This window comes from Pantherophis guttatus, chromosome 4, assembly GCF_059756535.1.
Source record: "Pantherophis guttatus breed Tessera chromosome 4, ASM5975653v1, whole genome shotgun sequence".
In the NCBI taxonomy this organism is placed as follows: Eukaryota; Metazoa; Chordata; class Lepidosauria; order Squamata; family Colubridae; genus Pantherophis; species Pantherophis guttatus.
The window spans coordinates 41,760,736-41,832,824 of NC_142066.1; the positions used below are offsets into that span (position 1 = coordinate 41,760,736).

General features: G+C 40.1%; 1 protein-coding gene and 1 non-coding gene across 2 annotated transcripts; both read left to right on the forward strand.

Annotated features, from left to right (window-relative positions):
* Positions 1-915: 915 nt before the first annotated feature.
* Positions 916-56,800, forward strand: LOC117664445 (uncharacterized). The gene is made up of 3 exons (XR_004591058.2): positions 916-938; positions 2,121-2,144; positions 56,730-56,800. It is a non-coding gene; the product is annotated as an uncharacterized LOC117664445 (transcript).
* KCNA7 (potassium voltage-gated channel subfamily A member 7) lies at positions 15,405-51,675 on the forward strand. Its single transcript, XM_060691559.2, has 2 exons — positions 15,405-16,061; positions 48,204-51,675. The coding sequence occupies exons 1-2, from the start codon at positions 15,486-15,488 to the stop codon at positions 49,092-49,094; spliced, it is 1,467 nt and encodes a 488-aa protein (XP_060547542.1). The 5' UTR covers positions 15,405-15,485; the 3' UTR covers positions 49,095-51,675.
* Positions 56,801-72,089: the final 15,289 nt, after the last annotated feature.

Consider the following 72,089-nt stretch of genomic DNA (forward strand, 5'->3'; position numbering starts at 1 on the left):
GTGTAAAACCCTTAACTATACCCAATAAAAACAATTGTGGAGAAAATTGAATTTTTTTCTTCAAAACATTCTGCATGACCCACCATATTTTTATCCAAAAAGCCTTAACTTTCCTACAGGTCCACCAAACATGATAATACGTAGCATCCAAACATTCGCATCTCCAACATTTTGGCTGAACATTAGGGTACATACATGACAGCTTTTTAGGATCTAAATGCCATCTATAAAACATTTTATAAAAATTTTCCCTCAGATTCTGCGACTGTGTAAATTTAACATTCTGAACCCAAATTTTTTCCCATGTTTCCAACATCACTGGTTCCTCAAAATTTTGTGCCCACTTTATCATACAATCTTTAACTAATTCCGTTTCTGAATCCCTTTCTAGCAAAACATTATAAAGCCTTTTAATATGCATTGGACCTTTCTGTCTTATATGTCTAACCAATTCTTCCTCATGCAACATAATACCAGTTTTTTGGTCCTCTTTCCATCTCAATTGTAATTGATTATATTGTAACCAGGTTAAATTAATCCCTTCGTCCAACAGTGTCTGCAAGGTCTTCAGCTGCCATCTACCCGCATCTGTAAAAAGAACCAGGAATAACACTTCTTGTTATTATCGCAAAAATAAAAAGAAGAAAAGAGGAAAGGCTGCATACAGGTTTTTTAGAATACCAGTTAGAAAAATAAAATTTCTTTCAAGTCAAAATCCTTCTTGATTTCATGGATACTCATGGTTTGCCATTTTTTGTATTTGCTTTCAGTTTCTCAATCAAGCCTATTGTCTTGATACTTCTTGTTGATACCTTAGCTCACAGAAACTTTATTAACTGCATAAAACAATATTTATTTTTTATATATCACATTTAGAATGTTGGACTGAGAGGCTTCCCTGCCATTGCCCCTGCCCTTTGAAACATTGTCCTCCAGAGGTGAGATGGCCCCCCACACTCCTGGCCTTCAAGAATATCTGAAAACTTAGCTCTGTTGACATATTTGGGACCCATAGAGCAGCATACAACTATGGGACTGGTTAGCACATTGAATTCTTTCCTTTGTATTTTTAATTTTAATTATTCTATTTTTAATTGCCTCCAAATATATGTGTAGCTTTTATGTTTTTACTTGTATAGTGCCCAGAGTCGCTCTGTGAGGGAGATGGACAATTTCTAAATGTGATGTATAAACAAAACCATATACCGATATATTAAGAAAGAGTTTTTTTAAGTGAATTGCCTGGCAATAGGTGGCACTATTGGTCAACCAGCAGGAAAAGATTTGTTTGGGAACATGTGTGTGAGGGAAAAGCACACTTGCTTTTCCGATTCAAATCAGGATATGAAAGATCTGCTTTCCTGGCAAAATTATAAAAAATAATATTGAGATACTATTTATCTCTTTAAAACCCCTTATACAAATTAAATACTGTCTTGGGTCATACCAGGCAAAAATACTTCATAAATTGCCAAATCAGAACACAATCCTCTGATAATTAAGCGTGCCACTTTAACATGGAATGTTAAGAACTGAAAGTGTGTACAAGTCACAATTGTGAGCCCAACAACACACTGAGATTTTATGTGAATAGGAATTCCATGAAGAGCATAATTTAAAGAAATTTGGAAGTGGGCATGAACTACAACATAGGTTTCACAGTTGATATGATTTAATAAACCAAGATATTTCACACGTTGCACAAAGAAGCAAAGCCAGCAGATAAACCTTCCTTCCATTATAGCAAGTAGTCAGAAAGCATAGATAGACTCCAGAGTGTGTACAATGTTCCTCATTTGAAATCGTGAATAATGTAAATTATACTTTACAGTTCCCTCAAATCAGTGGTGGGTTGCTACTGGTTTGCACTGGATCAGGCGAACCGGTAGTGGCGGCAGTAACAGGAGGCTCCACCCACCCACCTGGACGCTTGTGTGCATTTGCAGAAGCGCTCTGTGTGCGCGAACTGGTAGTAACGGGATGTAGAACCCGCCCCTGCCTCAAATGTAGGTTATTCTGAAACCAACGGGGAGCAAGGGCAGAATTATTTTTAAAAATAGCTGCAATGAACACAAGCAAAAGCTTGTCGATGTCTTTAATAAAGTATTTTCACCTTTCAGAAAATCCAGGAATGAGACATCCAGGTAAGGTTCAAATTTCTTCTTTTGATATGATGACTGGGAATAATGGACATGTAATTAGGCACTGGAAATAGCCAGATAATTTTTAAATGGCAAGAATGAGAGTTTCTGTCTCTGCTGTCATTTAGCGCTCATCCAGATTTTGCAGTGTAAATACGACAGCCTAGATTGTTGTATAGTCATCCACAAGATACTAAATTTAAGTCTGATACAGAATCTTGAAAAGCCATGTAGTGACACACTACATAGCATCCTGATTATCATCCTGTAGTAAAAATTAAAGATTCTTCTGTAAAAAAGAAAAAAGAACATCAAATGTAGAAAAAGATTTAAAAATTTAGAGTTAAATTTCATGCAAGGCCTGTTTTATCCAAATAGCATTGTATTTTACAAATCGGCATCAGCTGGTAAAAATACTTGTAGCTACCAGATACTAAGCTCATTTTCAGAAACAGTGAAATGCACTATAATATTCCTTTCTCCATAGTGGAGGGGAAGATTATCCAGGAATGGGTTGTAACTCTGCTTCTCTGTCTAGAAACCGAGTCATCTTTTTTTGGCCACACCTCCTCTGACTAGTTCCTTCCCAGTTCAACTTGGTCTTCCGTCGAGTACAGACAGAGATTGAGAGTTCAAGACATTCCTGGATATTCTTAATTGTCAGGCGATCAGGATTCCTTTTTTTTTTTTTGCCTTTGAAAGGATCGGGGATTATGTGTAACGATCCGGGAGGTTTATGGTCTGCCTGTAAGCCACCCTTCTGGTGGGGATCGCAGCCGAGGCCCTTGCCGGTCCCACGACCAGTGGTGGGGGCATCCCTTTGGACTGGGCTGCCCTGGGCTAGACTCTCCCTGGAGAGAAGGGCTCAGTCACTGCCTGGTTTTGCCAGGCAAACTGACAGCGGCTGGTGCGCTCCTCTTCAGGAGGAGGAAGCTGCAGCAAGAGTGCTCTTCACGAGCCTGTTTGCCTTCCATGCGGTTCGGTGGAGCTCAGCGCAAAGTGAGCCATGGCAGCAGCTGCTTTTTTGGTTTGCTGCTTTGCCTGAAGATTGTGGGAGGTTCCCAACTCAGATTTGAATGCTTGGCAGCCATGCTCATTGCGAGCCAGTCTGCCTTCGGTTTCTCCCTGCGAGTTTTGGTACGCCTTGTACTGTTTATTTATTTATTATTTATTTATTATTTCAATTTATATACCGCCCCTCTCCTGAAGGACTCAGGGTGGTGTACAACCAAGAGTAAAAGCACACAAATATAAAATTTAAAAACGATTTAAAAGCATATTAAATAATTTGGCCCAGCTATTCAAATAAAACACCCGTTTTAAAATTTTTAAAAATTAAAAAAGTTAAAAAATTAGGCCAGCCCGGCTTGTTGGAATAAAAACTTTTGAGGGCACGGCGAAAGGTGCGCAAGTCGGGAATCCTCCGTATCCCGGGGGGCAGTTCATTCCAGAGGGCAGGTGCCCCCACAGAGAAGGCTCTCCCCCTGGGGGTCACCAATCAACATTGTTTGACCAATGGCACCCGGAGGAGCCCCTCTCTGTGGGAGCGTACTGGCCGGTGGGAGGCTATTGGTAGCAGCAGGCGGTCTTGTAAGTACCCAGGTCCTAAGCCATGGAGCGCTCTGAAGATGGTAACCAGCTCCTTGAATCGAACCGGGAAGACCACCGAAAGCCATTGCAGCTCGCACAGGAGAGGTGTTACATGGGAGCGCCATGTCGCTCCCACAATCACCCGCGCGGCTACATTCTGGACCAATTGGAACCTCCAGTGCTCTTCAAGGGGAGCCCCATATAGTAGTCCAGGCGGGAAGTGACAAGGGCATGAGTGACCGTGCGCAAGGAGTCCTGGTACAGAAAGGGACGCAACTGGCGAATCAGGCGAACCTGATAGAAGGCCCCCCTTTGAACTGGGATGGCAGTTTTTTTCTGCCTTTCAGTCTGCCTAGCAACAGGAGCATAATGGGATAAAGGAGAAGCAGTTTCAGCTCCTGTCAATTTAATCTGCCCAGCAACTCCCTCTAGCATGGCAACTGATCCCTCTCACAGCGACAAGAGGTGAGAGGGCAATGGGGAACCTCAGGAATTTCTCCTGATAGCCACAGCAATCTCTCGGTGCCCCTCTAAGAGGAAGAAGGCTGCTAAAGGATCTTCCTCTAGCCGTTCTGCCACAACCCTAAACCAGAAAAGGTTTCTAAGGTGGCTGAAAAAGATGCTAAATGCCAACAAAGAGCCTTGGAAAAGGAAATGGCCAAGATTGAGAAGACTGCTAGGTTAAAGGACAGGGGCAGCCCCTCCCCGCAGAATGAGTCTGAGATTTCCCATCCCTTTGGTGATCAGCAGCCTCTCTCCCATTCAGGTTCCACTGCTTTCCATTCAGCTAGTCCCAGGGCCTGGTCACCGTATGGCGCCAGGGGTGAAATGCTACTAGTTTGGGCCGGTTGGCCCAAACTGGTAGTAAAAAATTGGATCCACTCTGGGGTAGTGGGTCCACTCGGGGGAGCCACCTTGGGGGTTGTGCGGCGTGATGGCCAATTTCTGCTCCTCTTAAAGGCCCCGGAGCAGATCAGGGTGCTGCCATTCCGAGCTTCTATGTGTGTGTGTCTTTGCTCCTGGTCTTTCGCAGGAGCCCATGCCCGATGTCCTGTCCCCGACAGCTCGTCTTAAAGGCGCCTCGCCCTGGGAAGGGGAGCAGGCGCCTCAGCTGCTCCAGCCATCCGGGAGACCTCTGACCGGCCTGCCCAGGCGGCACAACAGGTGAGCCAGTGGTTGCCCCTGGCAGGCTTGGAATGGCAGTGCCCGGATCCACTTCAGGGCCTTTAAAAGCATTGGAAATCGGCTGTCATGCTGTGCAACCCTCAAGGTGGCTCCCCCGAGCAGACCCAACACCCAAGGAGCACGATCTGGGGGCAGCTTCAGCCAGCTTGGCCTGGGCAAGGCCCGAAGGGGTGAATTCCCCAACTCCAGTTCAGCCAGCTGGGGACAGGACGTCGGACACGGGCTGCTGCGAAAGATCACAGAGCAAATACACACACACACACACACACACACAACCCGCACACACAGCGGTACTGGTGAGGTTTTTAGTGGGCAGCGCAGGAAGGCAGACTTGCCTTCATAGATACGAAAGCTTCCTACAAATGGAAAAACGCCAGGAGCAAGCGTGTATTTTTGTATTTTCTCCTGCCATTTTTACATTTGGAAGACGGAGAAGAGGAGGAAGAAGACGAGGGCGATGATCCCGGGCATGTGAAGCAAGGCATGAAAATCCGTAGCAGGAAGCTTGGGGTGAGTGAAAAGGGGGAGCAGCCGAGCACTTTGTTTCTCTCTCTCTTCCCCCCTCCGTCATCTCCCAGACTGGGTGGCCGAAGTAGAAAGGCAAGCAATCTTCGGGGCTAGGAGATGTTGGGTCTGGCTTGGCGAGGGGGGTCAGGCTGATCAGGTGCTGATCATTGAAACTTTCTTTTTACTTTTTTTAGTAGTTAAAAATGCTTTAAAAAGTAAAAAATAATTGGTGACGCCCACCCAGTCACATGACCACCACCAAGCCATGCCCATAGAACCAGTGGCAAAAAAATTTAGATTTCACCACTGGATGGCACTGGGGAGCAGTTTACCCTAGCTCTAACAGGTAGCCTTGTCAGAGAAGTGCCTATTTCTACCTCTGGTTCCAATTTATCTGTCTCTGGGTCAGAGTGGGCCATTTCAGACAGGTGGGACCAGACCTATACCTGAAGCCACCTTTACACCCACAGTGGTTGGGCTCCATGCCAGAGAGGGGCCCAAGCCAGTGCTGATCAACTGCAGGCGTTAATTGCACAGGCTATTTCGCATGGAATAGCAACAGATTTGCAGCAGAGGTCTCATCCTCCCATGCTGCCTCAAGGTTTCCCACAATTACAGGCTCCGCCCCTGGCAGCTATGTCTCAGGGTTCATAGATGGAGGCTCAAAATCTACCTCCTCCAGGTCCTAGTAGCCAGAGTGGGGATTCCTCAGAAGGGGAGAACTAGTTGCTAGCCTGGTCTGATGATGAGTGCACTGCCCCGACTCCTCCCCCTTCAAAGTGTTATTTCACCCTGATTTTTTCAAGACCCTACTTTGCAAGGCCAAGGCTACAACCAACCTTGGACCTGACCTCAGCTCAGAGACATCTGCGGAGCCATTGGATTCTAGCCATATGCTCTTTACCGAACCCATAATTCAGACTGAGATTGTGCCATCGCCCAAGCTGTTTCTAGACACTGTTCAGAGGCAGTGGGCCACACCTGGGATGGGACCCTCTCCCACGGGCACTGAACGGAAGTTGTATAACATTGCCTCAGACCTGCTGCAAACTCCGGTGGTGGATACCCCAGTGGCAGTGTTGACTTCTGCCTCCCCATTGGCTTCAGATCTTATTGACAATCTTAAACCAGAGGCCAAAAGAGCTGAGATGGTGCTACACATGGCACACCAATCAGCTGCTTGGTCTATTAAGGCCTCAACAGCGGCATCCTTTTTTACTCGGACCTCCTTGCTCTGGCTCCGACAGATGCAAACGATCCCTTCCGAGGATGCGTGATCCCATCAGGATCTTAACAAGTTAATAGCTGCCGCCGAGTTTACATCAGATGCTATCCCAAATGCAGCAAAATATGCATCACACTCAATTGCTTCCTCTGTAACGGCTCGTCGCCTGTTATGGCTTCTCCATTGGCAGGCGGACATCAAGAGTAAATGGAAACTGGCATCTGCTCCATTCAAGGGCTCTAATCTCTTTGGAGAAGTTCTGGACCCTGTCCTGGTAGATTTACTTATTTATTTAATATATTTTAGATACTAAGGACAGGGGCAAGACCATGCCCCCCTTATTTTGTTGGGGTGAATGTCGTTACTTGCCTTACCCCCAGAAGCAATCCTTTCGGGCCTCAGAAGTAGGGTTGGAGTTCAACCAACCCCAGAAGCCATTTCCGGGCAGACAAGGAAGGCAACAGACAGGTCTGACTTTAGGAACAGACAACAGCAACAAGATAAGCGCTCCTTTTGTGGATCAGGAGGTCACCCCTTTCATCGGTTCCGCTAAGGATAGGACTGACACTCGCATTGGAGGCCACTTAGGTCATTTTGCCCAACAATGGGAGACCACATCATCTAACGCTTGGGTTATTAATACCATGAGATTCGGTCTGTCTCTTGAGTTCCTGGCTCCTCCCCTGAGTTTCTTCATAAGATGCCCTGTGTCTGGGGACACGACTAAATGGGGACTGATGGAGTCAGCTACTCAGCATCTGCTGGTCATTCAGGCCATTCAACCGGTCCCTCATGAGCAGCAAGGGCAGGGATTTTATTCATGGTCCCAAAGAGCTCGGGGGCTTAAGGCTTATCCTGGATCCCAAGAGACTGAACAAATACATCACGTACAAGTGCTTTAAAATACACTCGCTCAGTTCTATTCTGCAGGGTATTCGGGAGGGCAACTTCCTGACCGCTATTGACCTAACAGAGGCTTACTTACACATTCCCATCTTGTCAGAACATCGATGTTTTCTTCGTTTCTGCTATGCCAGCAGACATTTTCAATATAAGGCCATGCCATTCGGCCTTTGGTCATTGCCCTGGACATTTACCAAACTATTGGCAGCCTTCATGGCCTATCTTAGGGCATTGCCACTCCAGATGCAGGCTTACCTGGATACATTTTAATTCAGTCTTCTTCTAAATCTCAGGCCAGGGAGGACCTGAGAGTAACCATTCAGGTGCTTTAGGAACATGGCTTCTCAATTAATGATGAGGAGCCATTTTTCACCCACCACCAAATTGCTTTACTTGGGGGCAGTCATTGACTCTTTGGTGTGCGTGGTATATCTTTCCTCAGAAAGGCAGCCCAGTCTGCAGGCATTGGCAGGGCACATTCTGGACGAAGGAGTAGCCACCCTGGCTCTCCTTTCACAGCTCCTGGGAAAGATGGTATCATGCATAGCAATTGTACCATGGGCTTGTTTCACACCAGGGCTCTCCAGTGGTTTCTCCTGCCTTATCAGAGGTCTGGCAGGAGCCACTTGCCAATCAGAGTCCGGCTTCCTCAATAGGTACTGCTGTCACTCAAATGGTGGATGTTGCAGGCCATCGCCAGGGGATGTTCATTCAGGACGCCCAGATGACTTACTATCATGACAGACGCCAGTCTTCTTGGATGGGGGGCCCATTTCCAGACGTTGATAGCTCAGAGCCAGTGGAATCAATCGGACTTGACCCACAACATCAATTGGATAGAGTTAAGGGCCGCGCATTTAGCGCTAAAGAAATTCCAAGACTTTGTAGCTGGACATCACATCCTAATCTTGACAGACAATGTATCTGCAAAGCTCACATAAACCGTTGGGGTACCCACTCCCAGTCCCTCATGCAGGAGGCGGAATCACTGGGCCTATGGGCAGAAAGACATCTTCTGTCCTTCAGGGCAGATCATATCTCAGGTGAGCAACGTGCAGGAGGATTGGCTCAGCTGGACCACAGTGGACCAGTCAGAGTGGCACCTGCACCCATCATTGTTCCTGGAACTGATAGTTCTGGACCTCTTTGCCACCCCAGACAACAGCCAGCTGCCCAGGTTTTTTTCCAGGTACCCAGCGCCAGGGGCAGAAGGGATAGACGCCCTCTGCAGTCCATGGCCTCAGGGTGTCCTTTATGCCTTTCCTTCATTTCCTCTAATTCTGGGAGTAGTCAGGAAGGTTCTGGAGGAGAAGGTCCAGATAATTTTACTGGCCCCTCCCTTATTGGCCCAGGAGACCATGGTTCGCCGACCTGATGAGCCTGTTGGTGGCGCAACCCTGGAGGATACCTCAGGACATGATCTCCTTCAGCCAGGGGGTCTTGGTACATCCAGACCCACAGTGGCTTCAGTTGACCATTTGAACGGAGAGTCCTAAGTCAGGACAATTTCTCCTCCAGGGTAATCAGAACAATAAAGGTTTCTAGGAGGCCTTCCACTGACAGGATTTACAATTCAACTTGGACTACCTTTTGCAGCTGGTGCTCTCAAAAAGACATTGACCTTTATTTGGGGTCAGTGGCTCAAGTTCTGGAGTTTCTCCAGGATGAACTGGACAATGGTTTGATGTCCAACACCATCCGCTGGCAGGTAGCGGCCCTGTCTATGTCGTATGGAGTGAGAGAACCCCTTTCCCAACATCACATGGTCCATCGATTACTCGGGCACAACAAACTTAAAACCACCAGTAGTACACAGGTACCCTACCTGGGACCTGTCAAAGGTGTTGCACACTCTCACAGGGAGTCCCTTCGAACCCTTGAGAACTGCAAGCTTGCGCTGACTTACAAGATGACATTCCTCATGACCATCACTTCAGCCAGAAGGATATCCTCCCGTGAGGGAGGACTTATGCATCTTTCACCTGACAGGGTGGTTCTACAACTGGATCCCTCCTTCATCCCCAAGGTAAACTCCTGGTTCCATTGGACTCAGGAGATCATACTGCCCAACCTCTGTCCGGAGCCTACTCATGCCCTTGAACAGAAGTGGCACACCTTGGATGTCCGGAGGGCTCTCTGGGTTTACATCAAAAGGACCTCCTCCTTTCAGAGGACGGAATCCCTCTTTCTTTCTTTCTAGCCTTCTTCTATAGGCATTAAGATCAGCTCATCCACAGTGGGACGGTGGATCCGGACGTGTATCAGCACGGCCTATGAGCTCCAGGCTCTTCTGAAGCCTTGGAATATCATGGCCCACTCCACTAGAAGCGCGGCCCCGACAGCGGCATGGGCGACACAGGCCTCTATAGAGGTCTGTTGAGCAGCAACCTGGTCCTCTCCATCTCCATTCGTCCATCATTACAAGTTGGACACATATGCTTCAGCGGAGGTGGCCTTTGGCCATTGAGTCCTTCAGAGGGTCCACATGGAGCTAGGGACTAGAGACCAGACTGCTTCCCAACTGCAAGACTGACCGGCTTTGGTAAATCCCATTCTTGGATAATCTTTCCCTCCACTATAGAGAAGGGGCGTTGGTCCTACCTGAGATGCTCCTTCTCATAGTATGGGAAGTTTTTCCAGTCCCACCCTAGTGAACGTCTGACGGTCCATAGTCCGGTAGGGGCTTCTATTTTCACAGGATACAAGTCTCATTAGGACACAAGTCTCATCATCGCTACGCCTTCATCGAACTGGGAAGAAACCAGTCAGAAGAGGTATGGCCAAAAAAAGATGACTTGGTCTCCAGACAGAGAAGCAGAGTTACAACCCATTCGTGGATAATCTTCTCCTACTATGAGAAGGAGCATCTCAAGTAGGACCAATGCCCCATTTCTGTTGCTCTATGGTCTTTCATTGGAGAAATATTTTTTCATTAAATTCTCACATTGGAAGCAAAAAGTTGGAAAAGGCCCAGGGGTCTAAAGAGGAGAGGTTTTTCCCCATTCAGAGGAAATGTCCTGAGTAAATTGATATCTAATTAACTATAAACATTTCTGAATATAATTCCATAACTGAAGCATACCTATTGTGACTCAAGCTTCCAGCAATTTCTCTCAGTCTCAAGCAGAAGAAAAACAGCAAGGAGATTTCCCTAACTTTCTTTCTCTTGGAGAAAAAGGGGCTTTTCTTTTAAAATCAGATAGAAATTACTGGATGAGAAGATGGAAAATTTAGGATTTAATATTTTTGCTCAGCCTCAGATTAAGATTGAATCTGCAGGATGCAAGAGTTTTCAGGTAACAAAATTGGTAAAAGCACCTCTGATTCAAAGGCTGTCTGTTCTTTAGTAAAATAGAAAAAATAGCAAAGAGCAGTGCTAAACTTAATTTTCTGTGCCTGCTAATTAATGCTAGATTGTTTCCGATATTTACAGTCTTTGTGCATGCTGATTAAATGGTTAGGTTTTTTTCTGGAACTTGGCACTTATTTTACATCAAAGTTAACTTTATATTAGAAGGAGCTTCATCATTTTGGGGTCTAGCAGTGGCTGTTGCGGTAAGAAAAAGATCAAGGGGGTGGTAACAGCATGATCAAAGTCCTATTCCTTTTCTACATCTGCATATAAAGGGACTGTGTGTTAATCACATTGCTACAATCATCATGTTGACTTTTTCTATCTTTTCTGACAACATTGTTGTAACTTGCGCTGAACCATATCTTATCCTTTGTAGTATTCTTATAAACTGATGATTTGAACTGGTGTATACTAAATTCTCACTTTTACCATCAAATATTTTCTTACAACTATTACTACTAAATATTTAAAATAAAATAAAAATTCTGAAAAAGTAATTTGAGATTTTCTCCTTTCCTTTTAAAAAAAATCTGATTGCACAGGTTTCATTTCTTTATCATCTTCCTTATTTACCAGTACTGTTAAGGTTGTGGAAATCCTATTCTTTCGCATTAAGGGGGGAAACACCAGGTAAAGACATTTCCTTGGAAGATTGGTAATGGTGTCAAGCAGTTACACAAAGCAGGATCATGAAGTCAGTTCAATCTCAAAAGGCCTCTGCGAAATTTCAAACATCCAAGCTTTCATTCCATAGACATTCATGCATGGAGACTAAAGGTGTATTGAGCCAATTTATTTTTAATTTACTCCATTTTTTTCAATTTTTTTCAATTTGAAAGACACAAGCATATACACATGTGCACAATCTCACATAAACACCTATACGTGTGTGTTAATATGTACAAATTGAAAAAAAATCTAAAGCAGGGCCTTACATTCAAATGGAACAGCATCACCTAAAATACACTCACACAAAACACACACACACACACACAGTGCTGTTCCATTTGCATGAAGGTCATCTGCCCATACATTTTCTGGCTACAGATTTGGTCTCAACTAACCTTTTCTTTTAGCTTCTGTAATACAGTAAGCAGAATGAAATATTTTAGTAATATTGGGCCTCTTAAAATTAGCTAGGGCAATAATTTTTAAACTCTACTCCAAATATAACTTTTCTGAGATATTTATTGTTGTCTTTAAGATTAGTAATGGTGAAAAGATTTCTACTGAATGCTTACGGCATACCGTTCTCTGAATTTTTGCATATCTTTGCCAGTCTACTGTAAGTTGATAGAAATTTGTTTTTGCTAGTATATCTTAGGAGTCTGAGTGGAAAAATACACCAATGTCCGTTGCTTCCTTAATTTATTTCATAAAATCATCCAACAAATAAAAAATATATAAGCTCTGCTTAATTAGTTGTAATTAATTAATTTAAAGTTTTTATCCAGATCCTGACAATGTTATGGAGTATGACCTCTAGCACACAACTCAAAAGCCAAGAACTACCATACATGGACTGCAAAATTCTGGATAAATACCAGATGGCACCTTAGCAGTTGTTCAGAAGATCAGTTATGGTAGACTAGTCTTAGTTCCTGACCCTACAGGAAAATAAGCTGCACATTTCTTATCTGTGGAATACTAGCACAATATCATTAAACCTAGTTTGGCCTTTTGTTCCAAATCAATGTGAAAAAGATGGGCTAGAACAGGGGTCTGCAACCTTAAACACTCAAAGCCATTTGGACCCATTTCCCACAGAAAACACTGGGAGCCAAAAAACCTGGATCGGTGTGGCCAATTCAACAGCACTCCCATCTAGTCACATGACACCCCCAGCCACGCCTACCCAGGTTTTGTGGCCCCTGGTGTTTTCTGTGGGAAATGGGTCTCTCTCTCTCCCTCCCTCCCTTCCTCCCTCCCATTTCTGTTTTTCTCTCTTTTTCCTCTCCCTCTCCCTCTCTTCTTTCTTTCTTTTTCTTCCTTTCTCTCCCCTTCTCTCTCATTTGTTTCCCTTTCCCTCTCTCTCATCCTCTCCCTCCAGCTCGCTCTCATTTTTCTCTCCCTCTCCCTCTCAATTGTTTCTTTCTCTTTTTCTTCTCTCTCATTTTCCCTCCACCATTTTCTCATTTCTCTCTCTCTTTCTCTCCCCTTTTCTCTCTCTCATTTCTCTTTCTCTTCCTCTCATTTGTTTTTCTCTCTTTTTCCTTTCCCTCTCCCCCCTCTTTCTTTCTCTTTTCTTTCTCTCCCCTTATCTCTCTCATGTTTTCCGCTTTTTCCTCATTCTCTCCCTCCAGCGCTCTCTCATTTCTCTTTCCCTCTCTCTCTCTTCCCGTTCTTCTCTCTCTCTCTTATTTGTTTCTCTCTTTCCTCTCTCTTTAATTTCTCCCTCCATCATTTTCTCATCTCTCTTTCTCTCTCCCCACCCTCTTTTTCTCCCGGGTTAGACCAAAGAATCTTGAATCCCAGACACATAAAGAGTAGAAGGCATGAGATTAGAGAAAGGAGCTAAATCTTTTTTAAAAATACAAAATACTTTAAATGGAGAAATAGATGTTCACATAGATCAAATCAAGAAAATGATCTGATTCATAATCTGGTTCCATAAACTTTCTTTTCAATTCAAAACATAAGGCCTTGCTTTATATCTTTTGGAGGGTGGGAGGCTTTCTTTTTAATATTATAGAACATTTTAGAATGAGGAAAAAAAATACTTGAAGTATATATCAGGTTGCTACATCTTAATGATAAAATAATGTAAAATTACATTGGATAATGTGAACAAATGTGAACAGACGCCATGTATGTTTTTATAGTCAAACAAATTTGAGAGAAAAAGGGAGATGTTAGAAGTTTGGGGCCAACTTTGTAATAAGCTAAATGGAAAGCCAAAGATGCAATTATAAAGCTAGCACAGGAAGACAATGATCAAAGGAACCAAAGAGAACATCCTGAAAGAAAAGCAAGAGAAATGTGTTTTTGATCAGATCTTAAAGCAGGTCAAAGAAGAGACCAGTTAAATATCTAAAGGAAGCAAAAACAATTCTGTACACGGTTGTTACATGTCCTGCAGGGGAAATCCTTTATCTAAAAGCATATTCAAGAACAACCCTCTATTTCAGGAAATAATTTCTTGAAGAGCTACTCTGTCAAAATCCAATTTAAAATTAGAGAAGTATAAAAAAGGAAAGTAAACACCTTGACATTACTCACATTCAAGTCAGTACTCGAACAGCAGGCTGAACAATAGATGACTATATCAGTACTGTGAAATATGTTTGCTTATTTTGTATTTATTTTTCCTAAATTTTCTCTGATGTATGTAAACAGCATACTGTACTGTATTGCCTTAGTTATACAGTCTGTGTATAAGGCATACTTAATATGGGGGGAGGTGAGAACACAACAGAATCAGGTTTTTGTAAGATGTTTAGCATTGAAGAAAGGAAAAATCCAAAGAAAAATATGACAATGAAGACAGATAAGGAGGAACAAATATAAGTTTAGATAATACAAGGAATCTTGTTAAGTAATACAGTGGACGGGAGGAACACTTTGTATGTTTGTGTTGCCTCTGATCTCTCAAAACTTGAAACCACAACTCAGAAAGTACTTGATAGTTTCTGGAAAGGATAGAGTCTAAATTTGCTTTTGTTTGTCATCTTCTCAACTCTAATTTATGATTCAGAGTATCATTTGAGTCCACATTCAATCTTTGCTTACTCTTGTATATTACTCATGAGACCCTAGCCTCCTTTGAAAGACTGGGATGTCCAGGTTCAAGCACTACTTCTCTTTATAGGGGAGCATAAAAGTTCTCACTGGCAGTCTTCTGTATTCTCCTGAAGGTGTCCTGCCCACCTTTTTCTCTTCCCTGGGCGTTCTGCCTGCCCCTATGTCACTCTCAGTTATTTTTAGCTCTTTCCTCTTCTGATCAGAGTGCTGTTGGGATTGCTTTTAGGCATGGAGTTAGAGGCGGTGCTGAGATTTTGGCAAGGGGGCTAAGAGTCTGTAACGTCCTGGGGCAACCTGATATCCCTAGGTCTAGGGAAAATGTTTACAGGCAGAAACCTTGACGCTGGCACTGGAAGACAGGGGTGTTCTCAGAAAGGGGACATAGAGAAGGACAGTTGGGGAGGGGGAATCTAAGTTGTGGCTATAACCCCTTTGGAAATACCAAAGCAATTTTGAGAGTAGTGTCGAGATGATAGAATGATTATCCAGGGTTAAAGACTCAGCTTTAAAAGATAGGCAGGAAAAGAAAGGAGATGGCATGAACTAAGGAAATAATATAGCAAAAGGAGGGGGAGGAGAGAAGTAAATTAGAAACTAGAGCAGATATGTTTAAAGCAGGAAGTGAATGAGTGAAAATAGATGAAGGAGAAGTAGAAGAAAAGATGCCAGCTGAGATACAAATAGTGTGAATATTGGAAAGAATAGTGTGAATATTGGAAAGGATACAGGATAGAATATCTGAACTGGGAGTTTTCTGGAGAAGGCCTCAGCATTTGGGTGAACTTTGAATCATGACCACCTACATCATCTCAGGCTCTCTGTAGCTGCCAGCTCTACCATGGAGAAGCTATTGCCACTGACTGCAGGGGAAAGTGAGCCCATTGTCCACTGTGGGGGACATTCCCACAAGGACTGTTGTGAGCGGGTGGTGATAAATGTTTCTGGCCTACGATTTGAGACACAAGCAAAGACTTTAAGGCAATTCCCCGATACTTTACTGGGTGATCCTCTGCGGCGTTTGCAATATTACGACCCATTGCGTAATGAATACTTCTTTGATCGCAACAGGCCTTCCTTTGATTCTATTCTGTATTATTACCAATCTGGAGGACGGCTTCGAAGGCCAATCAATGTACCTCTTGATGTTTTTTTGGAGGAACTCAAATTCTATCAGCTCGGTGAAGAAGCTCTCACTAAATTTCGTGATGATGAAGGATTCATCAAGGAAGAAGACCAGCCCATGCCTGAGAGAGAATTCCTCAAACAAGTGTGGCTGCTCTTTGAACATCCAGAGAGCTCTCAGGCTGCCCGCATCATTGCAATCATTTCAGTTATGGTCATTCTTATCTCCATTGTGATTTTTTGCCTGGAGACTTTACCTGAGTTTCGGGATGAGAGCGACATGTCTTTGCCGGTAAGTAATGAAGGCTATATTGATTTTTTTTCTGTAACTGATTACATTGTTTTCTCTGTTCCTCTTTCTCTGAATGATGATTATTGATATTTCAGAATATACTTTGCTTCAAAATCCCCTTCCCAAATTGGTACCCAGATGTCTTAGACAAGAGAAGCTGTTTTGTCTAATGATAATGAGAATTTTAATCCAATAAACGTAGAATTCTAGCTTTTAGGGCAATTACTCTAATGCCAAATTAGAATTTAAATTGTTTTAGGAATTTCTGATATAATATTCTCTTATTGCTTCAGATAAACCTCTATTTCTATAATACAAACAGCAGTATTGTTACCAGTATTTTGGCATTCAAGAGTTAGAGTTTATCATTCTGATACCCTTACTCTTTTAAGAATGTCATATTCCAAATCTGATATTTGCAAAAATCAGATATGAATTTTAAATTGTCACTTTTCTAATTCTTTTTAAAAATTAGTAGCTTAATGTTGCAACCATTTCTTTACCTTATTGGCCTTCATCTGAAAACTCAATGCCATCTTGATTACTGGTATAATTTATTTAATATCAATTCTCTAACCACAGTGGACCATACTTTTAAATGCAGGAACTTTATAGTTGATTGTGAACATAATCACCAATGAATGAGTTGAAATAGTAATGCTTCTGTTCTCCACAAGACAACACGTGTCTATTATTGTATCATAGGCCATAAAGAATGAGGGTATCTCCAACTATGGTCTTGAATAATGTTACTCAAAAATCAATGTTCTTTTTACCAACTGCTGCTCCACATGGCTTTCAGAGCCTCCTTATGTTCTACAGTATTGTGTGATGGGGGTGGGAGTAAAGTTAGGCACTGGGACTGAAAATTATTGAAATAATACTAATGACAAAAATAACTCAGCAAGGTAATATTCCCTCATAAATCAACATTTTTCTTTCAATGCTAATTATTCTGTGTTTTGATTCTTCCCCCACCTGCTGCCATGTTGTAATGGTTAGCCTCTGTGATTTTCAGCCCTCTCAAACATGTCCCCCAAACAAAAAGTTGAAATCCTTTGTCCTAATGGATTGACTGATTGTGTTGCTAGTTGACTCAGCAGGAAATATAATCCTAAAAATCTGTATACTGTAGTTGCCTTGCAGAACCTTGGAATTCAAAAAGGAACAAAACAAAAGCAAGATAGACAGATTTGTTTGACTTTAAGTGTCAACTTCTAAACCAGCTTTCATTCATGTAATATTCTCCAGATGTGTTTTGATTGCAAATCCCAGATTTTAAAAGTTGGGGAAATAACGATTCAGCACCTCTAGATAGTCAATAATGGGATAGATGAAATTGTAACATAAAATTCATGCAATTTCATTCTTTGCTACAGTGTCAACATATATAGCATCTTTTATATATTCCTTGCTCATGTATCTTTCACATTGAGATTGAGTGCTTTCAGCTAAAAGTATATTTTGGGTTTGTCTGAGAATGCCTTCATCCACCATGTGCCTTCTGCAGCCAATGTCATTTCATTTGTCTCTATTATCTTTGGAATGCTTCAATCATACTAAACACAATTGTGCCATTGAATATTGAAGAAGATGGTAAAATTTAGAAAACCATAGAATACTCCATCCAGCCAAGAGCCATTAAATGAGATTAGATGAAAATGTGCTTGTCATTTCCTGTGAACATGGTTAATGATCAGGGGGTTTAATCCAATGACAACTGGAAAAAAAATCACAGTTGGGAGAAGAGGCTGTACATATAGGAGATTTTGGACCCAGTGAGTACCTGAACTCTGATTTCGCCTTTGTCTTTCTGTCTGCCACAAAAAATGCCCCCAGAGACTGTACATATCATGGAGTCCCCAATAGATCATCTATCATCAATGTACAAATAATACAGCTTGAAAATGTGTTGAGCTACAACTCCCATCATTCCCCATGCACACTGGGAATATTGAGACTTTGTACAGAGGGTTAGATAGAAAAAAAGTGAGGTAAAATACTTTTAGGGAAGTACAGGAATAGAAATGAAATAAAATAAATATATAATTCTTCTCTTCATACAATGCTTTCTCCAGTGTTTAATTTACATTGTCCTTTGTCTAATTCCCAACCAGCTCTGAAGTTAAGTTTTCCTCAAGTGGGAAGGGAACATTTTTCAGGGGAAAATTCAAAATATGGAGGAAAAGCCTAAGCTTTCCTTTCACTGAATAATCTCTGGAAATACTCCATCTTGGCTAGTGAAATTTGTAATTCTAACCTCCAGGTTATGAAAGAAGAGCACTCAAAAGGGTCGGTTTCTAGATACTTCACTTATTGAGCTGCTTCATTTTGGAGTTTCATACTTTTGGAAATAAGAAACTGAGACACTTAAGAGAGGAATAGTAGTTCAGCCAGGAAAAGTTGTAGCAAAAAGTCAGTTGCAAAGAAGAATATTAAAAATTCCCTCCTTCTATATAACTCAGAACCAGTTTGTTATTGTGTCTAGAGAGCGACTGGGGAGATATAAGTTTTTGCTTAACTATGGAGCTCATTGGGTGATCTTTGATCACTCAATATCTCTTAGCTCAACTTCTCACATAATTGTTGTAGGAATATAAAAGCTATTCCCCACCTTTGCATATATGTTTCCTTGAATTTTTTGAGGAAGGGCATGTATTAAACAGCTTCTTCTTTTTCCTTTTGAAGCAATATAATTTACAGGAAATGGCCATCCTACATGTTTTCAGCTGGATAGTTCCTAATGCAACAAAAGCACTGTGAGAATATTTTGTTCTTAGAGAGGCACAGGTTGAAGCATTGTTTATTTATTTGTTTGTTTGTTTGTTTTTTTGTTCAACTTGTATGTTGCCTTTCTCCGAAGACTCAAGGCAGCTGTTATCTGCAACGGGCTGGCTATCTGCATTCAGAAATTTGGCATTCATAGCTTTACATTAAGTTGAAGAGCTGTATCCAAGGGCTCCTGCCATGTCTATCTTTAAGTTAATATTATTCAACATTTTTACAAATGATCTGTTTAATGGGATTGCTAGGTTGCTTATCAGATTTATGGAGGACACATAAAATTGGAAGGTTTGGCAATATATACGAAAACAAAAAATTGCAATCTAATCAAGACAGATTGGAAGATTGGGCTCAGAGGACAAGATGCCTTTCAATTAATAGAAATATAAGATACTCCATTTAGGAAGGAAAATACATTCATAGCTTGGAAGCACTACATTGGAGCAAATATGATACAGGGATATTCTTCATAAGGATAGATGGAAGAAAATTGGGAAATGCACATTGAAAAAAGAAGACTGTGGAGAGACTAGTATCAACATTCAGCTATATAAAAATATGCTTTAAGGAAGATTGTCAGAAACAATTATACATTGTTATAGAAATTAGGACAGAAATAATAGATATATGTTACAATTACCCATATTTGATTTAAATAAAAGGAAAAACGTCTGACAAAAAGAGCTATACAATAGTGGAACTATCAGGCTTAAAAAACTAGGAACCAAGGCTGCTTAAATGAGTACAAGTTTATTCCATGATAGATCTCTACAAGAATCTGAACTACTTATAGTCAAAGCTAATAGGCAGTTGATAAAGAAAGATGGGCTGGAATTAGAACTCTTGTGGGCACAAAGGGACTCAAGATTGATGACACATTTGACCTCTTCCTTGGGATAAGTCTGTCATCTCCTTATACAAGCAGCATTACCTACAGAATTCATCAGTTTTCCAATTCTAGAGACTTTTAAGAAGAAAATGGGTAGACCCCTCAAGATGGTTGGTTTTTTATTATTATTATTATTATTATTATTATTATTATTATTATTATTATTATTATTATTATTGGTTCGATTTATATGCCACCCTTTTCCAAGACTCAGGGTGGCTTACAATGTGTTAAGCAATAGCCTTCCCCAAAGCGGTGTTCTTTTTTATACAAAGTCAGCTTATTGTCCCCACAAACCGGGTCCTCATTTTACCTACCTCGAAAGAATGGAAGGCTGAGTCAACCTTGAGCCTGGTGAGATTTGAACTTGCAGTAATTGCAGGCAGCTAGTGTTACTTATAGCAGGCTGGATTAAACTATTTTTGTGATCTGATCCAGCTCCACATCTCTACAATTCTATGCTGTTGCCTCTCAATAAATTCCTGCCACGTCACAATCAAAATTGCTATAGTTATTGGCTCTGCTCCTTCCATTACTTTCCTGTTGTGGCTTTGGGTTTTTTTTGTTTTTTTATCATTTTCCTAACACCACCTATGGACATCTCCAAGGAAAAGCTTGACCTCTTCTTTGGCTTATCTATGTGAATTGGAACTTTCAGGAGTTGCAATTTTCATCAGAAGAGAAGGCAGTCAGAAATCTTAATCAGTCTACAGTGTAAACATATATCACCACTGTGTCTGTCCTTTCACACACAGTGATTGCTCCCTCCATTTGAAAAGAAAAGATAATTTCTTCTCTTTTCTCAAATGGAACAAATATATTTTCTTTCTCAACTCCCTCTTTGTTCCATTCACAGCAGGTTCTGCACTAGCCAACCTTGGCTGATCTTGAAAAAGTTAAGTAGAATCAGATCTGGTTATTACTTTAAAATCTATGGCTGTAGATTGGGGAAAAATCCTTGAAATAACAATTCCATATTGGTATAAAAAATGCACGAGATCTGTCCAGAAGTTGATAGTAACTTGAGCCAGGTCTAGGACAACTTGTCATGGCCAACTTGCTACAGTCAATTTGCCATGGGAATACTCACTGTGGGACAATTCAATGCTGTATTAATAGTTTCATTCAGTTACTTTTATTATTGGTGACCACCTTTTCATCAAAATTATTGTAACTCTTGTATTTCTAGCTTGACTTTATTTTATTATTGTTGTTCAAAGTTCCACTGAAATTAATTTAACTTTTGTATTTGTTGAATTGTCTTACATCAAGTTATCTCGTGGCAAGTTAGCCCATTTTGACTCAAGCCTATCTTTTTTCCATCCTTCACTATTTCTTATGGAGTCGATAGACATCCCCCCCTTTTTTTTCTTAAAACACATTTTACAGAACTCCTACATTTTGGAAAATGAAGCGGATGAGTGCAACTTGGAGGATGGGGGAGGTAGGATATTCCAGAGGGCTGGTGCTACACCAGAAAAGGCTCTTCTCCTGGATCCCGTCAGAGTTGATGATGAGATCCCAGCAGAGTTCCTTGATTGACAGGATCCTAAGCAGGTCTCCTCTGCTGGCCATGAGTAGAGCACAAGTGGGATGAATTGGTTCAGAAAGTGGTCTGGACCTGTCATGAAGAGATTTAAAGGTCATAACCAATATCTTGAATTGCACCCAGAAGCAAATCTGCAGTCAATGTAGCTTGCGAAGCAGTGATATATCATGGGTCATTCTATGGGCCCCAAAGGCTGCTCATGCTGCTGCACCTTCTACCAGTTGAAGCTTCCAAATGCATTTCAAGGATAGCTCCATGTAAAGCGCATTGTGATAATTCAGAAGACAGATGACTAGGACTTAAGTGACTGAGCACAGGGAGTCCTGATCTAGGAAAGGTTACAGTTGGTGCGATAACCAAAGCTCTGCAAGGAACCTCTAAGTTGTGAACTGGGCCTGAACTAGGTACTTCAACTCCATCTAGAACTAAAGATGTCAGAGATCTGGATCTTGAAACTCCAGGAGTGGAAAGCAGAAAAATTTGCGAGCCTTGTGGTATGTTGTGAGGGAGTGGCCTGGGGCTAGAGCTCTCACTCCCTATCAACATTGATTGGGAACAGACTTTGAGAAAGGAGATAAACCAGCACAGAATTCTGCCGCTCAATCCTAATCTCCAAAGGATGGCTTGATGGTATTGAAGGCTGCTGAGAGGTCAAGAAGAGCCTGGGTGGTTGCACTACCGCATTTTCCTAGAGCTTCCCTCTACCAGTGTATTTGTTCCATGGGAGATTTACAAAGAAAAAAGATGTGATCACTGTCTCAGCTGGGGTGAAGAAGGAGGCACTCAAGCTGTGGGAACCTGGACCTGTGCCCATTGTCTTCACTACCAATGCCACTCGTCCAAAATTCTGAGAACCACAAAGCTAAGCAATAGGAATATAAAGGAGAATAAGAGCTACAATTCTGTTCTTTCTTTCATTTTAATTTAATCTGTCCTGTATTTTTTTCAGGTATCAAAATAAGGGGAAATTTTTGGGGAATCGGGTAGGACTCCTTCAATGAAAGTGGATTCCACTTGCATGACATCACAATAATAAAATGAAATCTTTCACAATTGTAATCACTCTAGACATTACTCATTTTTTTAAAAACCTAGTTTTTCACCTTATTCTTCATGTTGCACTATTCTATTAATCAGTTTTTCAAAAGCAGAGCTTTTCCCTTTCACTTCCTACTGTGATGTGTAGGGTAGTTTCTATCTGTCTTCATATTTAGGAGTATCTGATGATCATGCAAAAAGTCGTATTTCAAAAAATAGTTTTACTCTGTGAAAGAAGTTTAGAACTTCACTAAAATGAAGTTCTTGCTATGTTTCCAAGGAATGTTGAACCAAATTTGTCTAATAAGAAATAACAACCTGGCATCTGATGACTTGATTTGGGGTTTACAGTACTCAGGATAGAGGTGCTAGTGCATCTTTTTGAAGCTTGTGCCCTCCAAATATCATGAGAGTACTGACTAGGAATGATGAAAATTTTAACCTATCAGGAAAAGCTGGTGTAAGGAATTTCCTGGTCAGCGCTATCCTGTTTATCCCCACATACTTCCTGAATAGCTTGTACTCAAACCTTGCAGATCTTTACTCATCCAAAATAGTTTATACAGATTCTGTCCAACAAGATTTCTTTGGCGTCTGCTTTCCTGCTGGCAACTGGTGCTAATTATCCACTAGCTTGGCTGGAGCAAGCAGATGAATAGGATTAATATCTTCCATACTGCAGGGTTCACCAACTAGAGATCCTGATGGCAGCAGAAAAAGAGGGTAACTAATATAATGTTCTTAATTCTAAAGGCTAGAAGGACCTTTTGAAAACAACAGGGCATTCCCTCTGAGGCACATTAACATAGAGACCTTCCCATTCCTTTCCATCCTGTGTTCTCTGTCACACATAACATTTCCCCTCCGTCTTCATCATTCCAGTCTCGGTGCAGCAATCCAGCTATGTATGCGCATGAAAGTGGAGTAGTTCTACTACTACACTCCAACTCTTTTTTTGTGAAGCCGACTCATTTTTCTCCTATAAAGCATGGTCTATTTATAAACTTTGTTGTAAAATCCAGTTTTGAAGTTATAACTTATTTTCTTTCCCTTTAATGATTAATCCAAAATGATAGCATTATTATAATCCTATGCATGACTATGTAAGAATCAGAAATAAATCTAATTTCAACAAGGGCCAATCTCACCTAAATTTGCCATTTAGGAAAAAAACTACTCATTCACATAGTAAATTCCCAGGAAATAACTGAGTTTGCAATTGAATTAATATGCACAGAATTATATTGAAGGCAAATTTCTTTTCCATCCTTCCTATTGGAAATTTTAACTCAGGTTTAACAGAATAACAGAGTTGGAAGGGATCTTGGAGGTTTTCTGGTCCAAAGCGAACTGGTAGTGGCAGTGGTAGGCTCCGCCCAGACACTTCTGCATGTGTGCACCCGCAAACTGGTAGCAACGGAATTTGGAACCCATCCCTGATGCACACCTGCCACCTGGTCTTCCAGTTTCTGGCGTGCATGTGTACCTGGCGGATGCTGTTCTGGTTTCTGGTGCATGCATGTGTACCGGCCAGCTGGTCTTCATACACACATGCACACCAGAAACTGGAAGACCAGGTGGCTGGTATGCATGCACACACGCTCACTCTCGTTTTGGCATTCAGTGCCAAAAAGGTTCGCCAACACTGCCCTATACCATTTCAGACAGATGGCTGTCCAGTCTCTTTTTAAAAGCTTTCAGTGATGAAGCATCCATAACTTTTGATGGCATGGCGTTCTACTGGTTTATTGTTCTAACGATCAGAAAATTTCTCCTCCTGGTGTTTTAGAAAATAGATTCCCTCTTTGTGGCAGCATTTTAAATGTTGGAACACTGCTGTCATGTCACCCCTAGTCCTTTTTTTTTTTATTAGATTACACATTCTTCACGTTTTAGCCTCTAGCCCTCTGATCATCTTTGTTGCTCTTCTCTGCACTTTTTCCAACATCTTTTTTATATTGTGGCAACCAAACCTGGATGCAGTATCGTAAGTGTGGTCTTACCAAGGCCTTATAAAGCAGTACTAACACATCATTTGATCTTGATTTTGTCCCTCTGTTAATGTAGCTAAGAATTGCATTAGCTTTTTTGGCAGCTGTAGCACAGTGATGGTTCATATTTAAGTGATTATCCACTATGACTCCAAGATCCCTCTCGCAGTTATTGCTATCATCTAATTTGTATTTGTACATTTGACTTTTCTTGTCTACATGTAAAACCTTACTTTTCTCTAGATTGAATTTCATTTTGTTAGATAGGGCCCAGTGTTCGAATCTGTCAAGATCCATCTGAATTTTGAACCTATCTTCTGAGACATTAGCTATTCTTAACAGCTTGTTGTCACCTGCAAATTTGATGAATTCCCCTTCTACTCCCTCATCTAAACCATTTATGAAAATACTGTATTGAAGAGTACTGGGCTTAAAACAGGAGCTTGGGGTACTCCACTGCTTCCTTCCCTCATGTAGATGTAGTTCTGTTAAAGAATACACATTGAGTACAGTTTGTCAGCCATCTGCAAATCTGTATGGTGCTGATGCTATCTAACCATTTTTCTAGCTTACCAAGAAGTAGACTGTGGTCTACTTTGTCAAATGCCTCACTGAAATCCAAATGTACTACTGTATATCTATGGTACAGTATTTTGCTGGTATACTAATTTAGGTTTCCAGGATTGCAATGTCCATTTTTTACCAATTATATCATCTATCTCTATGTCCAGTGACAATTTTTTAAAACTGTATAGTATTTCTCTGTTCTGACTCATCTTCAATATTCATTTTTCTGCTACATGGGTCTTTTGGGCAATGATAATCTGACATTAAGAAATCTTACATTTCTTAGCAAACTTCTGCCTTCCTCCATGTTCCTTTTTTTAAAATTCCACTACATTTTGATTATCAATCTGCCTAACTACCTAGATTTCCGTGCCTCTGCCATCTCCATCAGATTCAAGGAGGCATGCATTGTTTTCCTAACCAGATCAATATTTTGTATCCTATACAAGTGATGCTCATCATGACTTCTTCCATAGATATTAAAACTTTTGTGAGCATCAGTACCCATATTAAGTAAGCTAGTAGTGTACAGATAACAGATAATTTTAACAAGATACACTTTCTATCCTAATAATACGAGAAATACAATTTTTGGGGAACAATTAAACATTATTTAATCTATTTCCATTGACTGGGTTCTGACATGGTTGTCAATAAACAATAAACTGACAAAAACCGAGTTCAGAACTTAACACTAAACTTAAACTAAACCATAGTGTATTATGACATTGCACAGTATGTCTGAACCAGAAACTAAACCAAAGTGTATTATGACACTGAACAATGTCTCAACCAAGTGATTTTGTTTCTTCATTGCTAGTTAAATTCTTATGCTATGTCATTTATTAACATCCAATAGAAATGATAATTATTTTAACTGTAATGTACTCCTATACTAACTTAGATTTTCTTTTAAATGCAACTCTGTTAATTAACATCTGCTTCAGCTTACATAAACACTAGAGTCTTATCCACTGTTCCTTATTAATGTTTGTATATAGCTTGAATATAATGACCTAATAATATTAAATAATTGATTTGACATGATGTAAGATAGGACACTGTGCTGAAATAATAATAGAAATACTCTTGTGAAACATTGCTGGTCTTCATATATTCATATAATAAATGATAAAATTCATACATATTATTCCACACTATGATTTGCTTTGCCATATTTTGAATTAATCAGTTAATTTTCTTCTCATTAAACACATAATGGTCCAGTTCATATAATATACAATGCCAAAATTATTGAAGATGTTTTTGTTCTTAGATTGTTGAGTAAACCGGGCCATTGTCGTTGTCTAGATCTTTATTTCAGTATTAAATATTAAAGTAAATATGAGATAAGGGTGATTCAGTTGCATTAGGAATAATATCTGGCACTTTAGTACAGATTATGCTGTAATTCATATTAAGTTTACAATTTAAAAATTGCTGAAAGCTGTTAGTGCAATGAAAGGCAAAAGCAGGGCTATTTGACTCTGTGAACAGGATCTAAATCTGTCTGGAAGATCTACTAAGCTCAGTAACATTCTCAAGAAAGTGCCAACATATTCTATAATATCTTACCCCACATTTTTGCAATATTTATATATACATTTGGAATTGAGTGCAGTATTATCATAATAAAGGAAATTGTGGATCTTTATGGTTCATTGAGCCCCAGATCCCTTGCTGTGTGATTACTGTTGTTACTCATTGATACACAAGATTTTATGTAATGCAGAAACTTTCTATAGGTAGAAAAAAAACTAAACAGCTAAAACTTTTGTATGAGACACCAAAAAGACTATTGGATCTTTTCTGTTTTTTTACATAAATATAAGAATGCTGTAAATGTAAGACAGAAAGGGGAAACAGATTCTTTTAATGACAATATAGATGAAATACAGATATAAAGAAAAAGCAAGAAACATTTATGAATTATATGAGTGAGTCACTCAATTAAGCTTAATGAGGCACATCTTTACTCTGAGCTATTTCAAGTTGTTCACGTTAAATAATCTGACACAGAACTGAATAATGCTCTTCATGTGCACTTACATGCTTTTAATAAAAATTGTTATATACTTAATGTTCCATGAAACCCTTCCATGGCCTTTTCATATAGAGGAAGGCCAGGAGTCTCCCACAACATAGACAATACAGGACTTCAAATATAATCATAATTCAGCTATTGTGTTTTATGTAACAGCTCCAAGATGATATTGAAAAAACAACCACAGTACTGATGGTACAGATAGAGTTCCATAGGGACCAGAATCAAAGCCTTCTCCCTCCAAATGTAATACAGTATAAGGTTTCCATTTGGAGTCAAAGAATGAATTATTCCTGTGATAAGGTGCAAATAGGGAGCAGACTCTATATAACTGCTTCCCCCCCCCCCAAAAAAAATTGCAATCCTTAGATCATTTCCAAAATATTATTTTCAGTCTCTTTATAGCACTTCTCCCCTCAAAAACTGAGAAGCAGAGATAATCTGCAGACTGTCATCTCATTTTGTTCTCCCCATCTAGAGAAAACCATCAGTATCCTCAGCTGGTTGCTTAGAACTTGGGAGCCAAATTATTTTATGTAATGGCCTGACCGCAGCCGATGGGGTTAAACTGAGTAATGATTCTTGCTGCATCAAGTTAAATTTTTTCTGCTGTGAAATAAAGTTGCCTTAATTGGAAATTGTATGGAGTGCCAAAATTCTCATCCAGCAGGCAGTTGCCTCTGACAGCTGAGTTTATGTGACAAAAGGTAGCAGATACTTACAGAGTGGGCATGTCTAATTTTCTGCTTGACTGCAAAACAATTTGACCAGAATATCTTTCAAAGGAGTGGGTTTGTACTCTGATTCAGGCAGCAAAATGCCCTTAGTAGCAAAACAATATTAAAACTGTAATTACTCCATTTAATCTAAAACATGCTTGCTGAGCAAATAATAGTGTTCAACCCAGAGTAATTATTTTAGCATTGTTAAAAATTGATAACATTTTATTTGTTGTTTTGCTGTTCAAAATGTTTTCTTTTTAATGGTTTAAAATGTACTTTAAATATGTGATGTGTATGCATATCATATGTAATGTGATAATAAAAAAAATAACTTTCTTCTCAGCTTTTTTTCCTGGTTACTCTCTTGAAACTTTTTTTTTTTCAATTTTAGAAATACCTTTCTGAAGGAATACTTCCTATGTTGTAGCTACTAAGCTTCTCTAAACACTAACCATGGAGGTTTGTTGATTATGGTTTACGGATTAGCACACCTGAAGCATGACAAGAAAAGAAAAGCTGGTGGTAGATCCAGCATCAGATTTACTGGTCTGAGTTTAAGGCAAATGGTAAAGCCAGATGTCAGGAAGAAGTCCATTATGGCCAGATTTGACTAAAAGCAGGAAATGAGCAATTTAATTTTATATTTTTAATTCTTTGTAGCACTTTTTAAAAATTCTTGACTCACAGAAGACCTGCCGGTTGCATCACACGTATAGTGAAACAGGCATTATTTCTTCTTTTGGGAGGAACACACACACACATACATACACACACACACCCCTCAGTGAGGCCAGTCTCATTCTCTGCAGTTTGCTTTCCTTCAGCTGCCCTTCCCCAATGATATTCCAGGTATGCATTTGCAAAAAAAGAAAGTCTACTCCATTTTCATGAATTACTTTTAAATTTAATAGATTTTATTTTCCAAAGTTTTTTACTTAAAAGAACCAGCCTTTGGATTTTTATTACTGCATAGACAACTTAATGCCACATCAGTTTTTAACAGCACGAAGCTTGTAATATTGCAAAAAATAACAGATTTTTTAAAATGTAGTATTTTGTTAAAATGTCACAGCTACTTTCAACTTTAAATTGTATTTCCCGAGGAATTTCTCTTCAGTTGATTTGATCCAATGTGTCTCTCAAGTTCTCACAGTTCCAAAGCTCTATAGCAGAGATGTCAATTTCATTGAGGGCCGCATCAGAGTTGTGTTTGATCTCGGAGGGCCGGGTGGCCATGGCCAGGGTGGCTGTGGCCAAGGTGGGCATGGCCAGCTCGATGTCACTCATGTCGGGAGCACCTGTGGTGGCCCGGGCAGGGATGGGCGGATCCATTGTCTCCAGTGGAGGAAGGCGAGACCAGGGAGAGCTCTGTTTTTGGACTCTGTTTTCGACTGCAATGGCCTCCTGCAGCCCTCTGCCTGTGAAAACGGAGCTCCATTTTTGCTGGCAGAGGCACTGCAGGCCGGTCCTTCACTGTTTCCAGGGTGGCCCCATGGGCCAGATCTAAGCACTCTGTGGGCCAGATCTGGCCCACGAGCCTTGAGTTTGAGGCTCAATAAATATAAAAAAGCAATGTAGCCTGCCTTCCTTTCTTCACCCTGTCACAAGTAAATGCCCTACCTGCACCAGAACCTGCAAGGGGTATAGTACTGCAGGGGTTAACACAAGCACACACACAGCCAGCCCCCTTCCCAAACCACTCCTTACCTGAGACTCCGCCCCATGGGTATATAAGGTTGCCCCTCACTACTCCAGCTGCTTCTTCCAGATGTTGCTAGAAATGTACAGATGAACCTGTAAATAAAAGAGATTTGATTGAATGACTTGCTTATGTCTATTATTGGGCCTGATCCATGGATCCTGTAACACACCCCTTATCTCAGTCAATGAGTCTGGGTCGGTTACAATTCAATATGTGTTGGAAGCATCTCAAGTTGCTCTGAAGTTCTGACTAAAAGCTGATTGTGCAGAAAAGTGCACTTGGATGAAAAGTCTAAGTGCACTGGAAACTCTAAGTTGCGAAGAGTCCCTAAGTGAACAGAAGCTAATACAATTTCTATCTTGAAGAAAGTTAAACACAACTTCTTTCTGCAAATTTGAATCGTGACTATGCATAGTTGTTTTCAGATTCATAATAAGTAAACACTGACTACTGTACACGAGATGCAGAAGTTTGGAAGCCACTGTAGTCAATAATTATTACACTTCCTTTGGCAGAAATCTTCCAAACATTTCCTATAGCTAGCTTAAGAGTTTTTCTATTCTTGCCTTTGGATTTTTTTTACAAAATGGTAGCAGAGGATGGTTTAATGGCCCAATAAATCCAGGACATACAAAGGAAACCCGATCGCATGCCAAGAAGATGGCGACACCACCAAAGCAACACGGTGACAGCACAACGGGATCGCCAGAAAAGGCAGAGGCCACGATCGATTCCAAGGCCAGCACGATGGAAGAAGGAAAGGAAACCGAGGAAGGAAGCAACTTAGACTCCGATGACCAAGAGGACAAAAGCCTGCGGCTCGACATCCTACGACTACTGAGAGAGCGGGCTAACGACAAGAACCTCCTCGTGGACCTCCGAAGCTTCATACTGGACCGCGAGATGGCAAAAAGTGAGGGCGACTGGAGCTCGAAGAACTGGACTCGGTGAGTGGATTGCCCCAAACCGACCCCACAGCGATCACCGAGCCCCATGGCCCCGCGCAAAATTTCAAACGGCGGCCATCTTTGACCACGCGCCGGCCAAGATGGCCAACTTCCAACCAATCGGAAGCCAGGATTTAAAATGGCCGGCGTGCGAAAAATGCTCGCCCCTAAATGACGGGGAAAGTAACCGGGGTGGGGGGCCAGGGTCCGATCTGGATTCCGAATGTCCCCTGACCGAGCGGCAGGTCGACAAAGCCATGAAGACCCTCGCCGCCGCTTTCGGCCCAGGCCTAAGGATCACCAGGGAGGAACCGAAGGGGCCCAAACGAGCAGGGAACCGAGGAGAGGGACATCGGGACGCCCACCCAGGGGACGCCAACACCACCGCCAGCGCGCCAACCCTCCTACACATCCCAGGAACACCGTGCCCCAGATCGACAAGACTGCGAACCCTGGAGCACAGAGACTGGAGCGGCTACTTACCATCGTCGCCGGGCCTCCCAAGTCACCTGGATCTTCACGCCGATGAGATCGCCGCGAGCCAGCCTCGTCCGAGACACCGCTGGACTCCCAAGATCGAGACCGAGGCCTACCCGACCGTGAGAGACCTCTACGCCAGAGCCGCGATGAACAGGTCCTTCCACGACAACTACAGGGCCGAAATGGACTTTGCGCATGCGCAGTTCTGCCTAGAAGAAGAAAGAAGAAAAAAAACACAGAGAGGGCTTTTAAAACTCCCAGCAAGCGTCCCCATGCTGTATTGCTGTTACAAGCACATACAGAACCATGAACAGCCACCTGCTGTAAGTAACTTAACAAATAATGCAGGGAATTTACCAAGTGACTTTCCAAAGTTGAGGATGGATGGGGGTAACATCTTAGAGTGGTCACAGCAGCTTCAGGTGGTGTTCCTAAAGGAAAATATCTCACACTTTATCAATGACCCTCCAGAAAAACCATGGACTTTAGAATTGGACTGTATGCATCATAGGGCTTTTTACCTGTTAATCTCTAGCATATCGCCAACCATATATCATAGCATTGGTCACCATCTCACAGTGTCAGAGATCATACAAAAAATGTTTGGGATATTTTACAGTGAGAGTGTGGCCACCACCACCCAGATTTCTAAGGATTTTTTCTCTGCCAGAGTTAGGCCAAGGACCCCCATAAGTGAACACCTGATGTCTCTGAATGCCACCAGGGCCGAACTACACCTTAGGGGGGAGGTTATATCAGACCAGACTATGAAGAGTGTAATAATTAACTCTTTAGACCACTCATGGGATAGTTTCATCGCACACCTGGATACCATTAGCTTAGGACACCTATCCATCGAGAAACTGTCCAACAAACTGATAGCTGAAGACAATTTGCGCACCTTCCTCCGCGCTTTAAAGACCTTACTATTTCACCAGGCGGGCCTGGCCTAATTTTCTCCCTCTTTTATAAAAGATTTTTAATTTTTAAATATCTTTTAGTATTTTATACATTCAATTTTAAATTGGTTTTAAAAGTTTGGGGTTTTAAATTTGTCGGGGCCAAAATTATTTAATTTGATTTTATTCTACTTTTAAATTTTGTATGTATGTGTTTTATTGTTTGGCTGTGCACCGCCCTGAGTCCTTCGGGAGTAGGGCGGTATAGAAATCAAATCAATAAATAAACAAATAAATTTGAAAAGGAGCCGCCATGACACAGCTAGGGAACACAAACACATAAAGAAGGTAGCCTTCCAAGACAGACAACATGACACAACTGAATGTTACAACTGCGGATCTAGGGGGCACCACAAGAGGGATTGTTCCAAAAGCTACAGAGAGAGAAGCAGACCAGAACACAGATTCAGACAGGCAGAGAGACACACTCCCGAAGACAGGTACAGGCGCAGGGATTCCCCCAACCCACGGGACAGGAAGGGAAATAGAGACAGCTCCCGTGACAGCAGGACAGGGTCCCTGTACGAGACAGGGGAACGCACACACTTAACATGTCAGGATAGGGAGGTCAACTCATGGCTCCTGGACTCTGGGGCCTCCAACCACACAACCTGTAACAATTGCTCTCCTCATTTACAGAGGAGAACTTCTTGATCAAGGTTGCCAACCAAAGTGAGGTTAAGGTAACTGGAAAGGGAGTAGTAATACTGCCGGGCATAGGGGAAATAGAGGGGGTACTGCTAGTCCCAGAGATACCCCACAACATTCTAGCTGCATTAAAACTTAGTAAGGACTCGGGAATCAAAGTGACTTTCGCTGAAGGGAAGGCCCACATAAGTAAGGACGGAGAAAGTATAGGGAGGGTGTTAGTCAAACAGGGGTTGCCCTACTTAACGTTCAATGAGAGCAACGCCCCTAGCATAAACACCAGCTCGGCCCCCATAGGCAGCGCGAACCAAGACAAAAATGAGGAAAGTCATGCAAGTGAGAGGGGGACAGAAAGCGAGGAAAACACTGCACAGGAAGCAAATGCAACCAAACACACACAGGGAAAGATATCAATAGGCAGACCCATGCACGACGATTGTGCCCACCTGCTGCACCAAAAATTAGGGCACGCTAGTTTCCCCATGATCCAAAAAATGACCAATTGTACCGAAGGTATCAAAATAAAGAATTGTGAAAACTACCTTGAGTGCTCGGTGTGCAAAGGTTCAAAGTTAAAGGTCAAACCCAGACCAAAGAAATCCTCACGCGCCATCAGCCAAATTTTCAACTTAGTATACATGGACTTGGTGGGGCCCCTAAGGCCATCCATCAAATACAAAAAGAGATACTTCCTCACCATCGTTGATGACTATAGTCGCTACGGCTTCGTCTATACACTAAGGCAAAAGTGCGAAGCTTTCCAAAAATTTAAGGAGTTCTACAAAAGGGTAGAGACTCAAAACAACACGCAGAATTCCTATCGAGAGACTTCTCCCATTGGCTCAAATCCAAGGGTGTGCTTCACTTTATGTCGTCTCCGTTTTCGGCCTTCCAGAACGGTGTCGTAGAACGATGAAACTCCACCCTGCAGACCATGATCAGGTGTGCACTAGAGGATGCAGGGATTGGCCAACACTTTTGGTCTGAGGCCTTAGTCTACTCTAACTACACGCTGAATAGAACCTGGTCCAGTGTAATAGATAAGACACCGTACAAACTCATGTATAATAAGAAACCACAAATAGCACATCTGCACGTGTTTGGGGTCACTGCTGATGTGCACATACCAAAGCAGCTGCGCAGGAAGGGGGACAAAATATCTAGAAGGTTGAGGTTTATGGGGTATGAACCAGGCACCAAAGGGTTCAGATTTGTAGACAATAACAACAAGTTCGTAGTATCTAGGATGGCAGTTTTTCATGAACAGGCAAACTGGTCCAGGATACACCTCAACGATGTACACCCTAGGCAGGAAACTAGACTAGACAATCGGGAACAAGACAAACAAAGCACACTAGACAGCGTAGAAAGGAAGGAACACAAACCCAAACACCAGGAGGTCAGGGTCAAGGAATGGAAAGGAGACCACCCCAAGATAAGTGTAGACTCACTGACACAAAAGGAAGCCAGGTACCTACACGATAACGAGCACATAACAGACAGGCCAGTTAGGACAACCAGAAACCAGTTGCCCAAAAGATTTGATGACTACATAATGCATACACACATCCCCCATCACACCCAACTCCTACGAAGAGGTATTGAGACTGCCACACGAGGAGAGGTCAAGGTGGGAGTCAGCCATGACTAAGGAGATGGACAGTCTAAAGGAACTAGAAGTTTTCACCCCAACTGAGGTCCCAGAGGGCAAAAACACGATAGGTACCAAGTGGATCTTCAAGATCAAGAACTTAGAGGGGGGTAAAAACCTATATAAGGCCAGGTTAGTTGCTCAAGGATTCGCCCAGAGGTTCCCGGAAGATTACACCGACACGTACTCCCCTACCGTGAGGGCAGAAAGCGTCAAAAGCGCCCTGGTGATTGCCTCCGTACTAGGGCTAGAGGTACATCAATTCAACGTACAGACGGCCTACTTACACGCCAAGCTAGATAAGGAAATATACGTCAGAGCGCCGCACAGTAAAGAGACTAACAAAGGGGACACCTGGCTACTCAACAAGAGCCTCTACGGACTGAAACAATCCGGCAAACGCTGGTACGAGTGCTTAGTCGAAGTCCTGAAGTCGATGGGATTTACTGCAACCACAGCCGACAACTGTTTCTTCACCAGAAGAGGAGAAGAATCCCCTGAATACATCCTGGTCTACGTGGACGACATTCTATACATCAGCAAGCACAAGGACAAGCGTGGAGCATTTGCTCACAGGTTGAACGCACACTTCACATTGAAATATCTAGGAAGAATAAACAAGTACTTAGGGGTGCAGATCAATAAAACCCCCAAGGGGTTCCAGCTGTCTCAGAAAGAGAAAATAAACGAACTATTGCACAAGTGCAACATGGCAGATGCCAAAGGGTGTGAGACCCCCATGCAACCGGACTTTTTAAAGAATACGCATGGCAAGTCTCCAGAATTCAAGGACAACACCCTATACAGGTCCACCATAGGCTCACTCCTGTACCTCGCCAACTGGACAAGACCAGACATCGCCCTATCGGTTAATCTACTGTACAGGCACGTAGGTAGACCCCACCATGTACCACTGGGACGCTGTAAAGAGAGTGCTGAGATACCTAAAGTACAGCGCCGATGCCTGCCTTTTCCTAGGGCCAAGTACATCTAGCGAGCCCATCCTCACCTACTATGCCGATGCTGATTGGACCGGAGACACCAAGAGCAGGAAAAGCACCTCGGGGTATGTATTCTACCTAAACGATAGCCCAGTGCACTGGTACACGGGCAAACAAAATTTGGTAGCCACCTCGACCACTGAGGCGGAGTACATATGCCTATCCAAGGCCGCCAACAATCTCATATGGCTCGACAACCTGCTCACCAGCATCTGGGCCGATCCCACGTATCCGATAACCATTCATGAAGACAACAGAGCTGCCATAGAAATATCCAAGGCCAATGCGGTGGGTCAAAGGTCCAGGCACATTGATATAAAACACAAGCATGTGAGGCAGCTCTCAAAAATCGGATTCATAAAAGCCATCCATTGTGACACAGAAGAACAGACTGCTGACATCCTAATGAAACCACTGCTAAGCAAACAACACTCATACCTGGTATCCAAACTAAGCATCAGGCCTTATATTTCCCACGAAGAACTCAACTCACAATCACAGGCTAGGCATTTAGAGGGGGATTTGTCACAAGTAAATGCCCTACCTGCACCAGAACCTGCAAAGGGTATAGTATTGCAGGGGTTAACACAAGCACACACACAGCCAGCCCCCTTCCCAAACCACTCCTTACCTGAGACTCCGCCCCATGGGTATATAAGGTTGCCCCTCACTACTCCAGCTGCTTCTTCCAGATGTTGCTAGAAATGTACAGATGAACCTGTAAATAAAAGAGATTTGATTGAATGACTTGCTTATGTCTATTATTGGGCCTGATCCATGGATCCTGTAACACACCCCTTATCTCAGTCAATGAGTCTGGGTCGGTTACAATTCAATATGTGTTGGAAGCATCTCAAGTTGCTCTGAAGTTCTGACTAAAAGCTGATTGTGCAGAAAAGTGCACTTGGATGAAAAGTCTAAGTGCACTGGAAACTCTAAGTTGCGAAGAGTCCCTAAGTGAACAGAAGCTAATACAATTTCTATCTTGAAGAAAGTTAAACACAACTTCTTTCTGCAAATTTGAATCGTGACTATGCATAGTTGTTTTCAGATTCATAATAAGTAAACACTGACTACTGTACACGAGATGCAGAAGTTTGGAAGCCACTGTAGTCAATAATTATTACACTTCCTTTGGCAGAAATCTTCCAAACATTTCCTATAGCTAGCTTAAGAGTTTTTCTATTCTTGCCTTTGGATTTTTTCCCCTAATCATCTTTGCAAAATTATTCTATTGCAGATAATTTTTTAAGTTTGAGACCTCCCAAAAGAGTTTCCAAATATATTCAAATCTAAGGGGCAGTCAATAATTTTTAACTTTCCTGCAGTATTTCATCTTTGATTTGGATATATGTTTTACATTATTCTCTTGCAGAGAAAGATCTAGCCTCTTTTCGGCTTCTTCTTTTTTTACTGCTTATGGGACATTAGTTTCTAGGATATGTTGCTATTTAGCTGAACATTCTTTTTTCATCTGTGCAACGTGTCCTGTTTCAGAGGTTGTCTTGCCACTCCAAATCAAGATACACCTACCGTATGCTTAACAGTTGTCAAAATATTCTTTTTTTCAAATGCTTGACCTATTTTTCCCACCTAATTAATCTTATCTGGTGCTCAAGAGTTCAATTTTTGTTTTATCAGTTCAAAGCAAATCATTCCAAAATATTTCAGGTTTATTAAGATTTTCCTTTTTTTTATTTTAGATTAATGATTTTTGAGATAAAGTTAGAAAGAAAATGGTTTCCTTCTGACAGCTGTACCTGAACTGTGGATACAGTGTCAGCTAAATCCTTCAGCAGACCATTTTCATTGATTAGTAGGTTCTGTTTTGCAGATCTGGCCGATTTTCAGACAATTCAAATAGAGATATTTCTTGGTCTTGAAACTACTTCAAACAAACTAATGAAGAAACTGAGCTGAAAAGAAGTTGGATATTTCAACAAAACAACGATCTAAAATAATGTTCACACCAACCATGAAAGAGAGATAAAAATTATGGAAAGGCCTTTATAGTTCCCAGTCTTAAATATTACTGAAAATCGGTTGAACGATCAGTTGAACGGTTGAAGATGGCATACAGCATTTAGTTTTTTTTCAACAGTTTACAGTTTTACATTCTTCTGAATACGTATACAAGAATGTTACCACACTCAGTCCACATTATTCAATCCTATGTCTAACTGTATCTTGATGTATTTTGACCAATACAACTGGAATTACAAAAGAAAACAAATTACAATATCATCTTTATTACAATATCATCTTTATTCATTATGGAATGTAAATACTAAAAAACTTACCAAATTTTGATGCACTTTTGTCTCGCATGTTTATGTAACAAAATAGTTATGTGACCATGATCTGTGTTCCATATGTTATGGTTAAACATTAAATTAAGCTATTGAAGAAAAAAAAAAGATCTTATAACACAGTCCTTGTATGGAGACCTAAGAATTTTTTTGAGTTAGAAGATCTCTACAAAGAAGAATGAGGAATAATCCAAAAGCAAGAATAGAAAGATATTTAGCAGGTTACAGAAAATATTGTAAAGCTGTTATTTCTCCCAAAGGGGGTGTCACAAAGTATTAACTTAAAGAGTATCCATATTTTTCATCTACTATGTTCAAATTTTAAACTATTGCACATAGTGATATGCATTGGAATTTGCAGAAGGGTCTTGTGTTTAACTTTTTACCATGTATTGGTGGTGACAGCTTCTGTTCACTCAGGAATTTGTTGACTCATACAGTTTGACCCAAAGTGCCTTTTATTTACAACTTTATATCCTGACACTCTGGTTGGTATAGACATGTATGTTGGGGTTAAAAGGGAGCTAAACACAATGATGGTCCAAGTGTTCTAATCCTAAACTGTATTTTTGGTAAGTATCAGGATCACTATATTGTTCTCATTTCAATATCAATAAGCTGTCATTTTTAACCAGAGCCTGACATAGAATATTATTTTATTTAAATTTACAGATGGCATGAACCAGGGGTTTAACAGTACAGTTGAATAATAAATAGCTCAAATCTAGTAAAATTCAGGCTGCAGCCCAAACAAATACTCTCTTTTCATTAACAGTTTATTTATACATTTTCACATTACATACAAAAGTGTTTAGTAAAGAGCGTATTGTCTGGATCAATTTATTTATATACAGTAATACTTTTCCCCACTCCTAATTTCTACCTCTGCTGTCCAACTATTTATAAAACAAATCCCATGTTGAAATACTCTGTATCTTCTTTTTCTTTTCTTTTTAATGTTAATCTGTCCATTTCTGCACAATCTAATTTTTTTTTTTAATTACCTAAGAGAAGCTTTTTCCCTTCTAAAAGAGGCTGAAAATTTGAGTGCGTCTTATACTGTGAATGTAACCCTGCCCACCCAATGGCCCCCAGCCTTCGGCCTCTGCGCGTCCTCTTCCCGGCTGCAGAGATTGCCACCGACAATGGCTTGGGTTTTTGGGCTCCGCGCCTCGTGTTTTCAGCCTCCAAACGCAACTGCTGCCTTCTTTTACCCAGGGGTGAAATTCAGCAGGTTCTAACAGGTTCTGGAGAACCGGTAGCAGAAATTTTGAGTAGTTCGGAGAACTGGCAAATACCACCTCTGACTGGTCCCAGAATGGGGTGGGAATGGAGATTTTGCAATAGCCTTCCCCTGGAGTGGGGTGGGAATGGAGATTTTGCAGTATCCTTCCCCTGCCATGGCCACAGAACCGGTAGTATAAAAAAAAATTGAATTTCACCACTTTTACCCCTTCCATGCTTTGCCTGCTTTAGTCACTGATGACTAAATGATCAGCTCCAATGATCAGCTGTGCTTTTGAAGCTGTTTTTCAGCCCCATCCCGAGCTAAGTGATCTTCCGTGCTTTGCCTGTTTTTCTAATTGCTGCTCCCTCCGACGATCAGCTGTGCTTTAGAAACTGTTTTTTAGCTCCAGGCCAGACAACATAGGTGTCTGTGTGTATTTATCACCACGTCAGCAAGAATATGTTTCGCCCAACATTGGAAGGGGAAAGATCTGCCGGCTGAAGATTTGATTTTGGAGAAAATTTTGGATTATGCGGAAGCCGACAGACTGACTAAAGCATTGAGAGATCAAAAGGACTCCGTATATTTCCAATGTTGGGACAAATGGTACGTTTGGTTGAACAACAGACGCCCAAAAAGTCAAGTATAACCAGGATTATGTTTAATATATGTTAAATCTGACTGAAGCCTACATACCGTAGAAAGTGTAAATATCATGTAAAGTTCCTGTCGCGATCATTTGTTTGACTATTTCTTTTTTTTGATGTATTGTTTTAAATAAATAAAAAATATATATATTAAAAAAAAAAGAAGAAAGAAACTGTTTTTTAGCTCCAACCAGTCCCAACGTCAAAATCAGCAAGCGAACTAATGTGCTGAAGCTGACCAGGCTAAGGACTAGCCAGATGAATACTTGGTAGGGAGAATTTTTTTTTCCTATTTTCCTCCTCAAAAACTATGGTGCGTCTTAAACTCTGTAAAATACTGTACATCATCCTCTGGAAGTGTTTAAAATTTTCTCCAACCATGTATGTATTTTTGCCCAATATTTCTTTGCTTTTACACGTCCCCACATATGATTATACGTCCCCGGTGTCTGGTTACATTTCCAACATTTGGCGGAGATGCTTTTAAACATCTTTGCTAATCTTGCCGGTGGTAAATGCCACTGATAAAACATTTTATATGAATTTTCCTTATATGTAGTTGCCATTGTCAATTTACAATTTCTTTCCCAAAGCTTTTGCCATTTGTCTAAATGTATAGTATATCCAAAGTTTTTTGCCCATGTTATATAATTGTTTCTTTTACCTGTTCATCTTCCATTTTTAAACTTAATAAGAAGTTGTATATTTTCTTTATTCACTTTTCATCTACCACTTGATCAAATGTTATTTGATCAAATGTTGTTTTCTCTTTATAAAAGCCATATGTCTTGATATCTTTCTCATATCTCAATCGTATTTGCATATGCAACCACCATGATAAGTCAACACCTTGATTCTGCAATACTTCTTTAGTTTTAAGTTTGGAGATCATGGCCTTCTAGAAGCGGTAATCTTTTATGTCTAAGCCATGTTCCCACCCATGTTACAAATACTCTTGTTGTCTACCATATTTAGCTGCAAAAACTTTGTACATTATTTAGTTATCCAAATTACCAATGAATGCAATTTTGATACTGTTTTTCCCAATCAAAGAATTAAAATAAAATCCCTCAAAACTTATCAGATGCCCAGAGAAGCACATAATGTTTATTTTCTTTTTATTTTTACTATTTCAATATAATTTATAAAAACCTTTTAATGATAATTGCGTAACAAATGAGAATTTATGGGGAAACCAGATTATCAAAATAATGTATTTAACTGTTGTTATTCACTGAATAGAAAATATTGATCTATCTCATTATGTAAAATATTAAATCATTATTTGGAATTAATACACATCCTCGCATTAATCTGGGATAAATGTGGACAGAACTAATGTTATTATTTTTATTATGACTGAGACAGCACTGAACACGTTTTTAATATCGTTTACAACCTTAAAATAACAAAGTTCAAAGAAATATAGGAATTCTGCTCAATCATGTCCAGTCTGAAGGCCGCTATAATCAGGAATGGTCAAATTATATAATGTACTAAGTAAAGGGCATATCTTTAGCAGGATATTTATCCCTAATAATTCCATTTTTTATTCTTGGAAAATGCAGTAAAAGGACCCCCAATCTGGGTTAGGCCTATGGTAAATGGAAAATTATCTCCCCCCCCCATGCTTTTCTATTGGGTCCATGTCAACTCACCAAGGCTAACTCGCCGCAGCCAACTCATTGCAGGCAACTTGCAGCCAACTCACCCTGGCCAATGGAAGAGAATGGAAGAGACACACAGCTCCAAGGCCGGTTAACAAGGAAGGAACACAACATAAAAGAAGAGGCCTCAGAGCAGGAGGAAAGAAATCACAGAGAAACACTAGAAGTAGACCAGGCCTTACACAACACCAGACCCGAAACACAACAGTTAGACTCAAACCCAGACAGAACTCGTAATCACTTAGCTGAGATTCTTCAACAAGTTCCAGAAGTCGCAGATAGTCCACAGACACCAACAAGAGGCAGTAAGAATCCAAAAAGAAAGCTGCGCCACCAGTAAGGTTTGAGATGGTTCCTAGAGTTCCACCAAGAGATACAGAGAATCCAACCTCTCTGTCTGGAGCCACCAAGCCGCCTAGGTCAGGTTGTGCCCACAAGTGCCCCACCTACTTACAGGACTACGTTGCATGAAGAATCCTGATTGGGTAATTCTTTTTCCAGAGGGGAGGGGTAATAGATATTGAATAGCCTGACTTAGGAGCCAATCATTGGGTCTGGAGTCAGAACAGGAAAATCAAGCATGCGTCAGTGGCTGAAGCCACGGACAGCTCCCTTTTAAAAAAAGCTCGGTTTAGCATTGCTGTACTGGAACTGAAATAAACGTTCTAAGCCTGCTACATGTGTCCTGTGCATCTCTCCATTCACGATTCAACAACAACAACAATAATAACAGCAGCAGCAGCAGCAATAGAAAATGCTGCTTATGCAACAAGAAACATGAACCAGTGGATGGTTGTGGTTGAAGAGCTGTAACAAAGAATTGTAGTTATTGCAGAGAAAATAAAGTGATATGATAACCAAATAATGCAGTTCCAACAAAACTCACAGATCATTTCTATAAGACTCTTGAAAGTGGACATGGTGCTACCACAAAGGGAAAAACATATCAAAGAAAATACCCTGAAATTTTAGAAGAACTTGTTGGGAAAACAGCAAGAAGCACAATGGGACTGCAAAATGGATCAAGCAGATTGAAAGTGACTGGAAGATGATCACATAACAAAAGAAATATTGCAAAAACAAGAAAAGAGTAGAGTAGCCCTTGATGAAGTTGAAATCAAACGAGGAATCTTCCAAAATGACTCGTTGTCATCTCTGTTGTACTTTCATTTGTACTTTTGATGGTGCCACTAGCAGGCATTTTGAACAAAACAAACTGTGGGTATGAATTGGCAAAAAAAGGGTTGAAAATTTCCCATTGGCTCTACATAGATGATTTAAAACTGTTTGCAAAAACAAAAGCTGAATTGAGCTCACTGCTGAAAAGCACTGAGGAGTTTAGTAGGCATATTGAGATGCAATTTGGCATTGACAAATGTGCAACAATTGCTGTTAAGGCAGGAAAAATGGTTGAAGATGATGAATTCAAACTTGATAATAAAGAGTTGATAAAAGCAGTAACACCAGAAGAACGGTACAAGTACTTAGGAGTTTTAGATGATCTGTTGCACATCCAAATCAAGGAAATTACTTCAACAAAACACATAAAGTGAGTCCAGAAAATTTTGAGATCAAAGCTAAATGGAGGAAATATCAGAAAGGCAATTAACACCTGGGCAGTGCCTGTAATATGATGCCCAGCTGGAATAATTGATTGGACTCAGCTAGAACTTGATAACTTAGATTGAAAGACAAAAAAACTAATGACAATGCATCATATTCTGCACCCAAAAATTGATATTGATCAATTGTAATTGCCTAGATGTCATGGTGGCAGAGAACTCTTACAGGTGAAACAAACTCTGGAAGTGGAAAAACACAGTTTAAATAACTACATAAAACAAGCAAAAGAACTCTGCTGAAGGAGGTGAACAAGGGAAATATCTTGAAAACAGTGAAATTGAAAGCAGAATATCAAAATGAAACAATTGAGATTGAGTTTTTAACTGGAAAAAGAAGCCTATACACAGTCAATACCTGAAGATCACTGAAGGAAAGGTAGATACAAAGCTAACAAGGAGATGGTTGAGATAGGAGTGCTGAAGAAAGAAGCTGAAGGCTTCATTTTGGCTGCCCTGCAGAACCAATTCCATGAAAGCTAAAATTCAACATGTCAGTAACAACAGCAGCAACAACAAAAACAGCAGCAGCAGCAAATGCCACTTAAGCAACAAGAAAGATAAAATAGTGGATCACTTTATCAGTGGCTGCAGTAAAATCTTACAAACTAATTATTTACAACGTCATGATCAAATTGCCAAAATCATACATTGGAAGCTTTGTCAGAAGTTTGGGTTCAAATGCAGCAAAAATTACTGGGAACACCAAATTGATAAAAGTTCTTGAAAATGAACAGATCAAGATCTTGTGGGACTTTGGAATCCAAATAGACATCTGGCCCACAACATGCCTGACATCACTATTGTGGAAAAAAAAAAAAGTCTGTTCATTCATATTGCAAAACCAGATGATGCACAAATTGAAGAGAAACAACTAGAAAAAAAAACCCAAAATACTACAATCTGCAAAATGAAGTTGAACAATTGTGGAGGAAGAAATCAATGGTTGTACTAATAGTAATAGGAGCCTTTGAAGCAATACCCAAAGGTTTGCCTAGATACATGGACATTTTGAATTTATCAGACCTGAATATTCTGACTTTGCAAAAAAACACCTGACTCAGAACTTCCTATATAGTCAGACATTACCTTAACAGCTTTTAGGTTCTTGGTTAGAACTTGAAATATTAAGTTTTTACCAATCTCAGATTGTCAATCGAATTGAAGATTAAATTAATATTATTATATTATATAATTATAATAGTCTGGATGGTGGATGTGGCTCTGCCTGGAGACAGCAAAATAGAAGAGAAAGAACTGGAGAAGATAACAAAATACAAAGACCTATAAATAGAAATAGAACCACTATGGCAAAGGCAAGCAAGGGTAGTTCCAAGGTAGTAATAGGCACCTTGGGAGCAATCTCAAAACAACTGGAGCACCGTTTGAACACCATAGGCATTGACAAATTTGCCATCAGTCAATTGCAGGTTAGGCTTTACTTGGAACAGCTTCATCCTGCGACAATATCTGTAACATTGTCAAGCATCCAGGTACTTGGTAAAGACTTGATAGACAAAAATGCCAAATCCAGTCTGAACAGCTGGCTGACTATGTGATGATTAATAATAATAGTAATAATAGTCATCCTCATCATCTTGAACACCCAACCAGGAACATCCACAGTGATGATGAGTGGCTTCAAAATGACCGGCAGGCCATTGAAATTCAGCACATGTGTGTGCGATCTATGTGATTTGTATTAAACAGAGATGGGGCTTTGATCACCCTGTTGCTCCCTCTGTTTGAAGCCACTGACTGTTGCTCCACATGGTCCCCACCTCCAAGCTGCCCTTCTCCAGCACATGTTCAGCAGAAAAATGAGGCGCTGGTTTTCATAAGAAATGCAGAAAGGGAGAAAGACAACTGAAAAACCGCCCACTGGTAACTTGACCTCTTATTACATTTCAGTGCCTGGCCTTTGTGCAGTAATGCTAGGTTGTGGGTCAGCATAAGTTATTTCAATATCTTTTCCATCAAAGAGGGGAGGGTAGCACATTTGTCTACCTGTGAGAATGAACCCTCTGCATAATAATCCTAATCCTGCTCAGAGTGTGGCTGATTTTTCCAGCAAAATAAATTGCCTGTTTTCAGTGGTAACATTTTAAAATAACAGTGTTCAAGATTTTGTTCACTATAAATGGTTTTTTTAAAAGGTAGCTAATCTATTTGAAATTTAAAAATTTAAAAATATTTTTTTCTCTCTCTCTTGCTTATATTCTTGAATTGTGGAAGTGTTCAGTGTCTTGAATCATTTGTAAAAATAATAAAGGTGGGATACAAATAAATAAAAATCTGTATAATTTATTTCAAGTTTAGCTTGCAGGGTTTTTTTTTTGAATGTATAGAAGATAGAAATTAAGAATGCATCCATAGTCCCTTATAACTAAAGCAGATTTAAAAAGAGGGATAAAATAGTTGTACAGTAGTTGGATCTACAGTTAGTAGATCTATCCCAATATATACTATATAGCCTATATAGTATATATTGGAATATATTTTAAAGATCAGAGGAGGCAGAAATAATCATCTACAAAAAGTAAAAATGTATAGCACAGAAATTAATAAATATGGGAGTTTTGAAGTACTATGTAAAATATGTTTGTGTGACATGAAAAGTAAGAATATATTGCAGTGTGGAATTTTCTTGTTCAGAATGCCAGGCAATTGCACTCTTTTCTAGCATGTGTCATTCCATTCCTGCATTTTGAATTTTACATTTCCCCCATTTTAACATGTGCAGTTCTAATTGGAGCTATCTGACTCTTGGGGACTCTGACCACCACCAGCCCACAGAAGATTTTGTGCATTTCTGCAAGGCCTGGCATTTTCCTAAGTCTGCTGATACCTCCCTCTACTAAATAGATGATGCCAATTTGATTACATAAACATCTAAATAGAAAATAGGATATAATATGATATGAGCTATAGAGAGCGGACTGAAGGCAATTAATGTAGTTCCTTTGCTAGAGCTAAATAAATAAATAAACAGAGCTTGTATGACAGGTCAGTGGATTTGCTATGAACTCCCTGAAGGGAATACTAATGAAACAAAAAAGACCGTGTGGAAAATGCAAAGAAGTAAAAATACTTTTGTTTATATCCTGAGCCCAGGAATATGAACATGCAGAGGTGCTGAACAAATATTCTCAACATGTTTTAGAAACAGATCAGACAGACAGACCCAGTCCTGGGGTTTTTCCAAGTCCATGTTGTTCTTAGAAATTCCAGACAACTAACAGGTACTTTCCTCCTTTGCAGAACAAGCAGGCCCCACTACAGAAGTCAAAATTAGAGAGGCAAGAAATCAGAGCTGACCAGAGGACAGAGATGGGAGAAACATCTGACCTTGACATTCTGCTCTTCTCCAGCCTTTAGGCACACTTTAATTTGATTCCTTCTGCAAATAACTGGACCAACATAGTATCCCATATTCTCTACCATCCATTTCCAAATCCCCCCCTCCCCCTCGTCTGTTGTCTTGAATTAAGTTTGGAGCATATCGGTTTTCATATTATTTTTTCTTCCTATCTCACAAGAATATGTAACTTATGTGAATAGAGTGAAAAATATTATTTAATATTTGTATAGCATTTTACAGGATTCAGAATGTTGCATATGCATGATTTAGTTATAAATTTGATAATAGTCTTACATGATTACCCCCACCACCCACATAGCAGATGGGAAAGAGACAGGTTCATATAGGCTACTCCTAAAGTTAATGGCAGAACTGTTTCACAATTCAGACTTTTTGCCAGGAGACTAACCATATTGTATGCAACAATGGCCAAGAATCCATTCTGGTAAATGAAAGGGTTTTTTTTTTATGTCTAACCTACCCTCCATCCTTTCACCTTGTTGCCTGAGCCAGAACTCTGAACAGCCATGAAGAGAATACAATATGGCAAAGCTCAGCTAGCCCTTCTGTCAGAGATGTAAATATTGTGCTATCCTGGTTTCATCTTTAGATGCAGGATCAATGTGGCAGGGTGATGGAAATAGGGGTATTTGTCTGGGATAGCTCTGGATGGGGGAATAGAAAGAGTTTGAAGTGATGGTGATTTGATAGTTGTTCTGGGTCCTCCCTCTTTAAATGTTGAAGCATATTATATTCCGTTTATTTTGAAAATACAATACTGTACACTGGTCCTGTTTTATTTGGGCATTCTCTTGTTCATTGTGCAGAATGGAGCTCTGAACATCTCCCTTGATAGAACAATTAGATTGCTTTTTAATTTCTGCAGAAATCATACCAGATGGCTGTCAAACATCAAATAAAGTTTGGTACATGCTTGAAAGACTTCATTTCAGTCCCCCGTCCTTGATAATAGCAAGATATTTAGGCACGCTGAAATACAGATAGTCCTCTATTTACAATTCAATTAGTAATCGTTCAAAGTTACGGCACTGAAAAAAGTAACTTACAACCATTTTTCACACTACTATTGTAGCATCCCCATTGTCACATGATCAAAAGTCAGATTCTTGGCAACTGGCATGAATTTATGATGGTTTCAATGACTCCAGGATCACTTTTATGACCTTCTGACAAGCAAAGTCAGTGAGGAAACCAGATTCTATTATTATTGTTCTTGTTTGTTCTTGTTTGTTCTTATTTCTATAGCATATGACAGATTCACTTAACCATGTTACTAACTTAACAACTATTGTGATTCACTTAACAACTGTGGCAAGAAAGGTTATCAGATGGAGTAAAATTGGCTGCTTCTGTCAACTGCAGCTGGGAGTGATAAAGAAAGCAGTCCTATCATGGCACACTAAATTGGGGAAAAATCAGTGAGCATAGTAACAATAAATTAATTTTATTGTCTAACCAAAGGGCAGGCATTGCTAGTGAGAATGAACTAGGAAAATTGCTACATGTAGTCCTCAACTTACAACACTTTGTTTAGTGATTGTTGAAAGTTACAACAGCACTGAAAAAAGTGACTTACGACCATTTTTCATACTTAAAAAAATTGCAGCATCCTCATGGTCATGTAATCAAAATTCAGATACTTGGCAAATGATTCATATTTATGACAGTTGCAGTGCTCTGAGATCACATGATCACTTTTTGAGACCTTCTGACAAGCAGAATCAATGGGGAAGCCAGATTCACTTAACAACCATGTTATTAACTTAACAATTGCAATGATTCACTTAAGAACTGTGGCAAGAAAGGTTGTAAAATGGGTCAAAACTCACTTAACAAATTAACTTAGCAACATAAATTTTGGGCTCAGTTGTCATAAATCAAGGACTACCTGTACAATGGAAATATAATTCAAGGCAGTGTTTATGATGATAATGTGACAGTTGTGAATACTTCAATATATGGGCACACAACATATCTGTCTTTGGAAGAATACTGATATTTTCAGGAAGAGTATATGGTGGCCTAGCCATTTCATTTGTAGAGCCTTCTGAGTGTGTTTCCATTGTAATCTCTAGTAACGTTTTTCAGACTTTGCAACTTCAAGATTTCTGGATTTGAATTCCCTGAATTCTGGGAATTGAAGTTCACACATCTTAAGTTGCCAGTTTGAAAAAAAACTGCTTTAATATGCTCACCAATTTAGCCCATCTCTTCTAATTGAAATCAATGTTTTGTACTATAACACTCATTTTTCACCTCCTTCAGATTAATTGTCACATTAATCAAGTCATTCTGTTTTCCTTTCTTCCTTTCCACAGCTTGTCCACCATCATTTGAATAGCAGTGTGCCGCATACAATGCCACCAAAGTCTCATTCTGAAGATCCTTTCTTCATTGTGGAAACCATTTGCATCTGTTGGTTCTCCTTTGAACTCCTGGTGCGATTCATAGCCTGCCCAAGTAAGCCAGCTTTCTTCAAGAATATCATGAACATGATTGATTTTATAGCCATCATCCCTTACTTTGTTGCCCTTGGTACAGAGTTTGCACGCCAGCGTGGGGTAAGCCAACCTGCCATGTCATTGGCTATCCTCAGAGTCATCCGGTTGGTAAGAGTCTTTAGAATCTTCAAACTCTCCAGACACTCCAAAGGATTGCAAATCCTAGGTCAGACACTTAAAGCCAGCATGAGGGAACTGGGCTTGCTCATCTTCTTCCTCTTCATTGGAGTCATCTTGTTCTCCAGTGCTGTCTATTTTGCAGAAGCTGATCATGATCGGTCAAATTTCTCCAGCATCCCTGCTGCCTTCTGGTGGGCTGTGGTTACCATGACGACTGTGGGATATGGTGACATGTTCCCTGAAACTATTGGAGGCAAAATTGTGGGGTCTCTTTGTGCCATTGCTGGAGTACTCACTATCTCACTTCCAGTACCTGTCATTGTCTCCAACTTCAGCTACTTTTATCACCGAGAAACTGATTGTGAGGATCAAGGTCAATACACCCACATTACAACATGCCCATATACCCCACCACCATCCCCAGAACTTGCTGCCATCCAAAGTAAAGCTCATATCCATGAGAAAGCTCTACATAGAGAGAAACATGGGGACAAAGAACTTATTGTACCCAATTCAGAATTTCTAGATGGTATGGTGCCTACAGGCAATTCAGAATTGCCCAACAAACGTCTTGTGACCCAAGTGTGATCATCTCATCCACCCAAGCAATTCTTGTTTGCTACATGCCTTTCTTTACTTCATCTCAGCATATTTAACTTGAAAGTTCTGCCATGAGCAGAACCATGGAAATTCTGCCATTATAAGGCCATGGGCCAGAAGTCTGATCTGTTGTTGTGCTTAAAAACTAGTAATTAAGAGATTAATTTAGAGGGGAGGGTTTGCAATGGGACAAATTACAATGGGCTGCCAAAGGATCAGACTCTATATAGTAAGAAAAAGGAATTAAATTTCAAAGAGGCAGTTGAACAAACATATATTCTGCCATATTGTTCTTTCCTAAATTGGAGTTGCAATTAGTCATCAAAAAAGGTTCTTTCTATTTCTTTTATTTCCCTTTACTCTGTTATCTACCATCCTTGACTCAATAGGGCACAAAGATGCCTTCCTGAAACCACAGTACTGTGTTCTTGGGTTACATCTGCTGGATCGTTCAATGGAACATACCCAGGGCAAACAGACCCCAAATAGCAAGTGTGGGGATAAATAAGGGAGTGCTATTAGGCAGTCATTTTTATTCAGGATATTACAGGCAACATTGTCATCATATTAAGAAGGAACTGTAAAAACATCTCTAGAAGGCCTGTTGCTGCTCTGCTGCTGCTGCTGCTGCTGCTGCTACTTCTACTACTACTACTACTGCTACAGGTTTTTCATCAGCCTACTTCCCTAACATAGGACTTCTTTACTTAGATTACACAACAGATAATTTGCCTTCATGTTTCTGAGAATTTACTTCGAAAATTGCTCGTTTTTTAAGCAATAGCAAAACTGTAGTAGTTGTATAATGTATTTTAGAAACTACTTTATTTATTTCTGAAATTTAATGCAACCCTCTTTTCAGCACATTCTTGTACTTCCATGTTCAGTCCCCTACAAAGAAAAGGGATAAGTTAATATAACATTGAAACCAAGATCAACCCTGTTAACTACCGTATACTTCAAACCAGCCCAACTTTTAAAAAAGCAGGGTAAAGGAGCTTAGATTGAGCAACAGATATTGTGTGGGTGCTCATGAGCATATCTTTGAGACAGCATTGACTCATGTCAACTACTAGGATTAGTCTGTCCAGTTTTTTTGACAAGATTTTTGGAAGTGGTTTTTTGTTACCTTCTTCCTGGAGTTAGAGAGAACTAACCCAAAGTCACCCAATTGGCTTTATCTCTAAGGCAGAAATTTCCTGGTTTCTAATCTGGTGCTTTAATCAAAAACTGACTCTCCTTAGAATACCATTAAAGAGCAGCAACTGATTATTATTTAATCCCTCATTCAGCACTATTGTTTTCTTTTGCCTTTGGTGCCAAAAAAATGTGAGTTGTTCCTGGACAACTCAATAGTCTTTCCTTACAAATATGCACAATCCATTGTAATCTTCCATTGCTTTTTATACTTATGGGACAAAAACCCTCTTGCTTCAATTTTAACCACTGTCAAGTTCATAGACCTTTCCCACCAAAAGCCAGTTAACTGTTAAAAACCTTTAATTCAGGTTAACCTTCTGCTAGCTAGTCTCAAGCAGTTTCTTTTACTTCATATGTTTTAAAATACCAACTTGATCTCTTCCATGTTCACTAGATTACAGCTCCATTCTTTCTGGGTGGAATTTTTAAACCTGTAGACCAATAGTTATAGAGGGCACTAGACTGGGAATGATTGGGTTAAACTTTAAAGATAAATCCTTGTTTTAGTTATCCCATGAAATATTCATGGGGAATGGAAGTGAGGGTGGTTCTGAAAGTCTTAACAATAAATACCCATCAGTTGGGGGGAAAGTGAAACTGAAAAAGAGAAAGACCTCTCCTACCCCCATTTCCCAGACACTTTTATTTGTCTTAATAATATTTGTATTACACTAGTCTTAAAACGAGAGAAAGGGAAGAGTTTACATTTTTGGTCAAACAACAGCACTTTCTCTTAATTATGTTTGTTTTATCTTAAAGTAGGGCAAAAAGAACTATATAAATAAAAAAAGCTTCTTGAGCTCAAGCTTAAAGGACAGTGTGTGAATAAATGAATCTAAACAATAGTGTGAGTTGTGTGAGTGAGTATTGAGGCTACAAATATCTCAACAGAAATGCAATACAATAGAAATGGCTGGCAAGTGGATAATGTGGTAAGTTTAAAAAATATAGCTACAGTTAAATTATCCCTTTGCCCATTTCTTAGATCAGGAATGTAATGACAAAGTAATGCTATGTAGAATATGTTGTTAACAAGAATAGGCAGGGCAGGGTGAAGAGGTGCAAAGGAAGACAGGATTCATGCATCTGCCTCTTGGAAGGAGAAGGTTCAGCAAATGGATGGGTCAGCCAGAGTGAACATAACAAGAGCCTGCTGGACCAGACCAACATCTATCTACCCCAGTATCTGTTTTCCAGTAATAGTGCTGTCTGAGTAAGTTGGACTTTGACTCCCATAAAACTTGGGAAGTTTGGGAGTTGATGTCCAATGTCTCAAAAAATACAACTGATTGAGCAAGGCTTGACTTGGCAGTAAACCAACTCTTTATTAGAGTTGTAACATATGAGTGATATAATTGAGTTTTAAAAAGAATTCCTGTTTTCTACTAGTACATGAAAAATGGGCAGAGCATAAACACTACAGAATTATAATTTTAAACTTATTGACAAGCTATGTTTAAAACAAAGTTTGTAAATAGTGTTTGTTGCTGAAAAATAAGACAAATAAAACACACTATGGCTTAATGTACTAAGAGAACCCTGCTTATAAATTTGTCTCTTTTTAAAATAGGACTTTTTATTATATCTTGTGGAGGAAATTCTACAGATTAAGAAATTAACTTTATTTGTCCTAAATTTCCTGCAAGTTTCCTTCTCTGGTAGCCCCATATTTTACCATTGTGTGTGTGAGGGGGAGAAGAAACATCTATCTGCCTTCTGTGCACTATGCAAAGGCAAGCTTATTAACAATGAAAGTGAGTGCAAGAAGAAAAGGATTACTCTGGTGAAAATTGCCACCTTGTCGCTCATAAATGCTCTGGGTGAAGGAATCTTAAAGTTACAGGATACACTTTGTAGATCATGTAACTGTTTAGAAGTATAGTGCCTCTGCCAGGAACATAGGTGACAATGATCCTTTTTAACAACTAGAGTACTTCCTGGGCCAGCTGTAATTAAAACATTTTGAGTAGCATGTAATTTATCTGCATAATTTCAGTAACTGATGTAACTTATGACCAAAACAATTGCACTATAGTTGCTAAGCACAGTCATGGTGGCTATATCTATAAATGGTACTATCCACAAATGTATTTGCATTTATTACTCAACCATTGTGGATACAGGATTAGAGTAAAGCTTAGAAAATATTTGGAAGAAATTAACATATGTAAGCATTCCAAAGCTGGGATCCAGATGGAAGCTGCTACAGCTTTTGTTGGATAATGAGGTAATTATAAACACCTGTTGGATGTGGGTTGAGAAATCTGTTGCTCTTCTGATATTGCTAAAGGGCAACTTCCAGCATTCCCCATGATGAGCCTTGCAAAAAGTCATTAGGGATGCTCCACATTTGCTCTAGACCAGTGGTTCCCAACCTTTTTTTGGCCATGCCCCACCTAAACATCTCTAAAATCCTGATGCCCTCCATATAATTCTTACTATTCAAAAAGTGAACTCCTACTCACGCGGAGGAAGCCTAAAAGGCCATTAACTTGGTTTAAACATGGTTTCAAAGAACATGGCATCCATGAAAGAGAAAAATAAAAGAATGAAAGACAGTAGAAGTACTGAGGAACTTAAAAATAATATATGAAGGGATATGAAAAAACAGCAAATGAAGTTTCAAAACATATAATAACTGAAATGCGTAAATATAAAATAATTTTAATGAAAACTTTTTCTGTAATACTTTGATCATATTAATTACTATACATATTAAAATAAAGGTACCTAACAAATTCAAAATACAATCTGAACTCACCTCAAGATCATATTTACAACACAATCCTATGCATGTCTACTCAGAAGTAAGTACCATTGTCTTCAATGGGACTTACTCCCAGGAAAATGTAGGATTGCAGCTTTAGTCTACTTAAGTTAGTGAGATCCTTGTGCTTGATGCCTGCTGCAGAGAGATTTTATATTAGGCTCCAGTTTAGTCAGCTTCATTCTCAAGTCTCCTCATTCAGTGATATCCAGTCGATTTCTTTTCTTCAGTAGCAAATCATTTACAGCACTAAAGCCACATTCAACTAAATATGAAGATTGGAATGGTAACAGCAATTTTCTTGCAAAGTAGGTTGAATTTGGGTATTTAGTTTCTGTCTCATCACAAAGCTATGCCATGATAATAAGAAACAACTATTAAAAGAAGATGGTGCAGAAAGAAGAAAATTTTTTTAAAAAACATTCTTAGCTTAATTTATGAATAATAAGATTGTCATGAACAAAAGGGGGGTTGTAACCTATGACCCCCCTACTCGCCCACTCAGTTTGAACCTGTAGCTTAGTGGAGAAATGCTTTGGTAGTTCAGTAGGTGGAGGTGAATCACACAGGCATGGCAAGCGTGGCCCAGCCCCAGATTGCTCTGAGAGGAAAAGTCTTGTAAAACACGGCCTGGGAAAACACAGACTAAAAATAACTGTAAATCTAACAATTTCTTACTTAAACCTGGGTCCTGGTTCTGTATCCTCACTGCTGGGCTTCCCCCAGCAGCCATCCACTGTCTCCCCACAGAGCAGCTCCCCCTGCAACCACCCAGCAGCAAAGCCCACAGGAGACTCTGCCAGTTCCATGATCCTTACTGGGAACACTTTTGATTGGCTGGCAGTTGTTCCCTCCTCCCCCCAGCTGGGATATCCTTTTCAGACCAGGCCCTAGGAAATGCACTTTAACAAAGACAACAATAGGTAAATGAAATATATAAGAACGATTAGTGAGCTTTCAAAAATTCAGTTAATAGCTCATTTTCGAATTGCCCCGATTAAAAATCAAATTCCCTCCCTGTGGGGCATGGGCCCCATGTTGCGAACCACTGCTCTAGACTGATAAACTTTACATTCATCAGTATAATATGGGAGTGTTCCTCCCCCCTCCTTTTCAGCACAGTACCATCAATGTTGAAGTCTCCACAATTTTTCCAGCAAATAATAATTAGGCATTGATGGAAAAAGGATATTGGACTAGTTTTTGCTAACCTTCTCTTCCATAATGCTTTGAATCAAATGTTAATGGTAAAGTAAATGTTTCATTGTCTATAGTTACTTTGGTTTCTGTGGTTAAAATGGATTGGCAGGTTCACCAGTATCACTGTCAAATGTTATCATGGATTATATATGTTCTATTAAAACTATACATGTGTTTTGCTCCTCTGTCCTGGTCCTATTAGACCTCTCAGCGGCTTTTGATACCGTCGACCATGGTATCATGCTGCACCGGTTGGAAGGGTTCGGGGTGGGGGGCACTGTTTTACGGTGGTTCTCCTCCTTTCTCTCCGACCGGTCGCAGTCTGTGTTGACAGGGGGGCAAAAGTCAACCCCGAGGCCCCTTGTATGTGGGGTGCCGCAAGGATCGGTCCTCTTGCCCCTTCTGTTCAACATTTATGTGAAGCCACTGGGCGAGATCATCCGTGGTTTTAGGGTGAAGTACCATCAGTACGCTGATGACACCCAGCTATACATCTCCACCCCAGACCACCCCAATGATGCCCTCGAATGCCTGGAAGCCGTACAGATCTGGATGGGGAGAAACAGACTCAGGCTCAACCCATCCAAGACCGAGTGGCTGTGGTTTCCGTCGTCCCGATATAGTCAGTTGGCGCCATCACTGACTATTGGGGGCGAGTTGTTGGCCCCCACGGATGGGGTTCGCAACTTGGGCGTCCTCCTGGACTCATGGCTGTCTTTAGAAGAGCATATGATGGCCGTGGCCGGGAGGACTTTTTATCAGGTTTGCCTGATTCGCCAGTTGCGTCCCTTTCTGGATCGGGACTCGTTATGCACGGTCACTCACACCCTTGTCACCTCACGCCTGGACTACTGCAATGCTCTCTACATGGGGCTCCCCTTGAGGAGCACCTAGAGGCTCCAACTGGTCCAGAATGCGGCCACGCGGGTGGTGATGGGAGCGACGTGGCGCTCCCATGTGACCCCCCTCCTGCGCGAGCTGCACTGGCTCCCAGTGGTCTTCCGGGTGCGCTTCAAGGTTTTGGTTACCACTTTAGAGTGCTCCATGGCTCAGGACCAGGGTACTTACGAGACCGCCTTCTGCCACCAGTAGCCTCTCTCCGACCAGTTCGCTCCCATAGAGAGGGGCTCCTCAGGGTGTCATCGGCCAAACAATGTCGACTGGTGGCCCCCAGGGGGAGAGCCTTCTCTGTGGGGGCACCTGCCATCTGGAATGAGATATATATATATATATTCCTATATATATATAGGAAAACCTGCTTGAAAGCCTGCAGTGCTGCAGCCATCAGCATGTGGAAGAAGAGGTGGCTTGAACAAAATTGCAGGTACTTGTACTGCCCTCTTTTCCTCCTTAGCCATTTTAAGATGAGTGGACTTCAACTACCAGAATACTCCAACCAAAAATGCTATTCTGGGAATTGAAGTCCAAAATTGGCTAAAGTTGGGAAATCTGGCCTAGGCAGAGTTGCCAGTAAAGCTGCAACTTTAACGAGGGGATAGGAGGGGAACCTCATTAAATCTGCAGACAATACCAAGCTGGTAGGAATAACCAACATTCCAGAAGATAGGCTCAAGATACAGAAGGATCTTGGCAGACTTGAACACTGGACTCCATCTAAAATAAAATTCAGTGGTGAGAAAAATAAGGCTCTAGATTTTGTCTAGAAAAATAAAATGCACAGATATAGAATAATGGTCCCTGGTTCAATACACAAAAGGGATCCTGAAGTTCTAGTGAAAAATCACTTATATATGAGCCACAGTGTGCAACTGCTGCCAAAAAAGCCATTGCAGCCCTAGGCTGTATTAACAGAGGGATAGAATCAAAATCATGTGAAGTGTTAGTACCACTTTATAATGCCTTGGTAAGACCACACTTGGGAATATTGCATCTGGGTTTGGTTGCCATGATATAAAAAAGATGTTGAGACTCTAGAAATAGTGCAGAGAAAAGCAACAAAGATGATTAGGGGACTGGAGGCTAAAATATATGAAGAACGGTTGCAGGAATTGTTAGTTTAGTGAAAAGAAGGAATAGGGGTGCCATGATAACTGTGTTTCAATATCTAAAGGGCTGCCGCAAAGACAAGGCCACCTGAAGGCAGAACAAGAATTAATGAATGAAAACTAATAAAGGACAGAAGCAGTCTAGAACTAAGGAGAAATTTCCTGATAGAACAATTAATCAGTGGAAGGTATTGCCTCCAGAAGTTGCAGATGCTCCAACACTGGATGTTTTTAAGAAAAGATTGGACAACCATGTCCAATGGTTGGACATGGTATAGAATTCCTGCTAAGAGCAGGGGGTTGGACTAGAAGACCTCCAAGGTCCCTTTCAACTCTGTTATTCTGTTACAGGTGGGGGAAGGGGGCATAGGGAACATGTGTTTTGCAACTCTGCAACCATCAGCAATTAGACAAGCAGCCAAACAAAATAAACTCTTTTTTTTTCTTCAGAAGGAATGGATGGTCCAAAAGAGAAGAAAAGTATAGAAGCCCAGCAAGACAAAGCATAATGTAAAAAATGGTAAAATATATTCTACATGCTGGCCATTGTAGATGCATATTAGTAATAGTGAACAGCATAGTTTACAGGTAGTTCTGGATTAACAACTATTTGTTTAGCAACTGTTCAAATTAAAATGAAAAAAGTTACCTATGACCGATACGAATACTTGCAACCATCATAGCATCCCACAGACAGAGTCAAAAATCAGGTGCTTGGCAACCAGCATATATTTATAATGGTTGCAGTATCCCAGGATCATGTGATTACCACCTGCTACCTTCCCAGCCAGCTTCTGACAAGAAACATCAACGAGGCACACTGAATTTTTTAAATGACCATGCAATTCACTTAACAACTGCAGTTATTCACTTAAAAACTGGCAAAAAGGTTATAACATTAGGAATAACTCACTTAATAGTCACCTTAGTAATGGAAATTCTGGTTCTAATTGTGGTCATAAGTTGAGGACTACCTATATAGGCAATTTTAATAAAGTAATGGGGATGCAATGCCTCAGCAGTTACAGACGCTGAGCTTGTCACTTGGAAAGCTGACATCTCATGCTTGAGACCTGAGCGCTGCACAACACGGTGAGTTCCCATTCCTTGCCCCAGCTCCTGTCCACCTAGCAGTTCAAAAGCATGCAAACACAAGTAGATAAATAGGTATCACTTCTGTGGGAAGGTAACAGCATTCCATGCACCTCAGTGTATAATCATGCTGGCCACAGGACTATGGAAATTGTCTTCAGACAAACTGGCTCCCTCGGCCCAGAAAGATGACCACCACCCCTGAGATTTGGAAACAACTATACAGGGAAATCTTTACCTTTAATAGGTTAAAAACAATAGAGTATAATATATTGAATAGTAATAGTACAATAATTTTAATAATAGTTAACAATAACAACATAGTGATTGCCAGAGGGAGCCTTGGTGGAGCAGCAGACTAAAGTGCTGTTAACTAGCACCAGCTGCCTGCAATTACTACAAGTTCAAATCTCACCAGGCTCAAGGTTGACTCAGCCTTCCATCCTTTTCGAGGTAGGTAAAATGAGGACCTGGATTGTGGGGGCAATAAGCTGACTGTATAAAAAAGAACACCGCTTGGGGGGGGGGTGGCAAAATCCCTACTAAGCAGGTATAAACAAAAGTATGAAGGCTATTGCTTAACGCATTGTAAGCCTCCCTGAGTCTCCGGAGAAGGGCGGCATATAAATCGAACCAACCAATAAAAAAATAAATAAATATGACAGACTATAGGAAGCACTCACATATTATCTTGATATGTTCATTTTTACTAAAGAAACCACCTGTGTAGGATCTAGGGATTATGTGTGTCTTGAGTCTGGGTCAACCCAACTGAGCATGGTTTAGAAAGTGTCAAAAACAATTTGATTTAGCAGAAACCAACTTTACTAATTCTCAGATCTAAGAGGCGCATATAGCTGAAGCTGCTTCTGTAGTGAGTGCTTATTTTACTAAATAAGGCTGATATTTTTTTAAAGTTTATAACTAATAACTGCAGAACAATCAGAAATTCAGACAATGCTTTTCCCAGCACTGAGAAAAAGCAGAAAAACTGTGTTTTAAAAAAAAGCACTCCCTGCCATAAAAATTATTCTAATAAATCTACTCGATCCCCATCCCCAGCAGAGCTGTTATATAATTTTTTGAAAGTCTGAGAATTAGCTGCTTAAGTTATGCGTTAAACATAATAAATCTTAACTATGACAGATAAGATACATCCTGTTGTACTCAATGGTTCCAGTAGGAATGTATTAAGTATTATTATCTGAAGTAGTTTAACTGGACCCAGAGAGATTTGTTTCAAGTAAGTATAGGCAGGAAGACAGTATCTGAATGCTATCTGGCCAGGTTTATATTAGTAAGGAAAAAAGTAAAAGTATATAGTTATAAAGATTGATTGTGGAACTCTTGTTAAGTTTAAAGAAGTTATTACTACCATGCAGCCATTCCACTATATTGTTAACTACCCTAAAATATTTCTAATAGTGGCTTATGTGTTTTTGAAATCTGGCCCTCTACATCTTGGACCTACAAAAAACAAAGGGAAAGGGCCAGATATTTCACTAATTTGAATTCTGACCCATCTCTTATTTCAGTAATAAATAGGATCCTTAAATCATTCTTTGTCACAAATTACTTAACCACTTAGTCACTTAACCAGATGTTCATCAGTAATTCCTTTAGCTTCTAATGAGACTTCAACTTTTCAACTATTTTCATTACAAATAGTTTGATCTCTTGCCAGCAGAGGTAATCCAGCAAGGTTCCTTCTCTTCAGATATTTAGGCAAGAGTCTCTTAAGCATTGTCATTTTAGGATATTGTTGGTTAAATGACACTTTTTTATATAGCTAGCAGTTGCTTTTTTAGAAAATAGATAAATTGTCCTGTCTTTTTCACATCTAGCTTAGTCTTTTTCTTCCTTCCATTTTGGAATGAAAATTGAAATTCCATTGATGAGTAGAAACAGGAACTATTGTATAAATTCCTCTAAAAAATGAAAATATATTTGGTAAATTAGAAAAGAGGATCACATATTATTTTTTGTATAAATAGAATCATCAATATCGGGGATTAATCTAAATTTCTTCATCAAAACTGGTTTCTAGGCCATAACCTTATCTGAAGAAGAGAAGATTTACATGTTAAATCTATTCAATGAGATCCAACCAGATATCTCTGAATCACACAGCAATGCTTTTAAATTTAATTCTGGATGTTCAAAAACAGATTGTTACAGAACTTTGCCATTTACTATAAAGGATCATATATTTTTTAGCTGTCATCATGTATGCTGTTATGAAGATATGCTTCCTTTATCAATCTACAATAAATTGCAAGTAAATGGTTATTTACTGAAAAAATAGAGGGTGAATGCAGAATGTTTTCTCTAATATAATGACCAAGTATTTATTTGCTTGATTCATATTGTGGTTTGGTGTTTTATTTTTCCTTTTGTTTTGTTTTTTTATTCAGAACATATAGAACACTCCATCTTTTCAATCCCAAGAGATAAACTGCTTTTGTGGCAGACTGTGGACCTGAATCTTGGGTTCCCAAGTGCTGTTCCAACAGTTTAACTGCTGTTCTCATCCAGTCTTTCTCCTATTACTTTAGGATTAGGCTATGGTGTGCTTAATCATAATTTTCAGCAGTTGGCTTGAAATGTTAAGCTAAGCCAAAACAAACTGTATGTTAGTGTAAATGTGTGTCTGATTTGGAGGGTGGAGCAAATAGCAAGGTCTTTGATTAGTTCAGGAGCAACCTAGAAAGAACCTCTTTCAGTCAAACTCAACAACTCCCCTTTCTTTTCTCAAGATATAAACTGTCTTGGAGGTTGAGTCATCTGCTCCGCTCTGCTGAGGTAGTGAAGTTTAAATATAAGCTGTTAGAACAGCTTGAATTCCAGACAGGCTTGAGCCAAAAAAAAAAAATGACCCTACATTACTATGACTGAGAAGTAAAATGTTAAGAGAAGTTAGCTTTAGGCATTAAAAAGCACTGTATGGGTAGCATGAGCAGATAGCTAATGAAAGCATCTCCATTGAAAACAATTTTTCTGGATAGACTATTGATGAAAAGTTATCCTGGATTAAGGCCTTGAGGATTTTAAATTGACTAGCAAAACTAATCCTGTCTCTAGGCAAAATCTGGCATCTGCCTCACCTTACAGATTTTTAATATCACGAGGCAACCATGCATTGTATTTTTTAAAATGTTGCCATTTTATTACAGAGGAAAGAGGTTTATCAAAATGCAAAATAATTCAACCTTTGGGCTGAGATCAGCTGAACACTGCGTTAGGACACAAATGGCCTTGTTATAATTTTAAATTCAGATATGTATAGTAAGTATATAGTATTAAAGCACTACAGGAAGTGATTGAACCTGAGTTAAGGTGTGTACATACAAAAAACTAACATTGTTATCATGACTTTTTGTTGTACTTAGGATGTTAATCTTTTCACAATTTATCATGTCTATAAAATCAAAATGTTTAAGAAGTGTGAGAAGAAGAAAAAATTAGGAATTATTAGAAAGAAGGTTTTCTTCTTTTCTATAGATCTATCTCTGCCCACTCTGTCTTCCATGGCTCTATCTTTGCTTTTTCTTCAGCCCGCTGACATACAGAAATTTAACACATGAGGGGAAAAAATGCCTGCCAGATTTCAGCCTCTCAAGAAGATGTTAAAAGCATGAGCCCCCCCTTTAGTTGTTTCAGCAAAAATGCTGCTTTTCACCAAGTATTATTTAAGAGCAAGTGTAGACAATCCAGCTTCTTCATGGGATTGCTTACTGGAACTCCACCATTTGGTTATTGGAGATTAGAGTAAAACACTGGGGAATGGGTGATCAATTATTTATTGCACCTCATAAACTTATATGTATTTGCAGCAGAATTATTATAAAACAAAAGTCCTATAAAATGGCCAATATGGTTGCTTCAAGATTTCAAAAGCAACAAATTCATACTTAGGGATAACACCGAGACCTCAGGCCACCACAGCAAAGTTGTAGTTTTACTTGCTATTATTAAACTCTTGAAGTTTAATAAATTAGATCGAATAGAATAGAAGATTTTTAATCTATTGCAAATCCATTAGATTCCAGAGTCCAATCAATTTTCTGATTCCAAGGACTAGTGCAAAGTTATTTAATGTGAGATAAATAATCAAATCAGAATTGGAAGCTACTTCAAAAGTAATCAAACTTCAGCTTAATGCAGGTTCTGTTGGTGCACTTTAGATAGATACCTAATCTTCCTTCAAGGACCTCTAGTTGTAAAGTGGTGTGAGACAATTTTCACTGGTTGACAGGTATTTGATTGATACAGAAATTGTTTATTATTCCCACATTCTACCTAATATGAAATGATACCTTTGAAGTAATGATCAACCTCACCATCTTTTTATATTGCTACTGCTTAATGTCTGCCCAGTATCTGCTTGCTTTAGCTAGGCAGCTGGGATGACCTTCACACTTTCAGTGACCCTATTAGGAATATATATTCTTAGTATACACTCCTGATGTTGTTTGCTTATCCCTCCCAAGAATACCCCTCCCAACCCAACCCACACTGAGGCAACATAGCAGGTTTGGAAGGGGTTGACAGCAGTTATCCTCAAGAAATTCTTCCTAATATCTAAAGAAAAATAATGGTATAAATCAAATTATTTATTAAAAATTTGGGTAAACATGATGAAATTCTGCACTACAACTGCAGATTGTAAGGTTAGCATATTTGGGCTACCAAAATCCAGATAAATATTAGATATCTGTTAAGAGATATCTATAATTTTATCACTTTGCTCCCATCTTGTAGTCATCCTGATAATACATACCGGATAGGGTAGCTCTATCCTAATACATTATATACTAGAGGTGAAGGACTCATCTATGAGTCCTAATCACAGGACAAGTATGATACCTCACTAACTTAGTTGTTAGACCTCATATTTAGTTGTTTACCTATTAAAATGGTGCTTCCCCTCTTCTTCTGATACACGCCTTGTTATATAAACCAACTACAATGACTTGTTGATAGAGATGGAGAGGACATAGGCAGGAGAGGCATCTGCCCAACTCTACTGGCTGCTTAAACCTGCTGAAGGCATTCCCTTTTCCCACATCTACAGGTATTTTGTTCAGATGGTGAGAAAGTTCATATACCTGGTTTCTGCATCCTCTTTCCACTTTCTGGTTTTTAATGGAAACATTGATTATCTGCGGAATTAGAACACTGCCACAACTATCAGTATATTCTTTAAAACTCCACAATTAGTTTTACTCTGTATAAATTATCCTATTTTTAAATATGGATTTATTAATTTCCTGGTAGCTCATATTTCATATTTAAATAGACAGCTGGTTCTCCAAAAGAGTATATGTACAGAATATTTCCTGGTCCTGCCAGGAATGAGGTCATTCCTTAAGACAGTTTTACTTCTGTGCCAGTTTTCACATTTTAAATGTTACAGATTTTTAACAATGATCTACCAGTTTCTTGAGAGATTGTCATAATATGAATATCATGTGAAAAACTGAAAAAGAAAAGTACATGTATTTGTAGGTGGTAGGAAATTCTAGGGGGCAGATTGAGGACGCAACCTTGCACAGCTCATACATTTCCTGCCTCCACTGGAGAGATTGGAAATATCAGTCCTGTGGGAACTGGGCGGACCTATACGAGTATTTCCTTTTAGTTCTCTAGAGTTGATTTCTCATGGGGTTTCTGAGAGGAGAAGGTGAGAGTAGGATCATGTTTATACAGCTTGCTTGTTATTAAGTGGGCTGAGGTTGTCTTCCTTCTGGGACTGTACCACTGATATAGGTCAGTGTTAAAAGTAAGTAAGTAAAAATATGTAATAAATAAGGCATACCAGGAGTGCAGGATGAAGCTGGAGGAAGCACCCAAGCCCTCAATCCCACCTTACACACCAATATGAAGAGTATTTGATGGTTGCTTTTCCCATTTTAGGAAGTGATGCTAGGTAAAAAGAAGGAAGGCATGAATTGCTGTCCTGAAATGTCCCACATTGTTTCTTGTAAGGGTAGCAGCATTGCCAGACCACATTCTCAAGGTGTGATAAAGTGATGGTATGTTGACATATTTTTCTGCCAACTGAAAGACACGAGGGAATGTATGTTAATGCTGCTACAAGGAAGAGCCCAACATAGGTCTTTAGTAATGGATGGACTGGGCTGGAGATAGGTGGATCCACAAGGGAGAGGTCACTGTAGGCAGCAAAGAAAGTTCAAGATGTTACCTGACCCCATGCCATGCCTTGTGCTAACTTTGGGTTTAGGGAATCACATGTGGTTCCCTGTCAGCTGAGGCCAAACTTATTCCTCCAACATAAACAAGCTGCATCTTCTGGTAGCTAAGAATAGCTCTGTCCTGAAACACAAGACAGGGCTAAGGAGAGAAATGGGGGTTACCTTCTTCTTGGCTTAGACATGGGAAAAGCCCAAAGTGGAATTGAATGCCAACTGGAGGTAGCAATTTCTGATGACTCAAAATAAGAAACCCTTATAATAATCTGTTTTTTAATATACTCTGTATACTCTTTAATACTCTGTGTACTCTTTAAAATACTATATATAGTCTATATTCATACTATATAGTATGAATATTATTTCATACTATATAGGAAAGCTGAACCTTTTGGCTAAGTAGGACATCATGTAACGCTTCTTACACAAGTACAGGCTCCTCCTCTTCCTCCCACCTCTCCTCTCTATTTTGGTAACCCTAAGCCCATGTGGCTGTGTGTTAAAAAGGCAAGATTTAAGCCTTAGTGAAATGTTGTACTTCCTATTGTGTGCAGTAGGGGGCAATGTCTACAAATGGAATGAAAATATACCTTGTAGTATATTTTTTGGCAAATTAATGAACATCATTTATTCCAGATGCACAAAAATGTGCTGTCTAGAAGTGAGAAATATGACCCTGTGTCCCCTACTTATCTTGTTAAAATCATTATTTCTTGTCAATCCAGAAATCTGGAGAAACCCAGGAATTATGTCAGGATGCTTTTCATAGATTATAGCTCGGCCTTCAATACCATTCTGCCGAGCATCCTTATTGAAAAGCCAACTGGCTTGGATTTTCCCTCTTCCATCTGCGACTGGATCAAAGATTTTCTGAGGGACCGGCCACAAACAGTGAGGATTGGGTCTGTCATATCCACCTCCCTGAAGCTTAGCACTGGCTCCCCACAGGGTTTTGTTCTCAGTCCCTACCTGTATTCACTGTATACACATAATTGTGTATCATCTAACCCATCCACTGTGATCATTAAGTTCACAGATGACACCACCATACTGGGTCTTACTACAGGTGGAGATGAAACAGCATACAGGGGGGAGGTTCAAAAACTATCCACATGGTGCTTAAAAAACAACCTGCACCTGAACATCAGCAAGACAAAAGAGATGGTGTGGAACTTCCAGAGGAAGAGAGAGGAACCTGCCCCACTTTACATCGAGGGGGGCTGTGTAGAGAGAGTTTTCTCCTTTAAATTCCTGGGAGTCCATCTCAGCAAAGATCTCACCTAGAAAAACAACACGATCCAGGTGGCCAGGAAGGCCCAGCAGAGACTCCATTTCCTTAGGGTCTGGCTTAAAAACAGGGTGGAACAACAACTGATGACCTCCTTTAACTGGTCCACAATAGAAAGCATCCTCAGTTATTGCATCACGGTATGGTATGCCTGTTTGACAGCTGCAGATCGAAAAACATTACAGAGAGTGGTGAGCACAGCACAAAACATTGTGGACTGTCCCGATACCACTAGATGAGATCACTAGGGCTCGCTCCCTTAGAAGAGTGAGGAAAATTCTCAGGGAGAACTTTCACCCTAGTCACCTTCTTTATCCTCCTACCATCAGAAAAGAGATATAGAAGCATAGCCAGCCACACAAACAGCCTGAAGAACAGTTTTTATCTGTGGGCTGTCAGACTCCTGAATGCAAAATAACATCATGGACTTGCAGGGCCAGCACAACGTGTAACATGTTCACACTGGTGCAATAGGGCTGGGTGTTTTATTAATATGATTTACTGGGTTAGGGATTTTCTGTCTTCACTGTGAATTGTATTGTGTTGGGGGGGGTGCACTGAGGGAGCTCAACCAATCTCATTGTACATATGTTGTGCACTGACAATAAAGATTTGAATTGGATTGGAATCAAGGCCAATCACTTCACCAAATTCCTTGTGTAGCTGCTACAAACTCAGGTCCTACAGACCCAGTTCTGATACAGTTACTAGATTTAGCTTCTAATTTACTAGAATGCCCCCCTAGCCTAGCATTCTGAGATATTGTGAGAACTGAAAAAAAAAGAGTAAACTATCATCACAGGCCCATAAACCTACAAAGAAGAACTACCATTAACTGTGCAACTGGATTTAGTCCTTTCTTGCACCTGGTCATTTCTGTCCAGTAGGATCACTGTTTCCAAAGTGTGGAATTTCCCAAATTAAGATGTGTTCAGCTCAGCTCCATTTGAGCTCCATTCCTTCTCCCAGAAGCAATCACTTTTATTTCAGCAACATTTATAACATGTTGACGAATTTGGATTATTGAAGTTAAGGTAAAGGAGAGTTGCTGGTTGTTATGCTGTGTTTTCATGTGATTTAGCTACATCAATATTTAAAATATTTACACTTTATTTGCATTTTCTATCTTTGAGAGCCATCTACTGACCAGAAAAATGAGACATGTGCATAAATAAATAAATCCTCTCCTTTCCTCTCTGCAGCTTTTATTTTTATGTGCTTTTAAGAGTAAGAGCAATTCAATAGATTAAGTTACTTCATTACCACCTAATTTTAGTGAGGAGTCACATTATACAGAAAGAAAACAGGTGGGAACCGATGCTATTTCCACCTTTTAGTATTCATTCTAAATCAGTCTTCTAAGATGAACGTGCTTTATTGCAGAATATCTCCTGTTTTGGTCTTTCAAAGAACCTTGATGTAGCTTTGTGGAATTCATACCCAGTTTTCAATTCTTCCATTTGAGTGCTTTGTGGAACTAGTTTCTGTCTCATCCCACCCCACCCCCTTACTCTGCCCTCAACATGCACACTTGGTTTTACACATGGTTCTATTAATCCTTTTCTCCTGGACATATTCATGATGGAATAGAAAATTTGCCAACTTTGCAAATCCCCTTGGGGCCCAAAAAGGGAGAGGATGAGGCCAACTGCAAGATCTTATCACTGCTTCTATTGTTTGGTTAATTCTGGCATTGTCAGTCAACCTCAGATGCACCCCTGCCAGGTGGCAGAGGGAAAGTGTATGTTGATATAGGGATTCTGCCATTATTATCCTTCTAGGTTGCTATTTCCCCATTTGTAGGAGCGAATGCTTATGCCTCTGAAAGTTGCAAAGAAGAGAAAGCTTCTGCCAGGTGTAGCTTCTCATGTTGTCATCAGTTTTCTGGAGAAAAGGCAACTAAGAGAGCATAAAGGAACACACACTTTTATGGTTCACTAAGTCTCTTTAGCAACGAACTCGTTGGAAAAAACACTGATGTTGGGAAAGACTGAAGGCATCACTGAAGAGTGGGCATGAGTTTGGGCAGGCTCTGGGAGACACTGGATGACAGAGGTGCCTGGAGTGCTGTGGTCCATGGAGTCAGAGGTGGGGGTGCAGACACAATTTAGTGACTGAACAACAAGAAGATTCTTTAGTAGGCTGGGTAAAATATTCTGCCAGGTTTGAAAGTTATTTTCTTCTTTGTAATTCTTAAACCAGTCTTAATAAATACAATGTCCATTGTCACATTCTATTTTACTCTTTTGAAGGTCTAATATGGGAACAAGCAATATCTATAGAATGGATTGATAAGATAATATTTGTTGCATGTTTGTATGGATTCCCCACTTCCCTTGTTTTCTTTTCTTCTTTTATGGTTACTTTTAGACTGTGAATTACCAAAGATAGGAATCTGTTGTCTTGAATTATGTAAGTATGAAGCACAGTCATGAGGGAAGGAGGTTATACATGATTTAAAGATAAGGAAAAACCAAACATTGGAACATTCTCTACTACTACAGGGTTAGGTCAGGGACGTTTCCAGTGTGCTTTCAGATTCCTTATTAAAGATCTTGGTGGTCTGGAGAGAGCCAAGAAATTTTCTATGCAATCAACACAATTCTATATATTTCATTCAAAAGTTACATTCACTATAACGGCATAATGGCAATAGTGGGTATATAATTGCACCTTAAACTGCTAATTTTGCCATATTAATCTGCTACACATGACAAAGAAACCTGTGATATCCTACATTTTCTTTCATCCCGGGAGCAATAGGCAGCAATTTGATATCACTGCCGAATTGCATAGGAAGGGATGTGTTCGTCTTGGTAGGATGGAGTAGAAAGAGGTACTGTATGTAACACTCTTATTTTACTCTCATCATCAGGTACTAATGGCAACAGGCAGCACTGAGAGAAGGTGAAACAAGACAGAAGAAAAACTCTAGAGTAAGGAGGAGCCAGGAGCATACTCTCTATCGTAGGGTAGCATAGACCGCAGCCTCATGTTTCATTCTTAATACTGAATTTTAGAACAACACAAACTTTGGCAGCAATATCAGAGGGAGATTCGGGAATAGGGAGCAAAAACGGCACAAAGGAAGCCCTGGGTTGTTATCCACCTTTGCCTAAAAATTAAACCCTTTATTGGCTGGGTTCACATATTTCACAAAAAGACCATATAATGGTCTGAAGATAATCTCTTATGGCTCAACATTATGTGTGAACCCAATTATGCTGTGAAAGAGTTTGGTTGCCACGTTAGGAGAAGATGCTTGCAGCCACCAGCTACGTCTAGCCAATAGGAAATAAAAGATACTTTGCATATATATTGTTTAACAATTCTGCATTCAGTTATGACTGCAATGGAGCCTACCCATCATGGTCACAACTTGTGATGGTCATGCAACATAGATTTTATGCTTTTTTGTGGCAGTAATTAAGTGGATCGTTGCAGTTGTTAAGTGTACCAATGGATCGCTATTTCATATTTTTGTGAAAACTTGAAAATAAATGGTAGTTTTTAGCAAAACTGTCATGAAACATAGTCTTATGATCATGGGACACAGTAAACAAGTGTGAATACAGTCTGATTCACAGGAACCTGAAGTCAGTCATAAGAGTTGACTGCCATAACTTTGAATCTGGGTCATAAGTACCATCCTGGTAGATCTGTTAGAAATTTGAATAGTCGCTAAGCAACATCCAGGCAGTCAGCTAGATTATACTAAATGATCTGAACTCTGTCTATATAAGAGGGATCTTTTTCATGGATCTTGCACTATACGTTTGTTAACAGCCACCTTAGTTGGCTTAGTTACAAGGCTTACAGTAGGGGAAATATCTGTTCCAGGGGTGGGTTCTAAATTTTTTTACTACCGGTTCTGTGGGCGTGGATTTTGTGGGTGTGGCTTGGAGGTCATGTGACTAGGTGGGCGTGGCTAGCTGGTCAGAGTCATTTCTGGAAGGTCCTCGCACTTACGACCAGTCCTTGCACTTACGATCTGACTCATTTGTTTGCTTTTAACACTGATCAGCTGTAGGACGGCCCTTTGAAGCCCCGCAGCAAGAGTTTAAACAGTTTTTTTCCCTCTAGTCATCAGCTGGGACTCAGGAGGCAGCAATAGATTGGGGGTGGGACCAAATAAAAGGTAAGAATAACGTGGGGGGAGGGCGGGGGGGAGAACTGGTTCGGTGATGTCATATCGTCACCGCTACCGGCTCGGCCGAACTGGACCGAACCGGGAGGAACCCACCACTGATCTGTTCGCTGAGATGTTCGTGGACATTGACTTCAGCCATATTAACTATGAACAAATTCTATTTCTTCTTTCTATTGTTTCTAGAAATTAAAACTCATTTTAGCAATATCTGTGGTATCTGGATTCTACTGCCCAGAATGCCAATTCCCCCCCTCCCCATCCTATCCTTTCAACAACTACTTCAAACCCTTCTTGTTGGGCAAATGATTTAAACTGACATTAAAAGAGGCCCTATAAGTAACTTAAAATGGGTGGGGGGCAGGGAGATTCTCTCTTGCCTAAGGTCACACTGCAGGATGGAGAAACTATAGACGATCCTCAACTCAGGCAATTTCCCCATTGGTGGCTTTAAGCCTTCTAATGGCATTCATATAAAGCGTCTTCATTACTGTTTTATTGGCATTACAATAAAATGTATTATTAGAAGATGTTATTGATCAAAAGCTCTAGTGGAGAACTGAGAACCCTGCCTCTGGTTCCTAGGAGGAACCAAGGACATCTGTACCCATTTGCTTACCAGAAACATTTAGGATTTTCTGGCCCTGTTAGCTGCCTTGAGTTAGTTATCAAAATAATAAAGGTGCTAAATAAATAAATACATACATACACACATAACGTGTTTTCCCGAAAATAAAATCTTGTCTTATATATTTTTTTTAACCCTGAAATAAGTGCTTGGCCTTATTGCTATGTGCTCAAAAGCCCGATTGGTCTTATTATCAGGGGATGTCTTATTTGGGGGGGAAACAGGATACATACATACATACATACATACACACACTACCACATCCCAAGTCTTTGGACAATGTGCACCATGAATAGTATGCCCATACATTATACCCATATTGGCAACTCTTCTTAGTAGCATGCTTCAGATGTGTTAGACTATAACTCCCACCATAGCATAGCTATGATACCTGTAGATTATGATCCAACAAAACTGGAGGCAATGATTTGCAAAAAAATAAAAATAAAAATCCAAGAGGATCATAAGAGGCAAACTTCTGATATAGCAGTGATAAGGGACACTAAACAAGTCTAAACAAGTCATTCATTTTGCAGTTCAAAGTAGCTGTGTTCATGTAATCCTATCCCATTGTTTACATAATTAACCATGGTTTACATAATTAATTTAATTTTGCAATTCACACAATACACTGACCTGAACATATTGGATGCATTAGTAGTACCTTCTAGTTTAGTGTTTTTTGCTAGCTTAGTCATATTCTCAGGATCCCTGTTTCTTTGTTATTAGGGACATTCGACACATTTATTTGTGCCTTTAAAATCTGTCTTATACTGTGTAGCGTGAAATATTGCATATTCTCCACATCAGATGCAGGAAGTAGGCAATGAAACAGTTAAAGAAATTAGTATTCAGCTTCTCATAGGATCCTGTAGCTGTTTTTGAACAATACCCTGAACCATAATCACTTTTTTTAATAAGTTGTGCAAACCAAGCTCATGTGGTAAATTTATTGTCAGATGAACCCAGAAAATTGGAACGAGAAAACCACAGTTAAATTAACCGTGGATAAGCATGTAATGTAAACAACAATGACAACAATTCACTCAAGCATGTATGGACCAGATGCTTCAAAGAAACTTGAGATGCTTTATTTTTCTGAAGAAATCCATTTCCAAAACTAAACCAACATGACATTAGCATAATAAAAAAGAATATTTTAAAAATTGAAATTATTGTCATTTTTAATATAGGGAACAAAGAATTGGAATATCCAGTAATCAGACTTTAGTGATTGCAAATTCTACAAAACATTAAATTGGCTTAATTGACATAAAACTAAAATGGATTCATCAAAATATTCTATTTTGACTTTATTGGATACCCCACAGAATGTACTTGAAAGGAAGGACATCAGATTTTCTCTGCAGAAATATAAAAGATATGAGAGTTTATTAATTCATATGATTTTTGGAACATAATTAAACACACACACACACACACATATTGGAACATAATTGTGTGTTTGTGTGGTGTGTATTCATTATGCATGCACACGTGTGTATACATATATGTATATATACTGTATGTGTATGTAACTATGTATGTGTGTGTAGTGTGTGTATATATACATATACATACACTATACACACACACAGACAGAGTATATATATGTGTATATGTATGTGTGTATGTATGTGTATATCAGTGGTGGGTTTCAAATTTTTTTACTACCGGTTCTGTGGGCGTGACTTGCTTGATGGGCGTGGTCTGTGGTCATGTGACTGAGTGGATGTGGCCATCTTGACATCACTCACGGCCACAGCCACTCAGTCACATGACCACCCTACCTAGCCACGCCCACAGAAAAAGGTAGGAATTTTTTTTTAATTTCTACCTATCTACGTATTTTCTGCCCAGAAAATACTAATCTATCAAAGACCTCCTCCTGCATGCTTCCCACCCTCCCTTTGCCAGTTGCATGTGTCGCCTCGTTTCCCCTCCTTCAGTGGCCCCGGCCCTATCCCTGCTTACTCCCCCCCACTACTTCTTTCTTCAGGCGGCTTACCTTCCTCCCGTGGCGGCTGGTCTGGAATTCAGAAGGCAATCTGACCTCCGGTAGTTTTCATTAGTTTTGAGAGCTGCTTCCTGGCGGCAGTAGCTGGCTGCAAGCTGCCAAAAACTACTGGAGGTCGCTGAAAAAGCCACTGCCATAGCCACCCTGTTCTTTGCACGGCAATGCACGCACATCCCTTTGCCTGCTGCATCGCGCATGGACTGAAGAAGTAGGCAATGAGATGTGTCAGTCCAAGCATGACCCAGCAGGCAATGGGATGCAACGGCAGCGGCTTTTTTGGCGACCTCCCTTAGTTTTTGGCAGCTTTTTCTTTTTTGAAGCAACTGCGAGAAGCCTCCCAGCTGCCGCCTCTTTGCCAGACGCTTCCCAGCAGTCATGCAGGTGGGTGGGGCAAGCGAGTAGCAACCAAGCAACCGGTTCGGGGGT

Coding starts and splice junctions, on each gene's coding strand:
- KCNA7 (XM_060691559.2), top strand. CDS start 15,486: ATGGAGAAGCTATTGCCACTGACTGCAGGGGAAAGTGAGCCCATTGTC. Junction 16,062..48,203: donor AGAGCGACATGTCTTTGCCG/GTAAGTAATGAA, acceptor TCCTTTCCACAG/CTTGTCCACCATCATTTGAA.